This window comes from Vipera ursinii (assembly GCF_947247035.1).
Source record: "Vipera ursinii genome assembly, chromosome: 3".
Taxonomy (NCBI): domain Eukaryota; kingdom Metazoa; phylum Chordata; class Lepidosauria; order Squamata; family Viperidae; genus Vipera; species Vipera ursinii.
Genome location: NC_139516.1, coordinates 65,881,351 through 65,942,298, shown reverse-complemented (window position 1 = coordinate 65,942,298; position 60,948 = coordinate 65,881,351). Strand labels below are relative to the sequence as shown.

The window sequence follows — 60,948 nt, the reverse complement described above, 5'->3', positions numbered from 1 at the left end:
TTTAGTTTGTCAAATTATTATTTGGAAACTAGTTAAAAATTAAGCAGTGGACTTTTATTTCCTGTCTTCATAAACAAGATTTATGATTGTCCAAAGCCATGCAGTGTTTTATCATGTAGCACTCAGGGTAGGTCTGTCAATTTTACATGAATTAATTGATTTGTTTTCCCTATTTGTATCACATGCTTATAAATTCATTCTTTTGTAACATTACATTTTGATTATCTTCATTTAGATATCAAAACTCGAACGGCAGAGAGATGGCTTTCATTGGTGGCTCAAGAAACTGTATTTTAATTCAGTTGGCATCTTCAATTAATTGGGGAAAATGCATTAATCCTTATACATTTTCCAGTAAAACTTTAAATGGAGCCCAGCATCAATTGACAAAGTGCCAAGCATGGAATAAAAAGAACAGCATTAGATTTTATTTGTGGAATGGCAATTCCAGAAACTGTGGAAACATCATGAATAGAACTTATAGATGGCTTCCAGATCCTAAAGATGTAGAAATATGTAGAAGTAGATGCAGCTATTTTAGAAGGCCTTGTATTCTCACTCAGCAAAAGGCAAGGAGAAAAGATGTATTATTTGGAGCTAATGTGCCTCAGAAATTACAAGATGTTGCTACTCAGAACATCCAAATCTTCAGATGCTTTCATGGATCATCCATACTGAAAGCTGCTCCAGCTCCACTCTTACTGATGATCTTGAAACCAGTGCAGAAGCTTTTTGCTATCATCCTTGGGAGGTAACTAATCAATATTGTCCTTCTCAAAGAGAATGTAACAGTCTTTCTTTAAAAAAGTAGGCATAATTTCTTGTAAATTTTGTGGGGTGTTTACAAAGGAGCAGTTTTGATAAAAGCTTATAGAATGCAAGAAAATATTGAGTTTCTTGTAGCTCTTTTAAAGTTACTGATGTAGCTCATCATATGGTAGCATTTTCGTCTTGGGTAAAAAGCAGAAGAAAACAGCCTGCTGCATTCCACTTTTTAAGCTAAAGAGAGCACTACACCACCTCCTTAACCTTGTTCAGTGCCCATTTGAACTTACAACAGCACTGAAAATACAACCAGTCCTTGAAGTTGAGACCTCCCTCTATTCATGGGATTGTGATTTGGGCATTGGCAACTGCTGCATATGACTGACAGTCGCAGAGTGGCATGGTTACGTGATTGGCATTTGCAGCCTTCATAGCCAGCTTCTGATAAGCAAAGTCAATGAAGTAGGAAGGAAGTCATAAGTTGTAGCTATGTGCACCTAACCACCGCACCACTTAATGACAGAGTTGCCGGCCCCTACTGTGAAGGTAAGTGTATAGGAATCTAGTGTTTGTACTCTAGCAAAAGTAACAGACTAGTTCTCTGGCACTTTCCCAGTCAGTGATATGGACAGTGTCTCGTGGCCCAGGAGGCAGATAAATGCTAGTATAGAAGCTGAAAGGAATGAAAGGATTTATGCTTCTCACTCAGTGCTACTTGGGATCAGTCAGTTGTTGGGTCTACATCAGTCATACGTAGCATCTTGATTGCTAGGAATTTGAGATATAAAATGAGTTCCCAGTTTGTTCTGTAGAATCCAACTTGGATTTCCAGAAATTCGAGCCAGTTTCTTCACTTGGTTTTATACTGTGGGAGTTTCTGTCATGCATTGAATATGGTGCCTTATTTGTTAGTTTGGAGAAAAATACATAGAAATACTACATGTACATTCTAAATATTTAAAATTCCAACCAGTTTGTGGCTTAAATATAGATTATTCTACTTTTGATAATTGGTATGTCTTGCAGACTCTAGGATTACATCTTGCATTAAACCGTAGTGTGGCTTGTTTAATTGACTCAAGGTTCAGTGCAAACCTTAAATTGTTTATTTAGTTGGATATGTTTAAATCATAGTTAAGTATGAAATAAACACTTATTTTACTAGTGCAAATTACACAAGAAAATGTTTCTTCGTATTACAGGTAAGTAGTTGAAGTGGCTAAATGCGTCTGAATCTTTTATTACAAATAATTTCCTTAAAATATGATAAAATAAATATTTATTATTTTACAGAGACTCAAGGATTTTACCAATTTGTAAAGCTTGTTTTGCAGTTCTTAGGTGGAATTGGCAGGATATTGATTTATTGATTAAGAAACAATTGTACTTTATTATTATTATTTTTTACTTTGACTTCATAACAGCCAAGTTAGTTGCAAACCTCTCATCTGGATATAATCTGTACCCAAGATTATATACTATATCAGTTGCTTGAAAATTGTAATATTTGTGTCTTCTAGGAGCATAAGAAAATGGTGGCATGCACTTCCTCCAAACAAGAAGGAGTTATTTAAAGAAGCTGTGAGAAGAAATAAATGGAAGATAGCCCTTGGAATTTCTAGCTTTGGAGTTGTATTTATCCTTTTTTATTTTACGCATTTGGAGGAGACACCGATAACTGGACGCACTCGGCTTGTAGTATTTCACAAGGATCAGTTTGCAGAGATGACGGAAATTGAGTATAACATGGTAGGTAATTACTGAGGTAAACAAAGCCTTTGTTTCTTGTTTTTTTAAATGGCCTTTTTTTTGTCAAAGTGCTATAATGTATGAAGTACATTGAGTTCATCCCTTTATTGTGGTATTCTGACTTAGTGATTTGCCTGTAGCCGTTACAATTTATAATCTCATAGACATTGTTATATTACAACAGCTATTCTCTCCCATTACTTGTTACCTTCTGGGAGGGGACTTCGTGGTATCCAAAGCAGAGCATCCAGATTCAGTCACAGTTTTGTTCCATACAATATCAGCCTTGTGAACTCTCAAGCTTCTGCTTTCCGCTATGTGTTCAAGATGGGCAGTGATTAATATTTATATGTATTTATATGTATTTATATGTAAGGCTGTAGTTATATATGTATGTATGTATATAGTATGTCTATATGTGTGTTATGTATGTGTACAGTTTTGAAAGCAGGCAACAGAATTTCATTTTTAATGTGTGCCAGTGTGCCCACAGTAAAGGATGACAATAAACGTTATCTATCTATCATTATTGCTGACTAGAAATAATGATAATTCTTTAATGTCCGAAAAGACATATGCCCCTTTTCTAGAGAAAATATATCTTTGCAGATATCCGATTGGATATCAAAATAAGGGTTGGTAGAAATTAAGGGTATTCTTTTGCTAGTATCTCTGCCCTTCTTGGCTTGTGAAAGTGGCCCAGGGTGTGTCGTGTGGGTGGGTCTAGCAGTGGTGAATTCTTTCAGTGGGGGAAGGCTGTTCCTTTGCATCTTAAGAAGGTTTTGGTGCACCCCCTCCTTAAAAAGCCATCACTGGACCCCCATGATGCTGGACAAACTTTCATCCTGTATCCATCCTCCCCTTTTTGACGAAGGCGATTGAGAAGGTGGTTATGCAGCAACTTCAGAGGACTTGGGTGATTTATCTGCATTTTTTCCCCAGTCAGAATTTAGAGCTGTGTATAGTATGGAAGCAGCATTGCTTGTGCTTTTGGGTGATCTGTGGCATGGGTGGGATGGTGACTTTGTGTCCATCGTTGCCTTACTTGATTGCCTGGTGGCTTTCAATACCATCAACCCTGGGTTCCTAGACCTACTCAGAGATTGGGGGTGGGTGGCTTGGTGTTATTCTGGTTCACCTCTTTTCTGCAGGGTTGGTTCCAGTCAATGATGGTTGCAGAGGAGAGATTCCGCCCTCAGTGTCTGCTGTGTGGGATGCCACAGGGGTCAGTGCTCTTCCCTCTCCAATTTAACATCTACATGAGTTTCCTGGATGAGCTTATCCATCACCAGGCAGAGGTATCATCAGTATGCTGATGACACTCGGTTGGCTTGATACTGATGAATAAAAATAAGTTCAATATCTGCAAAAAGTGTATGTAGACCTCTGCGAATCAGCTCTGGTTTAATTTTGATGGTGATTCCAAGAGGGTATATGATTCAGATATGTGGTTTGTTGGTGAACTTTCTTGATTTCAGCTACCTTGAAAAAAAAGTTCATCATAGACTATAAAACCCTGGTTTTTTTGAAATAGAATGCTGTGAAAATAGCAGGATTCACCAACCCTTCTGAACAAACTTTGTTATGTAACCTTGACATTTTAAAATATGCACCTTGTACCTGTTGTGAGGCAGAGATAGCAAAGATAGCAGAAAGACAGCATAGCAGCAGCCACGTTCTCCAGCAAAGGGCGTAATTTACGCTAAACCAATGCAGAAATCATCCTGCACAGAAACTGTTGGGGGGGGGGGAAAGCTCTTCTGGGACACCTAGCTTAATATAAGATACACTCCTGTCTTGGCCTTGTGGGTGGGTGTTTTGCTCTCTCCGATCACTGGGTTTTCAAAATGCCAGGGAAGTTGGTGTGGCTGTTTGACAAGTTTGAGCCACTCCTAAGGAAGATTTCTTCATCTCTGGCTTCAGTGGAATGTCAGACTGGGCCGGGTATACTGACAGACTTTGGCCTTTCCTGGGCAAGACTTAGAAGAAAAACCTCTGACTTGAGTCAGGAAATTGTAGTGTTGCTGCCTCTGATTACTAAGCTTCATAAGGTGCCAGGAGCATTGGCAAGGTTGGCTGCTACATTTCTAGCAAAACCTGGTTATGTCAGGATTGTGGCTTGCCTCATATGTTAAGTAGTTAGCTCTCCGGAACTGTTGCCTCTGGATCTCAGTACAATGGTGAGATACAATGCCACAAAGATACGCAGGGCAGGGGAAAAAGTAACCCCGGTAATTTTGTCTCCGTCTGTTCATTTACCTTGGTTTACACTCAGTTACTGTCCAGAGGCTTAAACTTGACTGATCAAAAAGAATTTAAAAGTAAGGTTTGATCCAAGAGTGTACTGGATAGGTCAAAATGCTGAAAGCTGAACTGAACTTCCTGTTGTGGAAGCAGCACAGCTTCTTGTTGTTTGGGGAGAAATTGTTACATGATACCCTTGAGGCAAGACACCATTTTTTATGTGTTGCAGAAGTCAAAGGGTATAGGAGGTAGTTGGAAGAAAAGTATTATTTGCAGCAAGAATTCTCCTTTCTTCTGCTTATCTGTCTTGGTTACCCTGCAGGATCTGAGTGGCATTTATCTGCATATATGATGACTGCCTTCTGTGTGGTGAAGGCTTCAGTTGACAATAGAAGTGGAAGGAAGAGAAAATGAAGAGAATGAGAGGAACAAAGAATATTTAAAGCATCAAAGGAGAAGCTGCTTTATAATGGCACTTAAATGCAACAGTGGTTTCTGATTTTTTAGCATTTCCTGACAGGGTTTTATAATGAGAACAATTGTTCCACCTTCATTAATAAGCCAATCCAGTGGGAAGGGTATGGAGCTGAATTGTAGCTACCATAAGGGTGTATTTCCTTTTGATTTCAAAGATTGTTCATAGGTTACATTTGATGGAGATTGTGGGGAGGGGGACATGGTGTGGCTAAGTGATGTAAACAGGCATTGCAGTCTCATTAAACAAGTCCTACCCATTATCTGATACGTTGTGATGAAATCTGTTAGGGCTTCTAATCTTGGCAACTTTAAGACTTGTGGACTTCTACTGCTGTGCGGGTGGGGGAATTCCGGGAGTTGACGTCCACAAGTTGCCAAGGTTGCACATCCCTGATGTGGACACTACGCTGTAAGCTTTACTTTCTTTTACCAAGGTAAAAAAAAAAATTCCGCATAAAAGCCCTCTATTCAATTTCCTAAACTTTATCTCAGGCAGACTGTGGCACGAGGGATAGCGTTTTTCTCCTGATTAATATTCTTTCATGTGTTTATTAAGTGGCCTCCATAGATATTCATATAGAGTTGCAGCTTGAGTCATTTGAGACAATTAATCTACTGTGCTTTTTCCCCCCTTCCCTTTTCCCCACCCACCTTCTTTTTTAACTATTTCAGTGGATGCTACAATTTAAGAATAACATATTGCCAGAAAAAGACCCTCGTTACCAGGTGGTCAAGAAAGTTGTCACTCATTTAACTGAAAGCAACAAGGACATTCCAGGATTCTCTGAATTTACTTGGACTATCCATGTGGTAGAAGAGCCTAACATGAATGCATTTGCACTTCCAGTAAGTAATACCTGAAAAGATGGCGCATAATTGAGAGAGAGAGAGGGAGAGAGAAGAAAACACCTAATTGCTTTCTAAATGGTTATTTTATCCTTTTGCCTACAGAATGGACAAGTGTTTGTTTTCACTGGTTTGCTAAGTGCCGTGTCAGATGTCAATCAGCTTTCATTCATTTTGGGACATGAAATTGCTCATGTTATTCTGGGACATGCCGTAAGTTTTGTTTTGTTGTGTGTTTTTTTTAAAAGAAATGTTAACCTAAAAATTGTCCCACTAGGATAAATCTTAACTGCCATAGTGGAGACTGTCATATTTTCTGCAATGCAGTGGGATAGACTGATAATTTTGCACTAAGAAACTGGGTTAGTCTTAATCATCTAGTGATTAATCACTTACCAGGAGTTCACAATAGACAATGTGCAAAATGTTTCAAGGTTAAAACACTCGCTTTTTGAATTTGAAGCCATTGTTGAAAGTGAATTATAGGTAATATGGCTTCTAGGGAGAATATGAGAAGAGAACAAGTGTCTTCCTACTTGGTAAGCTTTCTGAATGCATTTGAGTGGCCACTGTGACATAAAATGTTCGTGTTAGATAGACTGTTGGCCTGATTCAGCAGAGATATTCTTACGTTCTTAAACTAATTGCCAGATGGTTGGTGCATGTTTCCCCCCCATCATTTTAACAAGCATTGATACGCTGAGCCTTCTGCTACATCTTTTCTTTGGGGGGGGGAGGGGTAATTTGATTGTATATTTTGGGCTGTCATTGTTAATGAGGGAAAAGTACTTTAAACATTGTCCCTGTAGTTTTATTTCAGGACTAAAATATAGGAAAAGCGAATGATGAGAGAAGAATTAAAAAGATATCTTCATTTCCCCCCCCCCCCTTTGTTTCAAGGCAGAAAAGGCAAGCCTGATGCACTTCTTGGACTTCTTCTCACTTATTCTGCTCACCATGATTTGGGCTGTCTGTCCTCAAGACAGTTTAGCTGTGATAGGTCAGTGGATCCAGAGCAGGTTTCAAGAGGTAAGTTAACAGAGTCCTGCAATGTATCTTACAGATCAGTTTGAAATCGCTTCTATCTTAAAGCTGCCAGTTCCTGTTGGAAACAAGTTGCTGCAAACAATAGATTCAAGTCTGATCCAGAGGGCTATTGCATTTTGGAATGCTGGGCGAAACTATGGATTAGCTTCTATGAATAGCTGATACCGCAAACCTCATTACTTTTCTCCGTAGGCTGGTGTGAAGAATGTGATCTTCCTGATTAAAAATTAATGAGTACGGATACTAACCAGGATCTCATCTGTGATCGCCTTCATTTTATTAGATTGGTCCTACTTTGATCCTTGGTGGATCATGAGGTTTTTCTCTAGTCTGATGCGAAACAATCCTCAGCCTGAAATGCTGTCCGTTTCACCTTTGTTTCACCCACACGTGCCCATTCTTTTGACATTGGCAGTACTGGGAATCCTTTTATCTGCTAATTGGGAGGGTGCATGCCTCACTAGATTAGTCAGTATTGGTATCCCACTTTTATTATTTTTACAAATAACTCAAGGCGGCAAACATATCCAGCATACCTTCCTCATCCTATATTCCCCACAACAACAGTCCTGTGAGGTGGGTTGGACCAAGAGAGAGTGACTGGCCTGAAGTCACCCTGCTGGCTTTCATAGCTAAGGCTGGACTAGAACTCACAGCTGACAGCTTCCTGCTTTCTAACATGGAGTCTTAACCACTAGACCAAACTGGCTCTCTTTATTGAAACAATGGACTAATTCATGAAATACATTATTATTATTATTTAACTTTCCAACTTTGGACTGTGAGAACTGGGAGGGAATGTTAGGAAATGTAGTACTCTTTTATTTTCTTTGCAAATTCTCCGAACCAAGAGCAGGTTTTTTTTAAAAAAAGGTTTTTTTAAAACTTTGTTCTAGCAGTTGCATGTACTCTACTGAGTAATGTAAGACTTTCCTAGAATCAATACTTTAAAATTCAGTTGCAGCAGTCCTCATTTGTGGTGTTAAATATTGGAAGAATGGCGTGCAGGTTGTGGTGAGCTGTCCTCTTTTATTTATGTTATTCCTTTAACCTGATCACCCAGAAATAATCCAGACCTTGGCTTCCTGTGGTTGAACGCTCCAAAGCCTACAAATGCCCCTATTTTTCCTGTAAAACTTCTTATTGCAACCTGTTCTTCCGGCCAGTCAAGAATAAAATCAGAGAAGTAGGAAAAGACAGTTCAGTTTGCCTAGCCTAAATCAGCTGAAGGAACTGTCAGGGTGATCAATGGTACTTCAGCACTGAGCTTTCTTTATAGTTCAAAAGATGCCAAGACCAGTTCTTTCCTTCTTGTTATATCTGGCAGCTTCTTTCTCTTCATGTTGCACAACTTGAAAAATTGGGGGCAGCATATATTGTTTTTTTTCCTAGAAGGAGCTACCATGGAAATCTCTAGGGCAGGGGTCTTCAAACTTGGCCCTTTTATGACTTGTAGACTTCAACTCCCAAAATTCCTCAGCCAGCATGCCTGGCTGAGGAATTCTGGGAGTTGAAGTCCACAAGTCATAAAAGGGCCAAGTTTGAAGACCCCTGCTCTAGGGTTAGGCTTGGTTTTTCCTAGTTTCTAAAGGTATCTGGGTGGGTGTGCTATTCTTACTCCTTCAAAAAAGTTTCCTGTTTGTTATACTAAGAGATTGAAGATTGGTCATTGGGGAATTCTGGGAGTAAAGTCTGTGTGTTTTAAAATGGCTGAGGTTGAGAAACACCGACTTGGACGATAGCAGCAAAATACCGTGGTTTTGTGTGTCTTTCACATTCATTTCTAGTTGAAAAGGATGATTTTAGAATCTTCTTTTCTTTTCTTTTTGCATTTCCTAGGGGCCCTTAAAGATCTTTTGAGATTAATGGGTTTGTTTATTAACTCAGATTTATATGCCACACTGGCTGAAGACTTTGAGCTATGTATGAAATCAATATATACAGTTAGTAGGGTTAAAAGACAATACAGAACCAGGGACGAAAAGCAACTAATAAAGATAACTGACATCAGAATTATACAGTTCATATTCAGGTCATCTTGCCTTGATATTGCTTTGTAGTAGCTTATTACTGTTTTCTGTGTTGTAGTAGTTTTTTTTTTACCTTTCTATTTTAAATTGTATGAATGTATTTTTTTTATTTCCTGTGGGTATAGATATATATAAATACATAAATAAAGCCTCTTCTCACATTCCACAGATAACTGGGAAAGCCATGGCTAGTGGCTTGGTTATTTTCCATGCCATTATAATATGTTTATGTTTAGGTAAATGATTACTTTATATTTGCTCTTTACAAACAATTATAAGATAAAAGTAGATTTGGTCAGGGATTGGTCTTGGATAATTAGGATAGATTTTTGTTTATTACTTATACCTGCAAAATGGAACCAGTAACTTCTACCGTACAAGTCGTCCTCTACTTACAGCCATTTAGTCACTGTTCAAAGTTACAGCTGTACTGAAAAAAGTAACTTATACAGCCCTAGTGGCATCTCCATACCCCTGTGATCAAAATTTGGATGCTTGGCAACCGGCATGCATTTACAATGGTTGCAGTGTTGTCGCTTTTGTGGCTGATCGCTTTTGTGACCTTCCCAGTCCACTTCTGACAAGCAAAATGAATGCGGGAACTGTATGATTAATTGGACAACTGCGGGGAGTAACTTAACCCTAGCAAAAAAGGTTGTAAAATTGGGTGTGAATTATTTAACAACTGCCTTGCTTAGCAATGGAAATTCTGGTCCCAGTTATTGTTGTAAGTCGAGGACTACCTATAAAAGGTATAAACAAAAGATAATGCATTTATGTATTTAAATTGCATTTGGTAAATTGTGATATGCTACTTTTTTAAAATCTAGAAATACATTCCCAATGTAACACACATGGGTGTCAGCTCCTCTGGTACCTGTCATTCTTATCTCTCTCGATTGTGTGTGTCTGTGTGTGTGTTTCTGTGCATACTTCTGAATTATTTTTGACAGTTCTGGTGATTGGATTAGATCCTGCAGTTTTCTTGGAAAGATTTTAGGAGTGTTTTGAGATTGCCTGCTTCCTAGGGCTGAGAGAGAATGGCTGGCTTCAGGCCCAAGGGCAGGACTAAAGTCTGCTGAGTCATAGTGATGCCATAACTACTACTACACCAAACTGGTTCTGATTTTTTTTTGGATTTTAATTTATAGAATGCACAAGACAGTAGTGTGCAGCAAGGAAAAATGGCAGCATTTAGCATTTCCTACGTTTCCAGCAAGGGTTTTGATCCCCACCGAGGATCTTATTACATTCCCTCATCACCATCTTCTTAAACTACTGAACAAGCTCTACATGCAGCTGCTTTTAAAGATTACCTGAAAGCTACAGTTAGTGCAAAAGCTAGCAGACTAGAGGCTTGTTGGCTGTTGCCCACGATCCTTATTAACATCTGATTTAAACTGTAGATTTTCATCTATGTTGCTCTTTAAAGCTTGGCTGTAAAATTTTATACAGAATGTCTGGTATTCCTGACAATGGGATTAGAAACAGCTGGTTCTTCCCCATTTTGGGGAGGCTGAGCGGGCCAAAGCCCAGAAGCAGTTCATCTGGTAGAATAGGCTTTCTGGAGTGACCTCCATTGGGGAATCAATTAGCACTGGCATCTGCCTTTCAGAAGAAATTGAAGATGGGTGTTTGGGAAGTGATGCCGCCTGTTTATGGTTAGCAGAGTTGTGGTTTTTGTGTTTTATTTCTGTATTTTATATATATATATATATATATATATATATATATATATATATATATATATATATATATATATATATATATATATATATATGTAGATCTAGAGTCTCGGGTTTCTTCCCACGTACCTTTCATCTTCAGAAAGTTGTGGCGACGTTTCGACGAAATCCCATCCGTCATCATAAGGCCGGAGTGTTCCTCCTTTTTTAAACTGCCGGGGGGGGGGGAGAGGAACAAACAAAAAGAGGAACAAACAGCCACATGCTTCTCCCAGAAGAAGGAAGCTAAAGCCTGAGGATGACGGATGGGATTCCGTCGAAACGTTGCGCCTACACCTTTAGTTCTACGCGGGGAAAAACCCGAAAAACCAAGGATCCACATACAGGCACCCGCGAAAACCTATATATATGAAGATGAAAGGAACGCGGGAAGAAACCCGAGACTCTAGATCTACACATACAGACACCCGCGAGAATCTACGAATATATATATATATATATATATATATATATATATATATATATATATATATATAGTGTTTTAATTGGTTATTGTGGGATGCGGTGGCTCAGTGGGTTAGGATGCTGAGCTTGTCGATCAGATGGTCGGCAGTTTGGCGGGTCGAATCCCGAGTGCCGCGTAACAGAGTGAGCCCCTGTTACTCATCCCAGCTTCTGCCAACCTAGCAGTTCGAAAGCACGTAAAAATGCAAGTAGAAAAATAGGGACCACTACGGTGGGAAGGTAACAGCGTTCCGTGCACATTTGCCGTCTAGTCATGCCGGCCACATGACCACGGAGACGTCCTTGGACAAGCGCTGGCTCTTCGGCTTTGAAACGGAGATCAGCACTGGCCCCTAGAGTTGGAAATGACTAGCACACATGTGCGGGGGAACCTTTACCTTTACCTTTAATTGGTTATTTATTTATATTCCACCTTGGCAAGTATGTCCGTAACACACCTTCCTTTTCCTGTTTTCCCATGTGAGGTGGGTTGGGCTGAGAGAGAATTGCTGGCCCAAAGTCGCCCATCTGCCTTTCATGGCTAAGGTGGGATTTGAACTCATAGTTTCCTGCTTTCTACCCTGATGCTTTAACCACTGGGCCAAATGTAAGCTACCAAGAGTCTGGATTTCAGTGGGGTATATTTCAATAAACAAACAATAAATCTATACTCCTGAGTATTCTTATAAAGTAAGAACTGTAGAGAGTCCAGTGCTTTGTTTGGAAGAAAACCAGACATAAGTAAGCCATGTCTTTTCCAGATCTTCTTAATCCAGGAAATGAAGCATTTGATTTAAAGAAGTGCCGATAGACCCATCCTGCTCACCATGTGTGCTCCAAAACTTTTCCCCCCTTTAAAAATTCTACTCACTATTAAGCTCTATTTCTGTTACTAAACAAATGCACCCTTGCATTTAGCAGAAATTCAATGAGGATAATTTTCAGGTAGCCTTTGATAAGAAACTGATTTATTTCAGAAAGTAGCAAGTGTAAACACTGGGGTACTTTTGTTCTTCTTTCATTCTAGTTACTTTTTGATATGCCATACAACAGGACTTTAGAAGCTGAAGCTGACAAGGTTGGACTTCGGTTTGCTGCTAAGGTAAGAATTGCCTTTCTTAAAAACATGTTAAAGTTTCAGTTGAATTAATTCTCAGTAGATGGTGTAGCTGACAAATAGCTTCCCCCTTTAGCTGTGATGTCTTTTCATCTTTAGTTTTAGTCTCGGGATTATTTTCTTCCACCAACATTCATTTCTTAATACACTATGCACTTATAATCTACATGTGACATGCATATTATTAAATACCATCACTGCCACCTAGTGATAATAAAACAGTATATATTAGGATTTTAGAATATGTGAACTGTTTGGATTGCTAAATACAAGATCATAGTTAAATATTGTTGCTGAAGTTCTAGTGCAGAGGTCTCCAACCTTTTGGGTACCAGGGACCGGTTCTGTGGAGAGAGGTTTTTCCACGGACCGGCGGGTGTGTGGTTTTGTGTGCTGCCTGCATCCCGTGGATGTGGCTTTGCTTTTTTGTGAGGACTGGTTGGCATGCCACGACCCGGTACTGGTCCATGGACCAGGGGTTGGGGACCCCTAGTACATGTTAATTAACAGCAATATCAATAACTTTCCTTTATATTTGTGGACCAGAATTCTTCAAATTCCTTTCCAGGATATTATTGTTTATAAAATGATGAATAAATTTCAATGGTTTCTATACAAAAATCACACTGTCACTACTTTATTATGATAATATTCATTCCTTTCAGTAAAGGGAAGATGGGGTAAGTAAAATAGTCTTTATTATTTGATCACTGACCAGTACTAGAAAAGATGGGAGTAAACAGTGAAACCCAAATAGCTATCTTCTTTCAATCCATAACATTTATTAAACAATAGAACATAACACATTCCTACACCCCACATGTTCTCCACTGCTTTTCATACATGCACTGTGGTGCTGACATGAAAATCCAAACTTGTTTTTGTTGCCAAGAGAGTTGTATGAAAACAGGTGCTAGGCAACTGTAGCATGCTTTACCATACCAGATTCATACCCTTACATTATAAAACAGCTTTTTACAATGAGTCGCACATATAAGTAGTATATGAATATTTAATTACACACTTATTTATTTAATGTATTAAATTGATTTATATGGCCACCCATTTCACAAATTCAATTTTTCACTAAAAGCGAAGGGAAAAAAAACTTAATAGTGGTCACAGAAGATAAATCCAAAAAAACCCCCCAATTATTAAAGATCTCTCAATGGGCATTTAATCTCTTGACCCTGAGCCCTGGAGCACATCTAGATCTTCAGGCTTTATGAAAAGCCAGAAAGCTCAGAGCCAGTCTGATCCTGGGGTTTATATAGTTTTCCATTTAGTGGAGTCAGTGAGGCTACAAATATTTGTTAAATAAAACCATTTATTTCTGTAGTATTTTCTTCAGTACCTCCTGTATTTGTAAAGATTATTTTAAAAGCCTTGTTTTTATTGTTTGCACGTTGGTCTAGCAATTTCTTTCATGTGTATTTGTGTGTGTGTTTGTTTGTGCACGCACACACATTTGTTTTGCTGATAATGGTCCATATCTTAGTTTAGGTGGTTTTGTTTCTTTTTGCAGAACTGGTATTTCCTTTTCCTATATTTGCATGTGAGTCAGTTGTTAAATACGATGGCTTCCCCTTGTCACCCCCCCAAAAATTTTCAAGCATTCAACAGCAATTAATTTTGCAAATTACTTGATTTGTTTCTTGTAATCAGCTGGTATTTGATATTACAGTATTGGCATCTGTTAATACTTCTGCTGTTTCCTTGTAACAAGCTTCAATGTAGGTAGCCTTATTCTGTTGTTTTTGTGCTGCTCTACAGGTTTAATCATGTTTTGTTTCAATTCTTTTTTAGTTAAGAGTGCCTGATTTGGGAATAAAACAATTCAATAGTTATGCTGGATTTTTTTTATTTTCTTATTATTATTATTCCATTCACTTCTAAAGTAAGGAGGTCCTCCAATTACTTTGATTTCATAATAAGGTATGTCTCAGTTCTTGCAATAAAAATAGTTCAGGAGTATTCCTGTGCTTTCTTTCTCTTGCTACTTGTTTGCTGACAGCAACTTCCTACTGTCACAGTGCAGTGCCTAATGAAGATTGTGACTTCAGAAAAACATTGAATCTAGTTTATCAAGGCTATAAATTATCTCAATGTTTGAGCCAGTCATCAGGCTACAAACTGGGAAATCATGAGTTCTAGACCTATCTTAGGTACAGCTAAGCCAGTCACTCTCTCTCAGCCCTATGAAAGAGGCAGTGGCAAACCACTTCTGAAAATCTTGCCAAGAAAACTTTAGGGACTAGTCTTGGTAGTCACCAGGAGTCAAGACTGAGTCAAAGGCACTTTCCCAAAAACCTAATGACTTACTGTATCTTGTGAGTTTCAGCATGCTGAAGTCTTAGGAAATTCCCATAGAAACCTATATGATTAATAGATAACTTTTCTTTGTGTCAAGAGAGCATCCAGTGATATTTACAGGATTTCTAATTTGTTGTGTGAGGTGTTTCTGAGAATGCCTTTACTAAGCAGTTTTTTTGCATATATTTTCTAGGCTTGTATGGACGTAAGAGCCAGTTCTGTCTTCTGGCAGCAAATGGAACTGGCTAAGACTCTGCAAAATGAACCCCAATTACCAGAATGGCTTTCTACACACCCATCACACGAGAATCGAGCTGAACAATTAGACAGACTGATACCAGAGGTCAGTCACCCTTTGTAAACCTTGTGTGCTCTGTCTTATTTGTTAATCACAGAGAGTTTCACCCCACATGAAATAACTTAGAAATGAGATAATGAGGGTGTCCCCTCTCTTTAAAGTGTTGCTGATAAATATAAATAATGTGTTTTACAATCTGCCAGCAATGATGCTTTACTTTGTCTTTCCCTTTTTTCCTAAACAAAATTGTCACCAGGTTGCATGCTGTCAATTTGCACTGTGTTTTACAATCCATGCATAGATACTTCAAAATAATAATAAAATAAACAGTACAGAAATTGGCTAGTGTAGAGAAAACCTGAGATGACAGGGGTTGCTTTTTATAATTGACTTTCCATTCCCCCACCCCCCCAGTCAGATGTTCTGTCGTAAGAATACTAAGTGGATGGATACATGTATGATCTATTTATTATTCTGTCTCATTCATTTGTTTAGTCCCCTAGCCATTGGGTATTGAAAAGTTTGTGTTACTCTACTCCTCCATGTTAACTGCAAAACAGTTGTTAAAGTGAGTTTTGCTCCATTTCACAACCTTTCTTGCCACATTTTTTTAAGGGTTTCACTTCTGTAGTTGAGTTAGTAACATGGTTGCTAAGTGAATCTGGCTTTTCCATTGGCTTTGCTTGTCAGAAGGTTGCAAAAGGTGATCACATGACCCTGGGGCACTGCAACTGTCATAAATATGAACCAGTTTGTCAAGTGTCCAAATTTTGATCACGTGACCGGGGAATGCTTCAGTGGTTGTAAGTATGAAAAATGGTCATAAGTTATTTTTTCAGTGCCATTGTAACTTCGAACAATAACTCAATGAATGGTTGTAAGTTGAGAGCTACCTGTATGTGGAATTCATGTAATTGATATCAGTGGAGCCTCTCATCTAGTAACACATAAAACTTTTTCTCAGTATAAATAACTAGTGGTGCAAAGTTAATGAAATGGAGACTGATAGACTCCCCAAGTTATGCCTACTAGAGCAAATAAAACTACAATCACAAATCTCCTGGATCACCAAACTAACAAATTTTGTAAGAAGCTGTGGCCTTCCCGTCTCTTGCATAACAGGAGAATAATCCAAAAAAAGAGTTGCCCAAAGAGTTAAGGATATAGAAGCACAAACTGATATAGCTATCCTTAGTAAGGTGGGTAACCTGAAATGACTGAGTAAATACAAACGTACTTTTCAAGTAGACAGTTATTTGAAATTACAACTCCCAAAACATCTTAGGGAGATATTTACGAGAGTGAGATTCGAACAGCTTGATACAGTGGTCAGATATGGGAGATTTCATGCTATACCCTACAATGAGCGTCTTTGCATTTGCAGAGTGGCAGAGGTAGAAGACCTGGCTCACATCCTATTTGACTGTTGCCTGTATAAGAGGGTGAGAGACAGGTATCTTGGTCTATATACCAAACGAATGACCCATTGGGATCCCCATATCAAAATAACTTACCTTATGTCCCGCCAGAACTTGAAAATAACATTTAACGTAGCACAGTACTTAAACAAAATGGTTCAGTTGAGATCTGCATATGTGGGACTGATTGGGGTAGATTGCAAGGGCGACTCCGAAATATAATTTTATCATATTTTATCTATATCTTAAATTATCGTACACTATTACAATTTCATTTTAGATTGTATTTTATTACTATTTCATTTTAAATCGTATTTTATTCTAATTCCATTTTAAATTGTATTTTATCAAATTGCATTTTAAATTGCTTTTATCAAATTTTAGTAACAATTTGTTGCTGGAACTTTGCACCTTGATATGGCCCAAGGGCTAATCAATAAAGACTTATTATTAATATTATTCTCAGTATAATGAAGTATATAGAAATATGCATCATTTCTCTATTACTTGTGGATTTGCTGGACACATGGAATATAAATTATGCTTGTATTTAATAAGTGTACAGAAACATAACAATTCTGCTGAGTTAAATATCATCTAGACCAGAGAATGAAGGCAGCCAACAGGAAGCCTGTGGGAAATTCACAGTTAGAGGAAGCCTAAGTAGAGTTTTATGTTGTAGCCTAAGGCAGAAATCCTCAGCTTCGTGGATCAGTGGCACATTTGGAATTTTGAGAGGTTATTTTGTGGGCATTGGACTGCCATAGTGGCGGATAGATGTCCTTCAATAAAATTGTGGTGGCGGTGGACATGTCCAACCTTGGTCTTTCTTTCTTTCTTTCTTTCTTTCTTTCTTTCTTTCTTTCTTTCTTTCTTTCTTTCTTTCTTTCTTTCTTTCTTTCTTTCTTTCTTTCTTTCTTTCTTTCCTTCCTTCCTTCCTTCCTTCCTTCCTTCCTTCCTCTCCTCCTCCTCCTCCTCCTCCTCCTCCTCCTTCTTCTTCTTCTTTTCTCTCTCTCTCTCTCTCTCTCTCTCTCTCTCTCTCTCTCTCTCTCTCTCTCTCTCTTTCACACATAGGAAGCATGGAGCTTAGACTGCATCAAAGGAGAGATTTCTGAACATATTAGAACTGAAGGACACCATACTGGGACCTTTTGCAGTTATTCATTAGGCGAGATTCACACTAAGCAAGATCAAATGACCAAATTAATCTTCATGTTAATCTCTGATATTTGCCACATTGTTATCTTGCAATTTTAAAGCTTCCATGTCCAAAGAGGCCACATACTGGAGGATCTGGGCAATGTGAACTGATAAGAACAACATATGTGCTTCCTTCAGTATGTTGATGGTGAGATCCCCAACATACTGTGGAGGATTCTTCCACCCTCCCATATACATATATAAGGGACAGTGAAGTAGATAATGAATCAGATTTTCAGTTGAAGAAAATAGCATTAATGTTACAAATACTTTTGCATCCTTCAGAACAGGTAGTCCTCAACTTCAAACAAATGGGGACTGCAGTTTGGATCGCTAAGCAAGGAATTCGTTAAGTGAGTCATCACATGACCAGACCCGATTTTATATCCATTTTACCATGGTTGTTAGGTTAATCAAATGGTTGTTAAGTGAATCTGGCTTTCCCCAATTGACTTTGCTTGTTGGAATTTAGCCGGGAAGGTCACAAATGGTGACCACTGCAAGATGTTGCAACTGTCATAAATGCAAGCCAGTTTCCAAGCACTGAATTGTGATCATGTGACCATAGAGGTTTTGTGACAGTCTGAATTTCCAGGACAGGCTGTAAGTCACTTTTTTCGAGGCCATCGTAGATTCGAACCATCATTAGATAAATGACCATAAACTGAGGACTACCTGTTGCTCATATTCAGAAGCAAATTGCCATGGTCTGGTACTTGTCCATGGACCAGTGATTGGGGATCCCTGCTGTATAGGGCAGACATGTCAAACACAAGGCCCGGGGGCCAGATCCGGCCCGTGAAGCCATCCTGGAAACAGTGAGGAAATGGCCCCCACTGCCGTGGCCCTGGCCCAGAGACCCTCCTTCTGCCAGAGGCCCTCAGATCTGTCCCACTCCTGCCCAGGCCCCAATAGGCACCCTTGATGCGAACGATGTAGAGCTGGCCATGCCCACCCAGTAGGCCATACGCACTTTAGCCACGCCCACCCAGTAGGCCACACCCACCCAGGCCACACCCACCCGGCCCCCTGAGGGCAACCGTAATGCTGATGCAGCCCTTAATGAAATTGAGTTTGACACCCTTGATATAGGGTATCTCAAGTATGATCATAGGATATTACATAAAAACATGACATAAAACAGTATGATATTGACATTTTTTAAAAAAAAATCCTATTAAGCCTAGACAAAGAATTTGCTGCAAATGGAGTTGATGATTTCAACAAACTATCCATCACATTCATGTGATCCCTTCCCAGGACAGTTGTTGCCATCTCAGACTCCATCAGTAAAGTTGAGATACTGTATTTTGTCCAAGTTTCAGCACTGTGCATACATGTTTGCACTGAATAAAATTTGTCATTGAAATGCCTTTTCCCTGAGTTTAGTTACTGTTTTCCTTTCTTCTCTTCCTCCTTCTCTTCTGATCTTCAGTGTTATTTTTTATTTAACTGTTCTAAATAATCAGCTCCAAATAATTTATGAATAAGTTAAAATATTTGTTAATTTCTCTGTTTGGATCATGTAAATTTGTAGTCTCCACAACTCTCAAATTATTGGGAATATTGAAGAAGATCTTTAAGTCTACATTTCTGATCTGTAGCTGGAAATTTAAGCATTTAAGCATTCAGTTCTGTCCCCTCTCTCCAGTTTTCGTCTACAAACTAGCTGAAAATTTGAATGAATCCTACTGTATAATTCCTGCATCTCTATTCAGAAATCATTCAACTGAACTTAATTAAGTTAATGCTAACTGCTAAAGTTTAATTGTTAGTTTCAAAAAGGAGGGATTTTCATATTTTTACTAATCAAATGTCAACCTATACAGCTGTGATTGTGGGTCATTTCCATTACTGTACTTCACATATATATTTTTTTCTTTTGAAGCAACCCCACATACCTTAATGCTAGAGAATACTTCCTGAAATGGAAAGAGTGATATGGTTACATTCATGTTTTTCTGTTTTGTGACCATAATGCATATTAAAATATATTGCTATATTCTTATTGAAAGATGGCATTGTTATTTTACAGATCTAACCCTCCACTTAATGTCATAGTGTTAGAAATGAGAGGAATCTTGATGCAGTAAATCATGAATACTACTTTCCATGAGTATAACCAAATGCTTACTTACATTGAGAAACTAAGAACTCATTCTCGCTTCTAATCTGCTGAGACTGGAAGATGACAATTTTTTAAAACACAGGCACATTTATTTAAGGAAAAGCTATTACTTTTGTAGCAAGAAGTGGAAGGAGATTTTCAATTTAGCATGGAAAAAGAAATCCTTGAGGAGAGATCTGAAATACAGAATTGGCTTGAAGAGATTTAAGATAAGCAAGTCAGAAGGGAAATTTAACACTTGGATGATCGAAGATAGATGGAGAAAAGTATTCTGGGAATGTATAATTTAGGATACCGTGTAGGCTGCCGATCTGTGAATATTTGTGTAAGCAGATGATAAGCAGACAAACTTGTGTGGAGACCATAAATTATTTTTTAAACGGTGTCATTGGTTCCAAAACTGGGATTATTTCTACTTGACATATTGAAACTGAGGCCGGGGTTAGCACTGTAATTCAGGAGACTATATATATATATTGTTTAAAATTTATTTTACTTGATTATAAAATTGTAAGGTTTGCAAAAACAAAAATGGTATTTACAAACCTTTGAAGTCCTGTTCCTTGGGGATAATTTGCAGCCTGGCCTTTTTAACGGTAATCATACTTCCAGTAACCTGAACTCTTAAGTAATACAGTGGATGTTGTTTTCTGTATACATAATGCAGGTGGCATCTGCTTTGGGGATGCAACCAGAAGTTGGCAGAAAGTACAGTGTATACTTATATACGTAAGGGATGTGGCGTAAAGAGGCTGTCATAAAATAGGGCACCTAATATATATAATAAGGGACGCGGTGGCTCAGTGGGTTAGGACGCTGAACTTGTCGATCAGAAGGTCGGCAGTTTGGCGGGTCAAATCCCGAGTGCCGCGTAACAGAGTGAGTGCCTGTTACTCATCCCAGCTTCTGCCAACCTAGCAGTTCGAAAGCACGTAAATATGCAAGTAGAAAAATAGGGACCACTACGGTGGGAAGGTAACAGCGTTCCATGCGCCTTTAGCGTCTAGTCATGCCGGCCACATGACCATGGAGATGTCCTCGGACAAGCGCTGGCTCTTTGGCTTTGAAACGGAGATGAGCACCGGCCCCTAGAGTTGGAAATGACTAGCACGCATGTGCGGGGGAACCTTTTCCTTTAAGATATATATATACATAATCTGTGTGGACATTTCCTATTAGACAAGACACAGCTAAAGCTTCCATCGGCATAATTTATCTTTTAACTTTTAGACCATCTTCAAATACCACAACTTTTGTGAAGTTAATAATCCCAACTTGTATACATTTGTGATGCTATGCCAGATTGGGGGTGGGGAGAACTACTAACCTGTAAGAAATATCAGTCCGACCAGTAATGCTAACTGCAGGCTCAGGAAAGTTCTAGAAGTTTCAGGTAAATCGTGTTGTTCTGTCTTTGTGCGTCTCTGATCACATTAAATGTCGTGCGGACTTTACGCTGAGCCATAATGTGGAATGTTCACAAGGGCAGAATTGAAATAATAATTCTCAGTTCATCATTTTTAATAGCTGTCGCACGCTATCAAACAATATAGACTGCTTGTGCTCTCTAGGTATGTGTCAAGAAAGTGTTTCTAACATTGAACACACATTTAAGGGGTCTCTGCCTTGCAAGAAAGGAGCAACTGCTGGGCTTTAAACTGTACTTCTGAGGACTGATGCTTCTTTTCCTGGCAAGAGTTCCTGTGTCTTGAAAGAGCCTTTATGAGCAGAAATAAACGAAGACACTATTTCCCAACATGGGATCTTCATCTTTTCTTCTGTTTTTGACTGTTGAAAGCTTAGTAATTTCTAATTGAGTAGTTATCCCTTCCAGACCTCTCTTATAGATCTGTTATGCCCCACAGCCCAAATGAAGTTGAAACATGGACAGCGTATCTTTCACCTAGTAAGCCCATGCCTTCTTGTCTGCCAAAGAATAAATAATATTTAAAAATGCTAAATAACAATGAACGAACGTTGGGATGCAGTATGGATTACAGCTGATATCAGATTAAATATCAGGAGAGCGCTTTAATCACGCTGTGAATTTCTTGAGCTGTTTTAAATGGCGAAGATGGTAATGGGCCAAGATTAGGCTATTTTTCCTGCTAAGATTCAATTCAGCTAGGATTCCTTCTAAGTCAGTTCAATAAAAGGAGGATTTCCCAGGAAAGTTGAGACTGGGAATTAGATAGGGACTGTCAAGTATTGGCATTGTTTGATCTAATTAATCAAGCAAACATGCAGCTTTTTATAATTTAACACATGGAAGAAGGAAATGCATTGATAATTATATTAATACAATACTTATTCCTATCAGTCCCAGAATCTGTTTTTTTGTTTTTTTGGCTTAACCACTTTCTCCAAAATATAATGAAAACTACAAGCCAAGGTACTTGAAGTGTGCCCAAAGAAAATATAAGGCAAAACATAAATGTGTATAGTGACACTGAATATGGATTTTATTTTTTCCTTCACCCTACTGGTAAAAAGAAATGTTCAGTGAAATTTAAATATAGTGTGTTCACTTATAACAGCTAAAGATACAGAATATTGCATTACTTGTAACAACTAAAGATACACTTGGCAACTTTAAGACTGGTTGACTTCAATTCCCAGAATTCTCTAGCCAGCATGGCTGGCTCAGGAATTCTGGGGGTTGAAGTCTACACACCTTAAAGTTGCCAACTATGGAGACCCCTGCTCTAGAGCAGTTCTTACATCCCAATTCAGCTTCCTCTGTTCCTCCAGTATCCAATTGTCAATCTGCATTCAATTGCCAACTTCCAGCATTCAATTTGCAATAGAATTTTCTATAAGGCTCCCATTTTCCAGTGTTCTCTTTATTCACACTGATAACTTAGCCAATACTTTAAAACAAACAAAAGGCCCAACAGCTAGTTGTATGTCCTGTGATAGAGATATAAAGCTAAGTATCATCAGCATATTGATGATACCTCACCCTGAACTGTTGTATTGCCTTGTTGTTGTTGTTGTTAGTTGCGAAGTCGTGTCTGACCCATCGCGACCCCATGGAGAAAGTTCCTCCAGGCCTTCCTGTCTTCTACCATCTTCTGGAGTCCATTTAAGCTCACGCCTACTGCTTCAGTGACTCTATCCAGCCACCTCATTCTCTGTCGTCCCCTTCTTCTCTTGCCCTCAACCTTTCCCAGCATGAGGCTCTTCTCCAGTGAGTCCTTCCTTCTCATTAGGTGGCCAAAATATTTGAATTTCAACTTCAGGATCTGGCCTTCTAAAGAGCAGTCAGGACTGACCGGTTTGATCGCCTTGCAGTCCAAGGGACTCGCAGGAGTCTCCTCCAGCACCATAGCTCAAAGGCCTCAATTCTTTGGCGCTCAGCCTTTCTTATGTATTGCCTCATGTAAATATTAAACGGGAGAGGAAAGAGAACTGAGCTTTGGACACCCCATAAAGTAGGGGCTACAGTCTGATCTCTTCCCTCCTCCTGACATCAACACTGACTGGAACTGACCACAGAAGGAGGAGGAAAATCCACACAACCCAATGTCACCCAGCCCCAACTCCCAAAGCAGGTCCAGAAGGATACAATGATGGTATCGAAGACTGCTGAGAGGTCAAGAATAATGAGGATGGTTGGACCATCCTACTTCCACCAGAGGTCATCTAAGAGCGTGATCTCAGTCCCATAACCCTACCTGAACCCTGACTGAAAAAGATCCAGACAACCTAGTTTGCTCTAAGTTGAATTGTAATTATTGCATTTACAGCTCTCCCGTTATTTCTGCCTGCCCTGTAAGATCCAATAGGATGGGCAAACCCCATCCATTAATCAGTGTATCTGAAGAGCTCTCAAAAGCAGGCCTTCTTTCTCATGGTGCCTGTCTTCTAGAAGAGCATCTTCCCGAGATGCTATTGCTCTGGCTCTGCAAGTCTTTAGACATACAAACCTGGCTTTCCCCCCTAAGCTCTAGGATAAATGGTTGGTGTGCTCATTTGATCTGTATGGTTATAATATGTGTTTTCCTCATTACAAGCTATTCGTTGTTGTTGGTTATTTTGTGGTTATTCCTGTTGCTGTTTTAGCTATTGCATTGATTTTAACTGTGTTCCACCCAGCATTGCTTTGAGTTGGGGCAGACGTATACATCAAAATAATAAATTAATGCTGTATAACTTCATATGTTTTCTACTTGCTTTGGTGAAAGAAATGGGGCTAGCTGAACAACAAACAAGGAATTAGCACTAGTTAATGCTGGAAGAAGGTAAGTTGTTGTTAAGGGGCAGATAACACAGCTTTCCCTTTAACGTTAGCAGGCTTTCAAAATGAAATTAGCATCAATTGAAGGGTGTAAATGATGGATGATTTCCCTTGTTTAAATCCGGGGAAAAAATCCTTCTCCTGGAGGGGCTCTTTATGTGGGGAGAAATTAGCGCTTTTAGAACAGACATATCAAACTTGCAACGTCATGTGACGTTGCACAATGTATCGGGACAGTTTTGCCATTGCTGGCAATGTGGTGGGCGCGGCTTTCACATGACACGTCCGGCCTGTGGGCCGGCAGTTTGACACCCTTTCTTTAGAATGAAGTGTTGGACGTCTCAGAAAAGGGAGGGACTAAGTTTGACCAAGAGACTCAAAGTACAGGAAATCCATTCGTTTAGTGACCTTCGAAATTACAACAGTGCTGAAAAAAGTGTCTTATGATCAGTTTTCACACCTATGTCTATTGCAGGATCAGTGGTCACGTGATCAAAATTTGGGCACTTGGTAATTGGCATGTATGTATATTTAGGATAGTTGCAATGTTCAAAGGTCCCGTGGTCACTATTAATAACCTTCCCAGCCGGCTTCCGACAAGCAAAATTGAACGAGGGAACAACTGCAGTGATTCACTTAGCAACTGTGGCAAAAAAGTCATAAAATGAGGCACAACTCAATTGGCAACTGCCTTGCTTAATAATGTAAATTTGGGGCCCAGTTGTGGTCGTAGGTCGAGGACTACCGATTATTCTGCCTTTATGGCGCTAGGGATCAATCAGTCTGAAGAATTGCTTTGGCAGGCTTTCCAGGTTCTGCCACAGTATCCTATTTGCGATAAAGTTCATTCCAGAAATCCAAGCGATCCTTGTTTCCTAAGTTTGGCTGCCTTCTGGGGTTTGAAGCTGTTGGAAACATTTGGAAGGAAAGGTGTCAAACTTCTCCCTATGCCATATTCATTATTTTCCTAATTTAACTCTGGGAACGTCTAAATAGCGAGTATGCATTAAAATTTGCAGACAGATTTCATGATTAATTATTCTGCTCTGTTGAAGCAAATTGCATAAGATTCTGTCCATACTTCAAAAAAAAAAGTCTTTCATTTCCTTGTACTGACACAGGAACACGTTTGGGAATGATGGAAATGGGGCAGCACAGCAGAACCTTACCCTTTTTTTCAACATTGAACAGATGGGATTTGTAAATGTGGAAAAATGTATTTTCCCCGACCTAAGACTTTATTTCCACATGCAGATACATCCAAGCAGCCATTTTTTTTAAATTGAAGACCAAAATACACTATTGAGGAAGCGTAATTGGACTAAATGGAATTTTATTCCAAATGAAGAACAATAGATCTCACCGATATTTGTTTCCATGTATCTATACAGGGGTATTTCTGTTGTGGCAATGCACCATAGGTCAAACTAAAACCCAGTAGCAGGTTTTAAACTGCTTTGTGGTCCACAACATTATTGGCACTAAATAAAATAAAATATCCTGCAGAAGGCATTCCCTCGGTGAGTCTAAATTTTCAGTGCCAGCAATAAATCTTCATACAGGAAATTGTTGCAAATATCATTTTGACTGGCCTAAAGTTTCAGAAGGTTTCATGCTGAGCATAACCCTCTATCTCTCATGCCTATAGCCTTCATCTTGTATTTAATGGATGATAAAACAGCATGAAGTATGTTTAATCAGGCCCCTCTTACCTCCTCAAAATACTACTTTAAGCTATGCTGTGTCTTTTGCGACTTTGGCTCTGTTGCCGATGTTCTGCTAATTTAGATAAATAAACTAAAGGAAGGGAAGATGAATACAATACTCTGTTTTATCAAAACAAAACAAAAACAAAACTAAAGAACAACCACCAAACAACTGCAAGATTTTTTAAAAAGCTACATTAGTATGAAAGGAGCTGAATTTCCTCTTTTTAAGAAATAACCCAAATCACTATGCTTGGCTTGAGTAATACCATTTGACATTAATGCAGTCATGCAGTGGCTTATGTTCAACAAGAGAATAGGAGAAAACACTGCCGCTGCAAATATCTGTGAAGTTATTGATCGGTAAGTGGAAATGACTGGGTCTACAGCTAGTGAATTTTTAGAAGCAATATTGAGAAGACCATGTGCAAATCAAAAAGTCACTTTGATTTTTTTTCTAAAAGTATTAATAGTGTGCAAAATAGGTGGAAGTGTTACAGCTATATTTAAAAAAAAATACTTCAGAGAAGTTTTCAATCCACGCCAACAATATTAAACTGTAAATGAGGCAAAATTGAGGTTTTTGTTGGAATTACGTATTTCTGGGGTAAATGTTGGTGATGAGCTTTTTGTTTGTGTCATAACACATCCTTTCTCTGTTTGCAGGCACTTAAAATAAGGGAAAGTTGCAACTGCCCGTCTTTGCCTGGTCAGGATCCCCGCCTTATATTCCAGCTGAGTATGCAGCAACTCTTGCAAGCATCTGAAGATCAAAAAAAGCCAAATATCACTCCTCATGGTTCTGCCCCCCCTAACATTAAACTTCCATTCATAAAAAAGGAAACAATGCCAGTAGACCATGTCACAGGAAAATAACACTCCGGATGAAAGCCAAAATATTTCTGGATACTTTTATCCAAATGCTCATCACATAATGGATCATATGCCATAGGTTTTTGCGTAAATACTAAGGACAACCTGAAGAGAACGATATGAATCATGACTATGATTTTTTCCCCCCAGTCCTAATGTAGATAAGAAACACAACGTTTGGATGGATTGGCAGAAGATGGCTTCTTATACACAGGGTTGTAATTCATCCCTCTTTGGAGTTGCCTGACTCTTTGGAGTTGCCTCCTTCATGGAACCGTGGATTCTACTTACATAATGAGATACCTAACCAAGGGCTGTTGCACCAGATACTCAAAAACAAAGAAATGATTGTCCAATTAAAAATACCTATTATTTATATCACATTATAATACCCAGCTTTATTTCCATATGAACATTCAGGGAGGATTTTCACTTCTGGCTCTGGAAAAATTAAAATCTTGCTTCTCTTTGAATGACTGTTTAAATATGGCTCCTCTTTGCATGGTGCATTTAAGTTATATTCACTAGTTCACAGTCTGTTGTAAGCTTTACACATCTTTGTTCAGCTTGTGTTGAAGTGCAAAAAAATTGCACTGCCTTGTCTCAAGAAGCAATGTGCAGTAAGCTGTACAATGAATTGGGCAGAACATCATCTAATTTGTTGACTTCATGTTGAGTTTCTCTTGCATTTCCAAAAGACAGTTGAGTGGGATAAAGTTAACCTTGTGTTACAGTATGCTTAACTGGTGACTACAAGGCTACATCCATGTTGTTTTCTTAGCGTCCATAAGGAAGTAACTTCTTGTTGCCATCTGGGATATTTTTTTAAAAAAAATTCCAATTTTTTCTCCAGCTTTGACATTTTCGCTTGGTCTCCCGTTCAGATTATAATAAAATCCAACCATGCTTAGTTTTGAGATCACTACATATTTGTAGAGCAAACCCAAAGTGTTGTGGAAATAAATGTAAATGTAGCAGAGGCTTCATACTTAAATCAACATGAGTACTGTATGAAGACTTTTTTTTTACATGGAAGGCCACTACACCAAAACATTTCCATACATTGATAAGAAGCCTTGTAATAAAAAACTCTAGTGTTCCTTTTTGACAGCCTCTTCCAGGAACCAAGAAAGACATGTGGAGTTACTTCTGAGTAGTTTTATTTATTCCTCACCTATAATCAGAAATCTTGCCAAACTAAGGCAGCTAATTGTATTACTATAAATATGCTCTGCGGATTGCTAGGGAGGAGCCATGTTAACTCCAGACCATACTTCACTGCCTCTTTGCCCTCTGGATGCAGCCCCTCCCTCTTGAGAATCCAGACTACATTCTGCCACACTTTTTGCCCACTTGGCTCACAGTGACAGCTCTGCAATGATACCTGGACTTACTATTGTCATTGGAGCTAGTATGTGGTAGATGATAGTTGCATGGAGAATGATTAGGAATAGCTAAGCCTTTGGCTCTGAGGAACAGGTACCAGGAAGCCTTTTGTAAAGTGAAAGCATCAAACTCCAGGGGGAGGTGCCTCCTTCCATACCAGACCCAGCCTCGGCGTGTTGCCTTGCAAATCTTGTTATTCTCTCTCCATACTCCCTTTTGAGATGCCCTTGAGGTGCCCTCCAGAAGGAGCAAGGTCATCACAGCCACTTGTTCTTCCCACTTCTCCATTCCACTTCTTACAGCTTTAGACTGACACAAATCAATCTCTGCTTAGTCAGGGCAGGTCAACAGGTATCTGTTGTTCTAATCCTGTGTCAAGGAGATGCTACAAGTCATAGCCAAGAAATGAGGCTGAAGTTGCTCCTGCTCTCCCCCCCCCCCTGACCCCGTGGTTGTTTCCATCGGTAGAGTTTTTTCTGGCCCTGGCTCTGGTGGCTTTTTGAAATGGGACTAGGATAATCCACTATCTCTTGGCTTGCCTTGTTTGAGGGTCAAGCTATTTTCCCAGGAAAATCTGCTCTGTGTGACCAAGAATCAGTCAAGGCTGCAGTCACCCCGCTGCTTTGGGAGTAAACATTTCTGACAAGACAACCTCCACCTTCCTTTCTCTCCGTCTGCCTGCAGAATTTCCTCTTGCCTCACTTGTTGCACCCCTTGAAATGGGCAACTTCCTTTGGGATAGTCCTTTGCAGCTGAGGGAGAAATGACTTCCTCAAGTTTGTGATGATCTTCATTTAAAGATGAATGCAGTTAAATATAACTTCATCTAAGCAGGGTAGAAATACCACTTAGATTAAACACAGTAGATTTATGTTTGGCTACTCTTTGATGGGAAGTCCGTGAGTTCCAGCTATGTGATATACTAATTTAAATTGGTGGAGTGAGACTGTGGAAATCTATTCTCAGTCATGGAATTTACTGGGTCACTATCTCTCATCTCAACCTGTTTGACTCAATTGACCTTGTAAAGAAAATTTAGGAGAGAGTACCCTGTATATTGCCTTGAACTCCTGCAGAACCAGTATGATTTAACTTTAATGATTAAACATAAACATTTGGTGAGGACCTTGCCAGTCTAAGGTACATTGATGCCATTCCTGAAGAAGTGCCTGAAGGCATGTGGATTAAAACAATCCATCTAGCCTTGTACTGCCTATTCATTCCTGTGTCCCTACTTTGAACCTAATTCATAACTAGCCCATTTGCACAGGGTTATCCTTGCAGTGTTCATTTTCACCATAGGCTTCTGTACATAAATGCTCTACATTTAAGCATACCGCTGATAGCATGATGAAGATATCGCTCTTGGCCAATATTATATTAGTTCTGCATCCCAAATGTTCTAGGCCCTAGGGAGTACATGATTGTCAGAATGTACACCTTATTTTAGAACATTTGTTTACGCTATAAAACTCATTCACTAAATCCCACTTCACCTATTACAGCAAAGGCTTTCTACTACTGGACAGCCATGTTTCCAAAACAATTTAAAAGATTTATGTATCTTTTACTAAAAGATATAAAAATCCCGGAAGATGAGAAGTAAAAGATTTTTCTTCCATATTATTCTGAGCAAAGTTTTCACTGGAATAAAGCATTTCTTTTAAAAATCTAAGCAAAGTGCTCATGAAATAAAAGCTGTAATGAGAATATTGCTATAACCAGGGACACTGCTGCAAAATTCCAGATTTTAGAAGTTTATCTATTATTAGTAATGGTAGCCTCTGCATTTATCAGTCAAGGAACATTGAAAAATCAATGTGTGGAACATTTTTCAAAAATTATGGAAAATATAGCTTCGCTTTTTTGTCACAATATGGGTGTGCCTACTGTTTTCATCCAGGAGGTTAAGCCACAATAAGGATGGTGTACTTGGGTATGCAACCCATTTACCCTCACTAATACAAGACTAAGTTAAGCAATTATAAGAATTGATATTTAATTAATAATAATAATATTTAAGTTTAAGAAAGTTATAGCTTAATGTTTCCTCCAAAACTGAGATGGCAATTTACTGTTACCAAGCATGCCATGATTTGAAAATCCAGCATTAAGTTACCTTGTGGTGATATGGGTGGCCAATAAATTTAATTAATAAATCAATCAATAAAATAAATCAATCACTGTTTGCTGGTGGCACACAATTTTTGCCTTGTTAAACCATCAGTCCAAATCTGGAGCTAATCCATACCTGTGTTGTTCTCCTTTTTCACTTGTTTTTGCAAATTAGGACTAAACAGCTTCTATAAATTAAATATAGATCAAGTATATAATAGCATTAACAACCTGGAATCCTTGCTTAAAAGTGACATGCCATCAATATTAAATAAGACTGAAGTATTAATGCAGGCTTTGGAATGAGGTTTCTTGTTAAGGGCTGTTCTGTGAGGTAGTCAGGGGGAGGCAACCTTGGCTCTTTTATGACTCGTGGACTTCAACTCCCAGAATTCCTGAGCCAGCATAGCTGACTCAGGAATTCTGGAAGTTGAAGTCCACAAGTCATAAAAGAGCCGAGGTTGCCTACCCCTGGTCTAGGGGGTAACTCTTTGGTTGTTTGAAATGTTCCTTTTTTTTAAATCTCATCAAAGGAAAGCAACTTATAACTGAGGGAAAAAAACCAGTACCAGTTTATTTGCTAATATTGAGCTTTGTGATAGTATTATGTAATTTATCTTTATCTGGGGAGTAATGTCCAATTGGCTCTCTCTATGCCAGTCTTGATTCTGTATGAGTTGATATAGGGCACATCGTTTTCAATCCTTTTATGCTTCAGAATGCAAGACCAAGCAAAAGACTCATGTTGGCCATTCTTGGCCACTTCATTATTTCTGTTCAGGGTTTTGCTGCCTGTTCTATGAATAGAAAACCCCCCACAAAACATCAATATACGCTAAGCTATTTCGATGCTGTCGCATAAAATAAACAGAAAAGCATAACATACAGTGGTAATCACTTTCCCCCTGTAAATCAAATAAATATATTAGGGACCAAGTGTTCTATAGAAGTAAATGATGTAGCAAGCACCTGCGCTTGATGCGAAAAGAAGAGAATATTTCTTGGCCAGTGTGTGTGATAAATCTTGTCTCTGTTTCCTGCTGGGAGGGAGGACAATAGGGTAAAGGAGGAAAGGGTAGGACTTGTTTCACATTGGCAGGTTGAAAATATTGAGCATTGGCACGGAAGTGGCTTCAGACCTAGTCTCATTTTAAAACAGTGAAATCCCTGGGGCAGAGCCCTGATATAGACAGCAAAACAGAATTACAAGAAATGAAAAAGCTGGCCATTCAGCACAGGATATAAATGAAATTGAAACGAAATATTTCATTTTTTTTACTTGGCATGTAAAAGCACTCTTACTTGGCATGCACATTCTATATACATTTGGCATGATAATGGAGAATGCCTTCTTCCAGTTGGATCGCTACAGATTTGGTTTGGGGGTTACATGATGTTGAAGTTGAACAGGAATTCAACAGAAGTTGAATGAGGAAATGACTTTAAAGTATCTAAATCCCAAGTTATTAATGGAGAAAGAAAACAGAGAACCAGCATTTTAAATTGAGTCTGTGGACAGACACAATATGCTCATGGATAAAATATGAAACAGCATTGGACCATTACATCCTACCTGGTTTTGGGATATTGGGCCCACACCCTTGCTGTATTTCTGTAAAAGCAAGTTGCATTAATACCAATATGACTTGTAGTTTCTGACTAATATAAATTAAGATCTTGTTACTTTCTGAAACATGACAAAGCCTATTTAATGGAACTGTGTCTGGTGATTCTGATTCAGCAAAAACAGTGACAACACCTCACTAATAATTTAGACATAATATACTGTGCCATGGACACCACAGACCAGCCTTAAGACAGAATGTTAGCAGACCCCACTGAGAATGGGAAGTGTTAAAGCATCTGAAGAATGGTGACTCATATCCTTCTGGGCGCTCATGTTGCATTTTATGGCTTTATATTAAATGGAAAACTCAGTCTTCCCCAATCTGGTGACCTCCATGTGAACTTGAACTGTTAAATTCCATAATTCTTAGGAAGTCTGCACTTGCTGTCTAGAAATTTTAGGAATTGTGTTTCCCATGGCTTAGGAGGATAACTTGATACGAAAAAACATTGGAGGCAGAAATTGGTGCAGGGCAATTTAATTAAAACATTTCATTTATATATTTTAATGTGTATTTCATTTTGCAAATGCCCATTATAGTTAGGCAATACCAAAGGATAGTTTATATGAGAAATACTTAGCCCAAAGGTGAATTGCAGATTTCATTTTCACCTCGTAGTGCTTAGCAAATACAGAATGCCCCAGCTGTACACAATCCAACAAATGGATTTAAACTTTTAAAATACCCACTAAATTAATAGTCTAATTTAGTTTTTTTTTCAATTTGTATGCAAAACCAATTCACTTACCTTGTCTTCTCTAGAAAGTTTTGTATAGCTTGTCTGAAGGACTTCGTTATGACCTTTTTGCCTGGTTGGGATTTGGAAAATAAAAAAAATATGGAAGTATTTCTGAATAATACGCTTCTTGGCAAAACAACAGGCCATTTTTAGTTTTCCTATCCCTCCTTCTGTCTCCTGATCCTCTGACTCTAAGGCCACTTAGACCATTTGACTTTGATTGCTTCCTCTGCAGTAGTTCTCTCTGAATGAGATGAAAGCATTCAATGCTGGAGGAGTTTTGCTTTATTGCACAGCAATGTAGTCTCAGCAGGTGGTAGCATCTGCCTGACCTTGTTTGAGCTTGGAAACTAAGCAAAGTCGGGCCTGGTTATTACATGAAGGAGAGTCCAATAGACACCTCATGGATGTAAGCAAAACTTGAAGTAGAAAAATATCTAGACAAAGACAATGTCCATTAGAGCCTTGGTGGAGCAGTGGGCTAATGCCTCCTTAAGGAACACCAGCTGCCTGCAATTAGTGCAGGTTCGAGTCCCACCAGGCTCAAGGTTGACTCAGCCTTCCATCCTTCCGAGATAGGTAAAATGAGGACCCGGATTGTTGGGGGCAATAAGCTGACTTTGTAATAATGCCGCTTGGGGTGTGTGTGAAAGCCCTAATAAGCAGGCATATGCAGAGAATGAAGGCTATTGCTAAGCTTGTAAGCCGCCCTGAGTCTTTGGAGAAGGGCGGGATATAAATGGAATTAAAATAAATAAAATAAATAAATAAATCTCCTTCCTTACGGTTGCCAAGCCAATTTCATGGACATGTCTACTATATGAGTTGGGCAGAAGCTGTGCTTAATTTGAAGAGTATTCAACTTTTTTATGTAGCAGTAGAATACATGTCTTTCTGCATTTGATAGACATGGCCTTTCTACAGAACATTCACAGGCTATTAGACCGTTATAAAGTCTCCCCATAAAAAGTGTATTTTCAACCACAAAGCAAGGCTAGTTGAACTTCCTAAAGAACGGTCCCCAATGCAGGTAGCCCTCAACCTACGACCATAAATTGAGCCCAAAATTTATGTTGATAAGTGAGGCATTTGTTAAGTGAGTTTTGCCCCATTTTATGACCTTTTTTGCTGCGGTTGTTAAGTCATTGCAGTTGTTAAGTTAGTAACATAGTTGTTAAGTGAATCTGGCTTCCCCATTGACTTTGCTTGTCAGAAGGTTGCAAAAGGGGATTACGTGACCCCAGGACACTGCAACCGTCATAAATAGGAACCAGTTTCCAAGTATCTGAATTTTGATCACATGAGCATGTGGATGTTGCAACGGTTGTAAGTGTGAAAAATGGTTCTAAGATACTTTTTCCCAGTGTTGTTGTAACAAGGACTACCTGTATAATGATCCATGTCTATTTGTTAGCTTCCCAAATAAAAGCTGTACTGGAGAAGCATTCCTTAGCACATATTGCCCAATTAAACCCCCTTGATTCAGAATGAATTTCATGACATAATGCAATATGCTCATTAGCTTAATGTAATGGTCAGAAAATGAGGGCAGTGGAGAGGAAGAATAAGGGATTAGCATCTAGATCAGTATTTCTCAGTCTTGACAAGTCCAAGAAGTATGAACTTCAGCTCCTAGAATTCCTCAGCTAGCAGTTCTGGGAGTTGAAGTCCACACACCATGGACTTGTTGAGTTTAAGAAACCCATCAGGACTTGGCTCTGAAGACCACAATGTGAAGTTTTATTCCTATTGTGCCTTTCAGCCTACATATAGTTTAGTGCATTTGTGTTTCAGTGTCATGGGGGGAAAAATGACACTATAAGGAGGAATGACTAAGGCAACATCACACACCACAACCAGAGAAAAGTGGATCGCAGCACCAAATGATAACAGTAGGAAATAGTGGAACTGATGAAACATGCTCAGTTCCAGAGGCCAGCATGCTTTATCCCTTGTGGGGTGTTTTCTTCTACAATCTACATGGTTAAGTTTTTAACTATCAAGAGGCACCTCCAGAAGATAAGAGAAGAGGATTATTTTTATCCCAAACATTACAAAAGTAGCTTGCAAACGAATCTTTCTCTGTCCTCTGTGACGGATTTCGAGGACATCTCTGTAAGTCTGCGCTGGTACAATACTTCTGCGATTTTTTCCCCTCCCTTCCCGATAATTGTCTCCTAGTGACGCTGCAGCCTGTTTACCCCATTATCAGTTAGTTGCAGTGAACAATGTAGCACTTACGTGGCCTCTGCCCTTGTTCAAATGCTTCCTGTCCTACTGTCTTAGGCATTTGGTTGAAGGCTTGAGGTAATTAAATTTCTCTCCTTTTCCCTCTAGTAACATTGATCCATATTGGATATTTAGACTCCAGAGAATCAAAGCTCTTTATTCCTGCCTGGAATATGTTGCCCTTTGATTTATTCCTTACGTGCACAGAATAAAGGAAAACTGACTAATGTATTAGAGTCACAGCAACAAGATTTGTTAACCACAAGATGGCAGTTCGACTGTCTCTATGAGACTCTTTTAATTGATGTGTTGAAATTGCTTAGTTCTTAGTCTGGCTTTGGCAGATTCAGATGGTCTTTCTTTGGGGCTTTTAAATGTTTTTCAAAAAGATTTTGCTTCTGGCACAATAATCCGTGTTTAAACAGGAAGCTTTTTGGAAACTTACTGTTTGTTCTGATTATTGTGTAGTGGGTCTTTGACCGCATGGTAATATGACAGACAAAGGGTTGAGCATGGCAGCTCTTTATTAGTGGAAGTACTGTACAGAACAATAGGGGTTACCTGTGCCCCTTGTATACCTGGCCAGGTATGCTCGCGGCCAATCCCTTTATCTGGTTTTCCCGCCGAGCGCTAGTCAGCCAATCCCGTCACAGTACAGCGCCACCTGATGGTGTCAGTGAGCTGCTGCTTGTGTTCATTCATCCCCGTACATAACACCGATGATGCTTGTATTTCTAGGAAGTTTAACTTTTTATTTTCATTCCAGCAGTTATAAAATGGCCATGGAAGATTTGTGGGTAGAATTACTCCTGCAATGTAAATAAAGAATTAGTAGTACTTAGTAGTAGTAGTAGACCTCCCTTCCCCTCCTCTCTTCTTTATGTTAGGTATGTTAAAAACATGTTCTTATGTTCCATAATCTTCTAGAATGTCCAAGATCTGCTAAGATGACTTTAAACAGTACATTTTTAATAAACACATTATTAATACAGGCCTTCTGTTTAGTTGCTACTGTTAGCTACTGAAGTGGCTTTAGAACTACAGAGACCTGTTGGCTTAAGCGAAGTAATGCTAAATAGCCCAGGAAGAAAATAGTGCAATAGGGGAAAAAAAATCAATCCTTTCCTTCTCCAAGTAAAAAGGGGTAGGTAATAATAGACAACAAATGCTTTGCTTATGAGCACCAGAGCTACTTTTTCAAGGTAGATCTGAAGAATGTTCCCTGTTCCTCCAGATCTGAACCAGTCTGTTCAGTGCCAGCCAATATGGAGGGAATTGTTGCCTCAATTAGAGAATGTTAGGTTGAACTGGGATTGTAGCACTATATGGTTTAGTAACCTATGCTCCTTAGGCAGCTTCCTGGATTCTTATAAAAATCCTCAGTGGGTGAAGCTGACAGTTGTTTCAGAACAAAGATAGAACTGTTTATTTTGGGAGTTGTCCTTGGTGACTGGAGGCTGGTAACAAGGATGTTAGGAAAGGTTGTCTTAGAGAGTCCTTCGCATATGGGTGTGTATATGTATGCAAAAACAAGTTTTAAGCCACTTCCATAAATCTTTCACAGTTTAAAAATGAAGCTAACACTTTGTTTAGCATATCCTGTAAAGAAAAAGCCAGTGGGAGGTGGCATTCAAAAATAGATTTTAAAAAACGTGAAAACTATTTTTTTTTAGCTACTACAGTGCTCCTACTATAAATTTTATGTGATGGTAATTCCAGAGTCAAATGTGAAATAGAGAGCACCAACACAGATAGAAATATGGGAATTGGGGTCACAAATAACCAGTAAAAAAGTCAGCGCCTACCCACCACCCTACTTTTTGGTTTAAACTATGGAACAAAACCCTCTCCAGAACAACGGAGAATCCTTGTTTCATACATGTAGGCTGTCGTTTCTCCTCATATTGATTTACACCAGTGCTTAGATACAGAAGTTTTATTTATGGTAGCGGCCAGATCTGTATGGCTTCATCTGGAATATGAACTAATATGTTTCATAAATGAATGGCAGTCTTTAAAAGAAAGAACTTTTGAAGGATTATTGAAGAACCAAAGTTGAGGGAACCCACTCAGACTACACATGCATTCTGAATAAATATGTTTGAGTTTGAGTCGTACGCAGTAAGATGAATCTATCTATCATACATGTTTAGCGCAAAAACGTATATTTGCTTTTCTTTTTTATCCATACAGATTCGATCACTGCAGCTGGTTTGCTATTTGTTAAATACATGGGTTTTGCTCTCTGGGACCTCAGCTCATCAGTTACCAAGTGAGCAACCTGTCAGGGAAGCAACGCATATCATTTATTACTGTCAGATATCCAAAGATCAGAATCTTCCTTGAGCTTCTTATCCTTTGATGGCTAGGAAATGGAATAGCCATTAAAAAAAACCAACAACTTGAGCATAGGAACAGAAAATGAAGGGCATAGGACCAATTCACTGGGTGAGGTTGGACTGAATTCATTCTGGTTTACAACATAGACTGCTTTTGAAAGTATTGCTGACTAAATGTATCCTGTTTATTTCTAGGGCTGCCTTCATATAGGAAATTTGATGCCAACTTCTCAGAATGCCTAGGTATCTGTCCTACTTTTATCTGTACATTTTTCTAGAATTTGGCAAGTGGGAGATAACTTGCTTTGTTCCCAAAAGTATATCCTGCAGTTAAGCCCTTTTCAAAATGTCACTTGTGGAAGATCAAGAGTTGGGGGGGTGGGGGTGGGGGCCCCGAAAGGGTAGAAACAATCTCTAAATAATTTTCTGATTTCTATTTAGGCTCTTGATCTCAGAAACGGGTTCTTCTTACAAGTCAGAACAAGACTTTGCATCAAAGGAACTTGTGTTGGTTCTCATAAATAACTGAAACTTCACCCAATATTTTGTCCTTCTGAAATCATGTAAAATAGGAGTTGAAAAATGCTCTAGCCTTAATTCTTTCTCCATTCCTAAACTGAAATGTTACAAATTATTGAGTAGGCAAAGAATTAGTGTGTCACCTGCAGATCCCTATCAATTGCTCCTTTTTCAGTCATTTCAGTCGACTGGCTGGGTAATGGGTAACAAAGCATATCAGATTGTATACACCTCAAGGTCACTCGTGAATGGTTATCAATGTACTGGAAGGGAGAAAATACTAAACCCCTAGTCAGTTAAAGACAACTTAATGCTGTCACATTAGCTGACTGAGCCATGGTGGTGCAGTGGTTAGAATGCAGTATTGCAGGCTAATTCTGGCCATAGCCAGAAGTTTGATCTTGTCCGGCTCGTAGTTGACTCAGCTTTCCATCCTTCTGAGGTCAGTAAAATGAGGACTCAGTTTGTTGGGGCCAATATGCTGACTCTGTAAACCACCTAGAGAGTAAAGCACTATGAAGTGGTATATACAGTAGTGGCCAAAATTGTAGAAACCTTTTGGGAAAAGTGTGTTTTTGAGGTTTGATGGCTAATAACATGACTTTTTTTGGAGTAGTACCATAAAATTATATATCAATGGAAAGATAATTTAATCAAGAATGTAATGCAACATAGTTCGTTCAATTATGTGTACTGTATTCTATGAAAAGTTATAGCCAAATAACCAGAAAAAGGAAGCACAACTTGGTTAGGTTGATATCAGGTAGCTTTCCTTCATCTGATTGTAGCCAATGAGCATGAGTGTTTAGAGATCCAATCAGGTGTCATCTTGTTTTGGCAATGAGCCAATCAGATCACAGTAGGATTCAGTTATTGATGTAATGTATTGAAGCTGAGAGGAGGACATTTGTCAGTGTGTTATGTGATCGCTATCAAGTTAATTGGGATTTTTTTCTTCTTTCATTTAGTGAGCTTGTAAAATGTAATAAAATTAAAGTAATGGTGCAAAGAGTTGACTGGCTGCCCAGAAAGCGATGTAAAATAGTATTAAGTGAAGAAGGCTACAGTTATTGTTGTGTATATAGTTGGGTTGTTCAATGACGGCATGGCTACTGACAACACCAAGCGTCCGGATTGGCTAGCCAGCGTATGGCGGGAAAGTCCGATGTTGAGATTGGTTTTAAGTAAATCTGGCAAGGTATTTAAGGGGCTCCGGGGAGCTCCATCCTTTGTCTTCGTCTTGAACTCAATAAAGGCTGTTTGTATGAACCCTTTGTTTGCTGTCTCCACATGGTCCTGAACCCACTACATTACAGTTATAAAGAAATTAGAAGAAAAATTGGTGGAAACTTAACCAAAGGTGGCATTTCTACTGTACACTTTTCCCAAAAGGTTTCCACAATTTTGGCCACTACTGTAAGTCTAAGTGCTATTGCTATTCTTGGGCTAGGGATGAATTGAGGTCACTGTCTTTAAGGACCCAGAAATCAAAAGACACTCCCAGTATGCACAGTATGAACTGCAATTAAGGGCAAGTGAGGAAAGGATCTCAGCTTTTCTTATTTGAAATAAACTCCCCTCATTCTCTGAAAGTCAGAACAATGTTTAAACAGGAAAGCCATAGCTGAGTTATACAGATGGTTTGATTTTGCTTACCAGTCTTTGGATGTGAAATCTGTTCTCTGCCTTGACCCCTATGAACCATATCTTGACAATAGCCAAGCTATTCTGTGCATCCTAACCTTGGAATGTTTCCTAAGGTTTTGTTAATTTCTATGCCATTCAAATTTTGGACTAATAAATTCAAAGCATATTCCTGATAATCTTTTGTTTTTTTCTCTCCCCCTCCTCCATCCAGAGATGAATAAGAAGTCTCCAGGAGATTTCAGATTTCCCAAATAGTGCAGGATGTAACCAATAGTTTAATTTGACCAGCCATCTCAGAATTGTTTGCAGGACGAAGAAACTTGATAAGGAAGATCATCCAGAAAGGAGGGCCTTTTCTGTTTCTTCATTAAAAATAGAACGTTTGCACTGTAATGTCCTATTCACAATTAAAAGGCTTTGAAAATCTGGTTCAGAAAAAAAATGACACCAGAGTTTACTTGGTTCACAAAATGGATTGTAGCTGTAATGTACTGTTATTTGTTTTTCACTTAGCGTAACCACTATCTTTTATAACTAAGCATTTGCATATCGGCTTGGCCATTATGCCTAACTCAACAAACGAATGTTTTAAACAATCCTGCCCTTAATGATGGGCTGGATGCCAAAACAAGGCAAGGTTATGGCATGTACTTGAAAGGAGACCAGGAAGCCTGTAATTGTGGAGTTTGTCCTGCAAGAACAAAGAATGCTTTTTAACAGGGAATATGCACGTGTAAAGCTTGTAACAATTCTGGGTGGTTAGAAAGCTGATAACAGTAAGAAGGAGTTAGGTATCTTGTATACTCAGCTAGAAGCTAGGAATAGAGATGGCCTGAAGCAAATAGAATGGGTATTAGATAACTCCTGAAGCATTTATTAGCCAAGGCTTAGGAATAGGGACGGCTAGAGATCAATAGAACAATTGTTAGATCATTACTAAAATGTTAATTAGATGATATTTTTTAATATATTCCCACCTTATCCCGCCTTCTGCTTTAGTAAAAATGTATAAACCTTTCTTAATTATGTGGTTCAAAGTTCCTTGGCATTTTGGCCAGGACTCCTTTTCTTGGAAACAAAGCCTTCACTTCGTGTTTGGCGTCCTTCATCAACCTCAGCATTAGGCTCAGACCCAAACTGGGGACGATATTATGTTAAATGAAAAGGAGATCTACACCTCTTTCTCACCTCCACTAAAATGATTTATTTGATTGCTTTAATTTGGCAGCACCTAGCTCCAGAATGATTCCAGAACATGGGCTGATAGTCATACGTTTTTATGCCATGTCCTCATAACTTTCCCTTTGCCCTTCTTGCTCTCATACAATTTGGCAGGTTGTACTGACTGCTTGGCTACCCATGCAGTTAAGGGTTGGGACCTGGCTCCTACTGGTCACTTTAGGCGGCTGCAGATGCTCAACCCCCCCCCTCGCCACTGAGAACTGCCAAGCATGGTCATTTTGGAGGAACACCTGGCTTCCACAGGGCTTTGCCATGTAATAGCTGACCATCTCTTTCCAAAGCATCTGCCAGTCTTTTATCAATGTGGATGTAATGCTCTCGTGCTGCACAGAAAGTCAGTTTAAACTGGGAAAGAGAACAGGATTTTACCAGCTATGTGTTGCTCCTTCTGTTACCACCACCAGCATCTCTGAGTTTATGTATGTATGTAGTAAATTTATAGGCTGTCCATCTCATTCATGTGTGTGTGTGTGTGTGTGTGTGTGTGTGTGTTTGTGTGTGTATACTATATATATATGTTAAGTATTTATCAAGTCTTTTGAATACCTTGCTAGTTAAAACTTTGAATAATTTACACTGTATATATATGTACTGTATATATGTGTGTGTGTGTGTGTGTGTATGTATGTATGTATATGTATATACAGTATATGTATATGTCTCCAGATAGCTCACAGATAAAATGCTTTGGCCATCAAGGGGCCTGACTGTATTCTTAATATTTTTATTAAATTATTGGGTAGGGATGACACCCTTTTCTTTCTGTCTTGGGAAGCACTGAGAGCCATGGCAATTAGTTACGTGCAAGCCGATGCTCTGTCAACTAGCTATTTCCATTTCATTATTTAATAATTTATATGGTTACACATTCTCCTAACAGTGATTCCAGGCAGCGTACACAGACTAACCCAACTTATTATAAACAATAGCCCACGACTCTTGAGATAAATAACATGTTCAATCATAAAATCACATCAACAGAAGTTGCCTAACCTCTTGCCCCCAATACCTGGGGAAACAGCAGGTCGTCACAGCTTTATGAAAGGCCAGTAGGGTTGGGGGGCCAATGGGCAGGATGCTGTTCCATAATGCAAGTGCTGTGACAGGGAAGGCATGACTCCTGGGTCCATCAAGATGACATTGTTTAATAGAGGGGACCTGGAACATGCCCCTCTCTGCTAGATCTGGTGAGTTGAGCAGATTCATTGGGAAAGAGGCAGTTCCCCCCAATTGCCTGTTCTTATGCCATGTAAGAGTTAGAGGCGACAAGTATCACCTGCACAAGCTGGGCAGTTTAATTAATTGCTGCCAGCAGTGCCATTCTATTGCAGCACTAATCATTCATTCATCGTTATTATCTCCCCCTTCCCATTGTGCCTCTCCTCCATGCCTGTGAACAGAAGTTGAGCTATTTTTGGATATGAGTTTAATGCTCTATCAGAAGAACAGTAGACCTGTATTCAGAAATAGTTCAACTGAAAGGCAGGAAGGGCATCTAGAACAGTATTTCCCAAACTTAGCAGCTTAAAGATATCAGGACTTCAACTCCCAGAATTCCCCAGCCAGTGTGGCACACATCTTCAAGTTGCCAAAGCTGAGAAACACTGATCTAAAAACTCACTCTTGTTTCATCCTGGGTATTTTTCCATCAATAGTGGGATTCAGCCAGTTGGCACCAAATCAGCAGAACCGGTAGCTAATTTTTTGTTGCCCAGGTCCAGAATGGATTTCCAGAAGCGGCATCCACACAGAGAACCAGTTGTTCACATATTTGAATCCCACCGCTGCCTTCCATGCCTTCGGTCTGTCACAGAACGGGTGATCAAAGTACCCATTGATATTTGCCAAACGACATCCCACATTGGGGAGAGAGGTTGTAGTTTTTTTCTCATTGGCCAGTGAGAAAAACAACAACAAAAAAACTGGTAGAATCCAGCACTTTCTTTCCTTAGTAGGACCTGCAGTCAGTATATAAGGATGGTACTCTCTGCTGCCTTGTTACTACTGCCGGAATACAAAGCAGCAATATTTGGGCTGGCATATTTTTTTTGCCAGCCACGGCTGTCCTCAGGGAGGGGGTAAAAAACATCAAGATGATAACCACAACTGTGCAATCAAAACCTCACCCCCTTTTTAATGTGCCTCATTATCTCGATTCTTTTTGTAATCCTACTAGGGACACCTCTGCTGTCAGCTTAAGTCCTTGTGCATAGTACATTACTAGCCAAGCTATTTCACCTCTCAGGCACATAGCATTTGTTGACATTCTTTCAACCATTATCTCTTGCCTAGATTGCATGCTCTCTCTCTCTCTCCCTCTCTCCCTCTCTCTCTCTCTCTCTCTCTCTCTCTCTCTCTCTCTCTCTCTCTCTCTCTACCTTTCATACTATCATTCAGTTGCATATCTACCAATATTTGATTTTCCAACTTAATTTTCCCTTTCTAAAAGACTTCCTCATCAAATGGAGATTAATCTGGCCAACTGGACTTTTTTCTGTCAGCAAAGAGCCACTATGTACAGTATCTAACCAGAAATTACTGGGGGTTTTCAATCTGGTCTGGTTATCATAGACTGAAATCTCTTTAAGCATATATTGACAGCTGTTCATTTTTCATCAATATGTCTTAAGAGACCGCTAATGCTGTAAAAGACCCTCATGAAATTCCAATGCTTACTAACACAATGATCCCTTTTATTGCTGCTTGAGGAATAGCTCCACTTATGGTGGGCTAGTAAGTGACCCTTTAGATATGTGACATATATACCCATCAGTTTTATGGAATTCTGAGCAGATTAGTTAACTGTGCTGAATAAATGTATGGGGGCCATTATCTTATTTCTTTATTAAAATATTTTTGAACCACCATTCTCCCACCAAAGTCATCAAGGTGAGTTGCAATTTCATAACTAAGAAAGGATAAATCTCTTGTCCAACACACAAATCTGGCTGATGATGTCATGGATAATGTCATGGATGGCCTAATCATTGTTGAAGAAGTCATAATTAGGTGAGTTGACAAATTACAGTAAACCGAATCAATTAACATAATAAGTTGAGTTGATGGGTTAAACTGTATCCAAAGCCAGCTTACTGTAATAAAAGGTAAAAGTAAAGGTCCCCCCACACGTGTGCTAGTCGTTTCCAACTCTAGGGGCTGGTGCTCATTTCCGTTTCAAAGCCGAAGAGCCAGTGCTTGTCCGAGGACGTCTCCGTGGTCATGTGGACGGCATGACTAGATGCCAAAGGTGCATGGAACACTGTTATCTTCCCACCGTAGTGGTCCCTATTTTTCTACTTGCATTTTTACGTGCTTTCAAACTGCTAGGTTGGCAGAAGCTGGGACGAGTAACAGGCACTCACTCTGTTATGCGGCACTCGGGATTCGACCTGCCAAACTGCCAACCTTCTGATCGACAAGCTCAGCGTCCTAACCCACTGAGCCACTGCGTCCCTTGTAAATAAATAAACCTGCATTAATAGTTGTCTAAATCTTGGCAAAATGGTGGCTGACGTGACCTCTGTATTACACCTAAATGTATATATATATATATATATATATATATATATATATATATATATATATATATATATATATATATATATATGATGCCCTCACACGCAACACATATAAAAAAAACAGGCAGAGCTTTGATCACAGTATTGTGCCTGCCATTTTACTTTTTTGACCCACCCCTATGGACACGTCTGCTCAGACAGAAGCACACTTTGGAAAACTCTCTACGTACTATGGATACATATGGGAAGAGGTAAATCTTTTAGTTCTTCTGTTTACAGACTTCTTAGGAATTCATAAATAAGAAGGAACAAACTCTTGGAAATGCATTGGGAAAAAAGAAAGCAGGTCAGGGTAATTGGCATAAGATCAGTGTTTCATGAACTGTAGATCATGTAAAGGAAAACAAATTGGCTGCTGTATTTTGTACTAGCTGTGGTTTTGTACCATCCAGTAGCAGCCATGCAAAAAGCATATTGTAGTAATCTAAATGGAGATCAATTAATACATGGATCTAGGTCTCCAGCAGCAAGGGAGAATCTGCAAGTTTCTGCAAACCATGTACCTGAGAATGGCAGCTTAGCATATTCAGAAACGGCTGTTCTTCCAAGGCCAGATTACTACAGGTGAAACTCGAAAAATTAGAATATCGTGCAAAAGTTCATTTATTTCAGTAATGCAACTTAAAAGGGGAAACTAATATATGAGATAGACTCATTACATGCAAAGCACGATAGTTCAAGCCATGATTTGTCATAATTGTGATGATTATGGCGTACAGCTCATGAAAACCCCAAATCCACAATCTCAGAAAATTAGAATATTACATGCAATCAATAAAACAAGAAGTGTACATAGAACAATATCGGACCTCTGAAAAGTATAAGCATGCATATGTACTCAGTACTTGGTTTGGGCCCCTTTTGCAGCAATTACTGCCTCAATGTGGCGTGGCATGGAAGCTATCAGCCTGTGGCACTGCTGAGGTGTTATGGAAGACCAGGATGCTTCAATAGCGGCCTTCAGCTCTTCTGCATTGTTCGGTCTCATGTCTCTCATCTTTCTCTTTGCAATGCCCCATAGATTCTCTATGGGGTTCAGGTCAGGCGAGTTTGCTGGCCAATCAAGCACAGTAATCTCACGGTCATTGAACCAGGTTTTGGTGCTTTTGGCAGTGTAGGCAGGTGCCAAGTCCTGCTGGAAAATGAAGTCAGCATCCCCATAAAGCTCGTCTGCATAAGGAAGCATGAAGTTCTTCAAAATCTCCTGGTAGATGGCTGCGTTGACCCTGGACTTAATGAAGCACAGTGGACCAACACCAGCAGATGACATGGCTCCCCAAATCAACACAGACTGTGGAAATTTCACACTGGACTTCAAGCATCTTGCAGTGTGTGCCTCTCCATTCTTCCTCCAGGCTCTGGGTCCTTTGTTTCCAAAATGAGATGCCAAAGTTGCTCTCATCAGAAAAAAGGACTTTGGACCACTGACCAGGTCTGTTTTTCTTTAGCCCAGGTAAGACGCTTCTGATGTTTTTGTTGTTCAGGAGCGGCTTGACAAGAGGAATACGACATTTAAAGCCCATGTCCAGGATCCGTCTGTGTGTGGTGGTTCTTGATGCACTGACTCCAGCCTCAGTCCACTCCTTGTGAAAGTCTCCAACACTTTTGAATGGCCTTTTCCTGACAATCCTCTCCAGGCTGCGGTCATCCCTGCTGCTTGTGCACCTTTTTCTTCCACACTTTTCCCTTCCACATAACTTTCTATTAATGTGCTTTGATACAGCACTTAGGGAACATCCAACTTCTTTTGGAATTACCTTTTGAGGCTTTCCCTCCTTATGGAGGGTGTCAATGATGGTTTTCTGCACAACTGTCAGGTCAGCAGTCTTCCCCATGATTGTGATTCCTACTGAACCAGACTGAGAGACCATTTAAAGGCTCAGGAACCCTTTGCAGGTGTTATGGCTTAATTAGCTGATTAGAATGGGACACTTTGAGCCTAGAATATTGCACCTTTTCACAATATTCTAATTTTCTGAGATTGTGGATTTGGGGTTTTCATGAGCTGTAAGCCATAATCATCACAATTATGACAAATCACGGCTTGAACTATCTTGCTTTGCATGTAATGAGTCTATCTCATATATTAGTTTCCCCTTTTAAGTTGCATTACTGAAATAAATGAACTTTTGCATGATATTCTAATTTTTCGAGTTTCACCTGTATATCTACTGGCTGATGGACTGAGCCTTAATTTGTAAAACTTACGTCAAACCCACCATTTCAATTTAGGACATGCCATCATTTGGAAAAGAGAGAAAACAAGCTCCAAATTTCACATGACTTCCCTGAGTCAGTTGTTGACAAATTGCCAGCAAATGATGTTAAAGCAAAGCACCTATTTTCCTCACACTGAATTACAATCTTCCACCAAGGCAATATTGCTATATAAGATAGCGATGCAGCATTTTACGGTCTTGTGTGTAGTGACTTGACAAACAGTATATCCCTGGCTATTAGTGAGCAACCACATCACAGTTTGAAAAATACAAAGCTATTCTCAATTTGCTAATTATACTCCTCTATGTCTATCTTTCTGCTCCTAATTAGATTCCTCTTAAACAAATCAACCCACTCCTGATGCTCCTCAGACACATAAGGGGTGGGGGAGGAGGGATTTATTACACACTCTCCTACTGCCTGGCATCTTCCCTTTGGCTCATTAATATTTCTAGTTTTACTCTTGTCGGAATTCTCAGGCCGCTTCTCAGCATCTTTCTGTAGGTTGGTACATATATTCTGGAAGCAAAGGAAGGTCTACTATGTCACATCCTTTCAATGCAGTTGTCAGGTTGCAAAGTTGCTTGACTTCTGCCTGAAGAACAATGCCACTTGCGAACATCTACATGGGAATTGAGAAAGAAGCATATTTTGATTCTACCAACAAATAATGGAAAAATGCAACCAGAAACCAGCCAAAATATCTTATTGCCCTGCACAAGAATTAGACTACAATTGGAAGGAAATTCTAGGCATTAAAATTCTATGGTTCTCAAGGACACCATCATGGATATTATTCATGGTGACATCATTAGGAACCAGCACCTATTTCTCCCCAAAAGCATCAGATGATACTTTGCCTGTCAAAGAAGAAACAATAAGATCAACCAGCAGATAATGCCCAAATCCACACGATGCTAGGAGCTGCTACGCATAAACAGCTAACAACTCCTCTTCCTTCCCTATATCAGAGTACTGATACCTTAATATAGTCTGGTGATAAAACATCTGCAAACAGCCCCCTCCCAGCTCAAAGAATACCACCCAAAAGTTTATCATATTTATATAGTTCCAAAGGATTAAATTATTAATCTTATTTCCATTAATGGCAAATGAGGTTATCTTTGCAACATACTACATCGAGTATATTAGTTGTACTGGAACATAGGTCCCAGAATTGTCAGCCAGATGGCTTTTAGCATAGCATTTTGGGAGATGAAATCCAGCATTCCAGGAAGACAGAAAGATGGGAAAGGGTCTAGGGTTATATGGCCATATATTTTTACCCAACTATCTGTCTCAACTGAACAACATTCTCAAATTTCACTTATGACTTGGTGGAGCAGTGGGCTAATGCCTCCTTAAGTAACACCAGCTGCCTGCAATTAGTGTAGGTTCGCATCCCACCAGGCTCAAGGTTGACTCAGCCTTCCATCCTTCCGAGGTAGGTAAAATGAGGACCCAGATTGTTGGGGGCAATTAAGCTGACTTTGTAATAATGCCGCTTGGGGTGTGTGTGAAAGCCCTAATAAGCAGGCATATACATAGAATGAAGGCTACTGCTAAGCTTGTAAGCCGCCCTGAGTCTTCGGAGAAGGGCGGGATATAAATGGAATTAAAATAAATAAATAAAAAAATAAAATAAATAGTTAAAGTCATAGTACCACTTTATAAAGCTTGGTATGACCACACTTGGAATATTGCATCCTGTTTTGGTTATGTGGTCTACAAATCCCAGAATTCCCCAGTCAGCATAGGTGGCTGGGGAATTCTGGGAGTTGAAGTCCACACATCTTGCCCAGGTTGAGAAACACTGCAGTAAATAGTTCTTTAGCAGAAACAAAAAAATTCTACATGAAGGATATCTGTTACACCATCCCGTAATTTGGTTGCTAATGCCAACTTTGCTGAGCTTTTTAGTCCAGCATGATCCATTTTTACATTGTTTTATTTGTTTTGGGCTTCAAAACATGCTTCCTGTCTTGGTTTCAATTCCACATTTTAGTTTTATGTTTCTATAGTTTTCATTTAAATGGTCTATTTGTCTTTTTTTTTTAGTGCTGCTGGAACGTCATCACAGCAGAGCAACTTCTGATGATCCTGAGCATTTTGCAATGTCACAAGTAAAAATGTTGTTTTGTTGGAAAAACTTGCTGGGTAGACCTACATGGTACATGTGCACATGAACACATGCACACATAGAACAGAACAGAAAAAGAAGTGTACAGTCTGCATTCCAGGCTGCATTTTATTTTCTGATATAGCATGTTCATAGCATGTGCAAGGCTGTACTTGGGGAAAATATCATATAATCAAAGATGGAGAGCCTGCTTGGTCTAGTGGTAAAGCATCAGGCTAGAAACGTGGATGCCATGAGTCCTGGTTCTTCCTTAGTGCCTGATCTTGGGCCAGTCATGCTCTCTCAGCCCTAGGAAGCAAGCTGTCATGGTTCCAACAGATGAAACTCTTCAAAGAACTTTGAGGCATTGTTTACCTTAAAGAATCTTTGTTTGAGTAGCATAGCATCGGCACTAACACAATCGAAGCCAAAAAGTGAGTCCCCCTCCCCAGAGCACATAGTATCAAAGCATAATTCCCTCCACCAGCTAACAGTCATAAATCACACTCCTCAATTAGTTTGTAATGCGGGCTTTCCCTCCAGCTCTCCAGCCCGCCAATTCTTTATCATCTCTTCTTTCAATAACCTTGGTTCTCACACTAGATTCAGTATTATTATGTCTAGCTAGACTCTCATGCACAGTCCTCCCCCCTCCCCACACCACCCAACTCTAAAAGAAAAAAGAAGAAAATGGTTGCATCTCCATCGGTGGTCAATGCAAAAATATCCGGTGTTAGCAGTGTTGACACAAGCATTGACAAACCACTTCCAATATCTCGCCAAGAAACCTGCAAGAACTAGTCCAGACAGTTGCCAAGAGTCTTCTCTCTCTCTCTCTCTCTCTCTCTCTCTCTCTCTCTCTCTCTCTCTCTCTCTCTCTCTCTCTCACACACACACACACACAAACACAAATCAGAGCTGGGCTAGTGCACTCCTCTCCTCCTAAAATAACCCAAGGATCACTTTTGTTATTGTTTCTAACAGTGGCAAGTTGAAATATTCTCCAAAACTATTCATTCATGTGAAGCCCTTCTAATGATTGGAAGTATGCTGGTCAGATTTCTCAACCGGTGGGTCTTTTGTTGAGAATTTTGGACATTGTCTAACATAGTTGGAGGTGTCTTAGCTGGGGAGGGCAAGTTGAGAAACTGACAATGTTTCCCATTCAGCTTATGCACACTCCTTTTTCAAACAGCAGGAGGCAGTGGCAGGAAATGGGGCCTCTATTGTAGTACAGGTACTCCTCAACTTACAACAGTTCGCTTAGTCACCGTTCAAAGTTACAGCGGCACTGACATATGACCGCTTTTCACAGTTACAACCTTTGCAGCTTTCCCGATGATTATGTGATCAAAATTTGGATGCTTGGCAACTGATTCATATTTATGACTGTTGCTGTGTCCCAGGGTCATGTGATCACCTTTTGCGACCTTCTCACAAACAAAGTCAAAGGGGAAGCCAGGTTCACTTAACAATCGGGTTACTAACTTTATGCAGTATTTCACCTAACAACTGTGGCAAGAAAAGTCATCAAATGGGGCAAAACTCACTTAACAAATGTCTCACTTAACAAAAGAAATTTTGGGCTCAATTGTGGTCGTAAGTTGAGGACTACCTGCATTCCCTTCAAAAACTGCATCAGGCATTCTATATGGAAGACATCAGCATTACGTTCCAGTGGAAGTGAACAATCCCATTGGGTAAACATCAATGGGCAGTTAGCACTCTAATAAAGGCAGAAATGTTCATGTATTCCTCCCCCTCCTTGCTGCTGATGTTACGGATTTATATTAATGTTTCATTGGCTGATTGATTTGTTTTTTTCTTCCTTCCTTGAAATATCTTGTTTCTACAATTTCCGAATTGTTGAATTCTACAAATAAACATAGCTGAATAAGGCAGTGCGAAGTAGTGCTTATTAGTCACAACACAATAGGTCTGATCCCATGCAGACTATGACCTATAAAGCCCTAAATGGCTTGGGTCCGGGATATCTGAGGGAACACCTGCTGCCGGCATCAAGTTCCCTTCGTCCTGTGCGCTCTCACAGGGAGGGCCTTCTCAGGGTGCCGCCGGCAAAGGATTGCCGGTGGGCAACACCCAGGGGGAGGGCCTTCTCTGTGGGCGCACCTGCCCTTTGGAACCAGTTACCCATAGAGCTCAGGACTGCCCCTGATTTCCGTTCGTTCCGCCAGGACCTGAAGACCTGGCTCTTTGAGCTTTCCGGCCAGGACTGAGGATTTTTTAATTTTTAACTTATTGTAATTGGGTTTTTTTAAAATCAGAGTTATAGGGGTTTTAGATTTTTAATCAAGGATAATTTAATCTATTTTAATTGTTATTAACTTTTTGTATTGTAATGTTGTTTTAATTGCCTTGTGAACCGCCCTGGGTCCTATGGGAGAAGGGCGGTATATAAGTTCAATAAATAATAATAATAATGATAAATAACTGGGTTGGGAATAATCTGTTTGGGGGCAAACAGAAACTAAATTGTAGTCTACTGGCAAATGCCGTGGAGAAACATGTTTAACAGCTGAAATGGCGAAAGGCCTCCTCATTTCAATTCCGAAATAGGTTGCTAAACAAAGAAAGCGGAGGTGGAAAAAAAAAACAGGTAGAAACCGCCCCCCCCTGCACACTTTGGTTCAGAACTAAAAATAGAATACTTGAGTTGTAATAATCCTGCATTCATGAATGCACAAATTATCTCACTAGGGTACAGTAGGAAGATGCCTCTGATCCCAAGCCATTATTTTGTGTCTGGCTTCAGGGGATGGTTTTCAGACTTCTGACAAAAGAAGGCAGACCAATCCTTCTGGACTTTTCTCTTCCTCTGCCTTGCACAGATGTCTCCCTGTGGTTCTCTTTTCACGCTCTTTGATCTTGCCATCCATTGTTTACCATTAACGTCTTCCGTTGGCTTGCTCTTTCTGCAGCAAAAAAGAATACTGCCTCCCCGACAAATTTCAGAACATGGGAACATTACATTTTAAAGTGTAGTGAGAACATTTCTTTGATGCGTACATTGGTTAATTACAGGTTGAGATTATTCTGATGCCGATTACTCAACAGGCCTGTTTAGGGTATTCTCGCTATTCTTATAGCTTAAATCAATTTTTTTTTTGCAATCAATCCACACCAGTTACAAACATGATTTACATTTTCTACAGCTTCTAGCCCATGTTTGGTAATGATTACAGATGTTCAGTGGAAATGAGGGTTAAGGAGATGAAAAACATAAACAGGCTGATCAGTTCTGGAGGGCTAATTTGCAGAGGAACCTGACTTATATTCTGTTATGTTCCAGAAATGCTCAGAGTTCAATTAAAAACTACTGTCTTATATACATGAGCAAGCAATGTTTACACTGCCCTATAGCATCTATCCTACCATGGTAACAGTTAACACATCCAAGGCAGTAAATGTCAACTTGCTAACACCAAGCTGTGAAGATTTACTGCCTTAACAAATAAATCATACTTTTCTCCACCTTCTTTCCACCTAGAATAGATCCCCCCTCCCAAAATGAGATACCTTATAATATAAAATCAAAAGTGGTTTTGTACCCCTTAATGCCAGTGTTTTGCAATGTCTAAGATTGTGGAATCCTGAATCCCTGAGAACAGGTGTCGGAGTATGTGTACATGAATGTTTCCATCTGAGTGCTTTAATTTTCTCTGTTTGCTGTAAGGAACAATTTGTGAGCTTGTCCATCAAGAGTTTAAGGAAACTCATGATTGCCTTTTTGACATCTTATTGAGACTGCATCAGTCAAAAGGGCCACCAGCAGAATGTTTTGTTTTAATTGGGTCCTCATAGCAGCTGAAATCTATTTGCAGCTAATGGTTCTTGGAGGAAACCAAGATAAAGTCTTCATAAATATAACTGTCTCTTCCAAATGGTGACAGAGTGCTAAAAATCACCTCTGCTCCAGAAAGAGTCACATACATGGTGAATGTAATCAGTGGTGGGATTCAGCTGGTTTGAACAACTTCAGCAGCTAATTTTTTGTTGCCCAGGCCCAGAAAAATATGTCTGGAAGTGGCATCCAAACAGAGAACCGGTTGTTCACATATCTGAATCCCTGTGTAAAGGGAAGACTTGGTTTTGATTTTGGTTCTTAATGGAGAAAACATGTTGGAAAATACTGAAGGGTAGGATGCAGCAAACTTGCAATTTATTGTTAGGAGATGGTTGAGGGCTGGTTGGGGAATTCTGGGAATTGAAGTCCACAAATATTTATGCTGCCAACTTTGGAGACCACTGGTTTAAATTGTTGAGTTTTGCAATATTTATTTATTATTTATTTATTTATTTATTTTATTTGTATACCGCCCTTCTCCCGAAGAACTCAGGGCGGTGAACAGGGCAATACATATTAAAAAACAAGATACAAAAATTAAAAAATGATTAAACAAATGCCCATGAATAAGTTAACACATATTAAAACAGATTAAAACAGATTAATAAAAGCCAACCCCATCCCATCAGGCCAGGCCAGCTTGTTCAAAAAGGTAGGTTTTGAGATCGCGCCGGAAGGAGCGGAGGTCAGGCGCCATCTGGAGCTCGACTGGAAGATGGTTCCATAAGTCCGGCGCGCCCACAGAAAACGCCCTCCCCCTGGGGGCCACCAGTCGACATTCTTTGACCGGTGGCACCCTGAGGAGGCCCTCTCTGTGGGAGCGTACTGGGCGGAGGGAAGTTGACGCCGGCCGCAGGTGCTCCCCAAGGTATTCCGGACCCATGCCATGTAGGGCTTTGTAGGTCATTACCAACAATATCTATTGTTCTCACTGACATTTTAGAATCACAGCGTGGGAAATGTATTTGTATGGATATAAAATAATTTGGCTCAAGTTTCTAATTCTAGATCACAGTTATTACTTTCGTTTTGTTTTAAGTTAACATTTTTAAATTTAAAAATGTTATTAGATGCATAAAATGGGGAAATACACATAGAAAAATATATTGTATTACATATAAAGGATATGCCTATTTTTCAAAGACATCTTTAAACTCTGCTCACACTAGTTGATACCCATCAAACTTCTCAACAGTAAGTAGGTGGAAAGTAAACAATCTAGGATCTAGCTCTTTCCAATGTTGAATAGTTATAACAATAATAGTTACAATCTTATTTTGATGGAAAGATATAGAAAGTGGAATGAATGATACATTGTCATCTAAACCCAAGTAAAAACTTCCTTTGAAGACTGATAGAAGAAGACACATAAGGATGTCAATTGGTGAACTAGAAACTGTGAGTTTGGAACTTTTCTGCTTCAAAGCAAATAACTAGCTTCTATGGTCAGCAGTATAACCCCAGATAGAACAACCTAAAAGATCATTCCTATATTCCTCCAAAGTCTGCCAAATCCACTCGGATATAGAAGTTTCACCCAACTGGTGAAATGAAAGAACCTTGCCATTTACATTCAAGCTATATTTAAGAAATAGTGATATCTAAAATGTCAAAGAGTTATTTTGAAAAATACAATATATTTTTCTGTGAGTTCCCCCCCCCCATTTTTATGCATCTGATAACATTTACAAAATTTTACAAAAATGTCATTTATTCTTCATGTATATTACTAAATCTCATAGAACTTCTGATGGTTAACAGACAAAACATCCAGAGAAGGTAAAAACATTCATGGTAAAAATGATTACAACTTACATAAAGTATCTATTTATTTTAGGAAAAAATAAACATGAAATGAATCATTGTAAATACATCTCAACTCTACATATATTCAGCCTAAGTGATGTCAGCAAGTCTACAAATTCTTTATGGAAGAGTTCAGTTTTAAGCATTTTTCTGAATCTAGTATCATCTGGGAGGCTATTAAAAAATTAAAATACAGAAGATATCTCATTATCAGAAACTGAAGCTTATAGGAATATTTACTCATATTTTAAAAAGTCTGTACCATAAAGACATGGTTTTGTATTTGGAAGAATGTCACACTGACTTCCTGAATAGTTCTGAGTAAATACACTCTTTTTTAAAGAGAGACAGAACTGCTTCTAATTCTTACTAGATACTTTCACCTTTATTTTGAACGATGAAAAATAATTTCAATTTATCTGTGTAAAGTATGTGCTTTGAGTACTCAGTCGTGTGTCCATGTGTTTAAAAAACTATTTATATGCTTTTTGGAACATGAATGAATTGATAAGAGCTTTAACCCTTCTCTCAGATTGAAGGCTTTTTTAGTTAACTATATTAATAGTGCTGCTTAGGCAAATATTCTAAACTAAGTCTTGCTTTCTCCCTATTAGTTTGCATGTTGTTACTATCCACCTTATTAACATTATCTTAGATCAGCTTTCCACGGCTCAATATTTTTATTCATTTATACACACACACACACACACACACACACACACACACACTCTATGTGTATATATATATATGAGTATGGGTATGTATGTGTTATGTATATGTATATTCATTCATGCCTCCCACAGGTCTCAGCCAATTTGTTAATGACTGAAAATTATGGTATATATAGCATCACATATCTGGAGGACATCCAGTTGAGGGTGTTTTTTTCTTAGTTGTTCCAGATTGTGTGGCCTTAATTGTTAAGTCAGTCTTAGAAAGGGTGAGTGTTTAATGCTGTTTTTAATGAGATCTGATAGCTCAAATCCCCTAAGACTTGTTTGACAAGACCAGTGTGGATTTATTAGATTATCATTATTAATTGTTAGTGGGTTGACTAGAACTGAAGAATGTTAGAGGAGAAACTCGCTTGTCTGCCTTCGTTCTCTCTACTCTCAATCCTGTGACTTTGGATTATCCATATCTCTAAATATGTACATGTTTAGACCTACCATTAATAGAGTAATATTTATATACTGTATATTCAAATATTTCATATACATGGAATAGAAATATGCAAGTGTAACTATCTCTTGAAATATATATATATATATGTGTGTGTGTGTGTGTGTGTGTGTGTGTGTGTGTGTGTGTAAATTACTAACAAAGAATTTAGGGAGGCTGATATGCATTTCGGACTCATTAGTCCTCATCAGTCAGTCATACCCTTCTGAGATTCGAACCTGGGCTGCTTGCACGTTAGGCAGTGTTTTTACTTCTTGAGCCACAGGTTCTCTCTCGCTTTGTTAGCCTTTTTGCAAGAGGAGAAATATGTGTCATATGTTAACTCTTAGATTACCTTGCTAGGCCCCAAACATGGGGCAAATCTTTATTTCCTGTTTTCAGCCTTATCTCAAAGGCCATCGAACAGGCTGTAGTCACACCGGACAGTTCATATATTTGTGTAAATTACTAACAAAGAATTTAGGGAGGCTGATATGCATTTTGGACTCATTAGTCCTCATCAGTCAGTCATACCCTTCTGAGATTCGAACCTGGACCTTTGGTCATTCGGGTTTTTTCCCGCGTAGAAATGAAGGTGTAGGCGCAACGTTTCGACGGAATCCCATCCGTCATCATCAGGCTGGTGGCTTCTGCTTCCTTCTTCTGGGAGAAGCATGTGGTAGTGGCTGTTTGTTCCTCTTTTTTAAACTGCCAGAGGGGGTGTGTTCTGTGGGTGGAGGTGTGCTCTGATTGGGTGGGGGATTAAGTGTGTTCTGATTGGGTGGGAGTGTGTTTTGAATGGTGGGTGTGTTCTGATTGGGTGGGGGTGTGTTTTGAGTGGATGGGATGGTCTTAGCTGCCAGCCTTAGACCTGAGCTGGTGAGTTGTGCTGCTTTTGTTCGGCTTCATGTTTGTGGTGGTGCCATGTTTTTATAGTGGGTGTCAGTTTGCTTATTGTGTGGTTTGGAGGGGTTTAAAGTGGCTGACATTGCAGCTGTAGTTAGGTTTCTGTTTTGTGGTTGTGCATCGTTATCATTGTGGGTTCGGGTTTTGAATGGTGGGTGTGTTCTGATTGGGTGGGGGTGTGTTTTGAGTGGATGGGCTGGTCTTAGCTGCCAGCCTTAGACCTGAGCTGGTGAGTTGTGCTGCTTTTGTTCGGCTTCGTGTTTGTGGTGGTGCCATGTTTTTATAGTGGGTGTCAGTTTGCTTATTGTGTGGTTTGGAGGGGTTTAAAGTGGCTGACGTTGAGCTGTAGTTAGGTTTCTGTTTTGTGGTTGTGCATCGTTATCATTGTGGGTTCGGGTTTGCTTTTTGAATGGTTGTGTGGTGGTGATGTCATGTGATGTTATCATGAGTTTGGGTCTGGTATCATTCTTGGTGGTTGGGACTCGTGTGTCAATCAAGGCGGGTTTCCAAATGGCTGGTAGGCGAGAGGTATCATCTCGTTTGTTCATGCTGTGGGGGTGTTTTTCTATCTCAATGGCTTCTCTGATTATTCTGTTGTTAAAATGTTCGATTTTGGCGATAGTTTTGGTTTTTTTAAAATCAATTTCATGTCCCGTGGCTTCAAAGTGTTGGACCAGGGATGAAGTTTGTTCTCCCTTTCTGAGTGAGTTTAAACCCCTCCAAACCACACAATAAGCAAACTGACACCCACTATAAAAACATGGTGCTCGCTTCGGCAGCACATATACTAAAATTGGAACGATACAGAGAAGATTAGCATGGCCCCTGCGCAAGGAATCGGCTTCCGGTGGCTCCGTGGCGCCGGAGACAGCCTTCCCGGGCTGCCCGCAGCTCAGCTGTGTGATTTTTCGCCCGAAACAGCGCCGATCAGCTGTTCGGGCGAATTTGAAGCCCCCTCCTCGGGAGAAGAGGAGGGGGTGAGCCCCCAGGTGGGGGTTGAGTTCTCCGGGGCCGCCTGAGCTTGGAGCTTGGGCGGCTGAAGGATTGAACTCCCCCGTAGCCTGGGCTGCTCCCAGCTGGCTAGCGTCTCTGCTCCGGACTTTATGGAGCAGAGCCAGGCGTCTGCGACCATCCCTGCTTGAAGGAGAGACTATGAAAGGAAAAGAGCAGGCAGAGCAGTACAAGAGGGAAAGATGAAGAGATGAAGAAGATTATTTTATTTTACTCTCAAGCTTGATGGACTTTGCTTAAAACTTAAAGTGAAAGTGCGTCACAATTGTAAGTAAAAGATGGCGGCTAAACCTCCCCCTAGAACTTTTCGGAGTGCTGGAAATTCTCCGGTGCAACAACAATCATTACTGCAGGCGTTGCATTCTCCTGATGTATTGACTTCGAAGGATCTTGAAAGACATACCCAGTTAATTCTGGAGTCAATGGGTGCTAAATTTGCACAGATGGAGGAGAAATTGGAGAAATTGGAGCAGAGAATGGAAGAAAGGATGGAACAGAAACTTAGAGAGATGAAGGCAGACATTTTGTCCTCAGTGCATAAAGTTGCTAAATGTGTGGAGGTGCTGGATGACCAAGTGCAAGACTTGACTCAAAAGAATGCTATATTAGAAGCAAAAGTTTTGGAAATTGAAGATTTAAAAGACAAAATGGATAGTGAACAGAGTCTGGCCCAATTTTACCAGATGCAGTTTGCTGTGAGAATTAGAGGCCTAAAAGAGAATATTAAGGAAGATTTAAAGCAGCTGGTTTCTGAGGCTTTTGAGGGGGTATTGAATCATCCAGCATCTGAAATAAAACAAGGTATGGACAAAGTGTTTCGTGTGAATTCGTGGATTGCTAAACAGAGAAAGTTGCCTAGAGATGTGGTGGTTTATTTTGTAAAAAGGGAAGTTAGAGATGAAGTTATACAAGCTGCCTATGATACCAAAGTTGTGATTGCTGGTCAAGAAGTTTTGGTTCTAAAATAAATTCCTCCAAAGATTTTAAAGAGAAGGAAGGATTTTATTTTTCTTGTGCAAGAGCTCAAGCAAAGGGATATAAGGTTCAGATGGGAGATCCCAGCTGGGCTGAGCTTCATGTATGATGGCAAAAGGTACTGTTTGGGTAATGTGAAGCAAGCGCATGACTTTTACAACAATGTTTTAAATGTAACCCCATCAACACTTCTGGAAGCTGCAGAGGGATCTGGAGAAGGAGAACATCAAGAGGATGAAGATGGACTGATAGACGAGAAGGGTACAGGAGGAGTTCAAGCTGCAACTCTTTTGGATGATATTAGAGAACAGAGGGTGACGCGTGCTGCCTTAAAACGCTCAAAAAAGACAAAAAAATAAGACCAGCAGAAATCTATGGAACTTCCACAATATACTTATAGACAAGTGGTAGTTGTGTTTTTAAAAGTTTTGGGATGATATGTATGGTAACAGAATCTTTAATTTGGAATTAATGGACAATTTATTACAGAGGAAGAGGAAGAAAGTTTTGTGGGTTAATGCGGGTTAATTTGTGTAAGAACTATCTATTATAGTCTATTTTGGCTAGAGAGGTTAATAGGGATAGGTGTTTGTGATGTGTAAATGAGAATATGTTTAGGTAATAGGGAAATGTGGAAGAACATAGATGGGAATGATGCTAGTTTTCTTTTATTTTAGTTTTTTATATATATTTAGTATTGTTAAGGATTGGTTTACTTTATATAAGCTAGAGAGTGATGGATTTTAGAGTTTATAATTGTTAGTATATGATTGTTTATGATTGCTTTTTAGATATATACCTTGTATTTTGCTCTGGGAAGTCGGGGGGGGAGGGGGGGAGGAGGGGAAGTAGAGGGGGGGAGGCAGGGGAGGGAGGAGGGAGAGGGGGAGGGGGGGAGATAGGGGGGAGGTAGGGAGGGGAGGAGGGAGGGGGAAGGGGGGTTTCTTAAAGGAAAATTGTATTTTTTAAAACTTTTCAATAAAAAAAAAAAAAAAAAAAAACATGGCACCACCACAAACACGAAGCCGAACAAAAGCAGCACAACTCACCAGCTCAGGTCTAAGGCTGGCAGCTGAGACCAGCCCATCCACTCAAAACACACCCCCACCCAATCAGAACACACCCACCATTCAAAACACACTCCCACCCAATCAGAACACACTTAATCCCCCACCCAATCAGAGCACACCTCCACCCACAGAACACACCCCCTCTGGCAGTTTAAAAAAGAGGAACAAACAGCCACTACCACATGCTTCTCCCAGAAGAAGGAAGCAGAAGCCACCAGCCTGATGATGACGGATGGTATTCCGTCGAAACGTTGTGCCTACACCTTCATTTCTACGCGGGAAAAAACCCGAATGACCAAAGGTCCACATACAGACACCCGCGAAAACCTCAGAAAACATATATATATATATATATATATATATATATATATATATATATATATATATATATATATATATATATATATGTTTTCGTAGATTCTCGCGGGTGTCTGTATGTGTAGATCTAGAGTCTCGGGTTTCTTCCCGCGTTCCTTTCATCTTCAGAAAGTTGTGGCGACGTTTCGACGAAATCCCATCCGTCATCATCAGGCCGGAGTGTTCCTCCTGCTGCTTCCAGGAGCAATGCGTGGTCTGGCTGTTCCTTTCCTTCCAACTGCCGGTGGGGCTGTGTTCTGACTGGGAGGAGGCGTGGCTGCTTTCTGATTGGGTGGGGGTGTCCTCCGACTGGGTGGGGGCGTGGTTGTCTTCTGATTGGGTGGATGCGTGGTTGTCTTCTGATTGGTTGGAGGCATGGCTGTCTTCTGATTGGGTGGGGTGTGTTCTGAATGGGTGGGGTTTTTTGTTGTGTTGTAATATCCTGAGTGTTGTGATTTGGTGTCCTGAGGAGTGGGCTGTGTAGTGGCCTCCAGAGCTTTGGTTTGGCTCCGAGTTCGAGGACCTGCTATGTATCTCTGGTATGGGTCAGTCATTGAAATAGAAAAACACCCAGACAGTATGAACAAGCGAGACGACACCTCCCGCCTACATGCCATTTGGAAACCAGCATTGATAGAGAAACGGATTTCAGCAAACAAGGATTTAAAAAAACCAACAAACAACCCCAAATGCCACCAGCCCCAGCAAGACTCATCCACACCCAGAACAAAAACTCTCCCACACAGAAGACAGAACAAGTCAAGCAAAAGTGCCATCACCCAAGCAGAAGAACGCACACACGAACCTGACTGACCCATACCAGAGATACATAGCAGGTCCTCGAACTCGGAGCCAAACCAAAGCTCTGGAGGCCACTACACAGCCCACTCCTCAGGACACCAAATCACAACACTCAGGATATTACAACACAACAGAAAACCCCACCCATTCAGAACACACCCCACCCAATCAGAAGACAGCCACGCCTCCAACCAATCAGAAGACAACCACGCATCCACCCAATCAGAAGACAGCCACGCCTCCACTCAATCAGAAGACAACCACGCCCCCACCCAGTCGGAGGACACCCCCACCCAATCAGAAAGCAGCCACGCCTCCTCCCAGTCAGAACACAGCCCCACCGGCAGTTGGAAGGAAAGGAACAGCCAGACCATGCATTGCTCCTGGAAGCAGCAGGAGGAACACTCCGGCCTGATGATGACGGATGGGATTTCGTCGAAACGTCGCCACAACTTTCTGAAGATGAAAGGAACGCGGGAAGAAACCCGAGACTCTAGATCTACATATATATATACACACATACACACACACACACACACACACACATGCACACACACACACACACACACACACACATATATATATATGAGCTGCC

The 60,948-nt window shown here is 39.7% G+C and overlaps 1 protein-coding gene across 1 annotated transcript; it reads left to right on the top strand.

The window, feature by feature from the left end:
* Window positions 1-254: 254 nt before the first annotated feature.
* On the top strand, window positions 255-27,125 carry OMA1 (OMA1 zinc metallopeptidase). The gene is made up of 8 exons (XM_083357736.1): window positions 255-751; window positions 2,286-2,514; window positions 5,908-6,081; window positions 6,187-6,294; window positions 6,982-7,110; window positions 12,375-12,449; window positions 14,971-15,120; window positions 26,434-27,125. The coding sequence occupies exons 1-8, from the start codon at window positions 261-263 to the stop codon at window positions 26,641-26,643; spliced, it is 1,566 nt and encodes a 521-aa protein (XP_083213862.1). The 5' UTR covers window positions 255-260; the 3' UTR covers window positions 26,644-27,125.
* Window positions 27,126-60,948: the final 33,823 nt, after the last annotated feature.

What these genes read in the sequence shown, in the direction of transcription:
- OMA1 (XM_083357736.1), top strand. Translation starts at nt 261, where the DNA reads ATGGCTTTCATTGGTGGCTCAAGAAACTGTATTTTAATTCAGTTGGCA. An exon ending in CGGAAATTGAGTATAACATG is followed by an intron (nt 2,515 to 5,907) that starts GTAGGTAATTAC and finishes TAACTATTTCAG; the next exon opens with TGGATGCTACAATTTAAGAA. An exon ending in TAGACAGACTGATACCAGAG is followed by an intron (nt 15,121 to 26,433) that starts GTCAGTCACCCT and finishes CTCTGTTTGCAG; the next exon opens with GCACTTAAAATAAGGGAAAG.